The sequence below is a fragment of the Seriola lalandi genome, unplaced genomic scaffold (assembly GCF_002814215.2).
Source record: "Seriola lalandi dorsalis isolate HSWRI2012SDOR001 ecotype SW California unplaced genomic scaffold, Sedor1 jcf7180002054442, whole genome shotgun sequence".
Taxonomy (NCBI): domain Eukaryota; kingdom Metazoa; phylum Chordata; class Actinopteri; order Carangiformes; family Carangidae; genus Seriola; species Seriola lalandi.
In genome coordinates, this window is record NW_019524995.1 from 130,162 (window position 1) to 202,136 (window position 71,975).

At 41.3% G+C, this 71,975-nt stretch overlaps 1 long non-coding RNA gene across 1 annotated transcript; it reads left to right on the forward strand.

Annotated features, from left to right (window-relative positions):
- Positions 1-6,115: 6,115 nt before the first annotated feature.
- Positions 6,116-58,686, forward strand: LOC111658412 (uncharacterized). Its single transcript, XR_015437545.1, has 4 exons — positions 6,116-6,591; positions 24,076-24,162; positions 48,498-48,568; positions 58,608-58,686. It is a non-coding gene; the product is annotated as an uncharacterized LOC111658412 (long non-coding RNA).
- Positions 58,687-71,975: the final 13,289 nt, after the last annotated feature.

A 71,975-nucleotide genomic window follows, 5' to 3' on the forward strand; every position in this document is an offset into this window, starting at 1 on the left:
CGTCATCAAGGACCCTCAGAGACTTGTCCTATAAAAAGCCCAGCTCCAGTGTGGCTGTGTGCTTTGGGTCACTGTTATACTGTAAGGTGAACTATTGCCCCCGTCTCTGGTGACACTCTGCAGGAGCAAGGACCTCCCTGCATTTGACAACATTCATCTGTCCATCAATTCTATCCAGTCTCCTTGTCCCTGCTACTCGGACACACCCCGATAGCATGATGATGCTGCCACAACCATTGCTCACCGTAGGGATGGTATTAACCAGGTGATGAGCAGGTGATGGGAGCTTCTTGCCCCAGTCCAGGAAGAGTCCTGCTGCTTCCAAACCTCTTCCATTTCACAATTATTGAGGCCGCTGTGCTCCTGGAAGCTTTAGAAATGGCTTTATACTCTTACCCTGATCTATGCCTTGCCACAATTTTTTGTCTTGACATGCAGCCTGAACTGTGGGACCTTTTTATATACACAGGTGTGTGTGCCTTTCTAAACTATGTCCAAATAGGGGAATTTGCCACAGCTGGACCCCAATGAAGTGTTAGACACATCTCAGGGATAATTAACGCACACAGGGTGAACCTTGCCACAGTTTGGAGTGCCACAGGGTCATGTTTTCGTAAATGAGCGTTTTCAGTTTTTTTATCTGTTTTTATAGGTTATTGAGTGGTGATGGCCAAAATGGCAATTTTATCCAGTTAGAATTAAGGCTATGTTTATTAAAATGTTTAAGAAAAAGTAGTAAAAAAGAGTAAATGTTACCATAAAATCCTGGTGTTTAAAGTTTAAGTGGCTTTTAAATGCTGTTATTCATCCCTTTGATTCATCGTGAATGTGGAGGGCCTCACATTCTGCCCTTGGATCTTAAAGATGGCTTCCCTTCAAGACACCATTTTGAATAAAGGAGGACGAATAAGTACAGTAAGAATCTTAAAATAATCAAACAACCCTCCTTGTTTACTTCCACCAGTCTAAACACGGTGGCACGCTCGCAGTGTGGCGGTCGCCCAGGGGATCTGCCTTGTATTTTATGCATTCACACAAACCTGTTGCTAGTCCTTTACAGCAGCCTCTTACATAATAAATGTGGAGCACAGCAGAGGGAATAATGCTAACACTAGCCAACAGTCATCATCAACAACAAATTAATAAATGCGCCAAAAGGACATTAGAATTATTCATTAATTCATCTGAAATGATGATCTACTGTAGGCTAAGAACATATAACCCCAGCACAATCAAATAAACATTGAATATAAACATTAAACATGTGCAGATGAATTATTCTTCTTTTCCTTCTTATTAATCATCTCGTCACCCCTTGGGGGCGTCCCTAGAGCCTCTGCTGAAAAGCAGGATTTCTTGCCATTTAGAACCTCATGTTTGGGTTTTCATGTAAATATTAGCATGACATACTTTTTAAATGCTATTTTCAAGAGCACTGGAAGAGCTTCTTATAGGGGCTTACATAAAAACAATTACATATTTCAAAATTATTTGATGTTGCTTCACAAATATACCGAATAAATATACTGTCTTAGAAATCTATGGTTGAGATTTAACCATAAGAACATTTATAGTGTATACTCTGTTCAGGAAATGTTCATGTTCGACGTAACAAATATCATTTTCTTAAAGGCTTTAATGTACGCAGAGCTGGCTGCAGGCCTAGGCAGTTTGCATTTCTTATGAATTATAAATTATCTGCCCATCTGAATCTGGTTTAAAGAAGGTGAGATGAGACGAGACGATGTTATTGAAACTATAAAGCTCTTATCTTTTTTTCTTTTTAATCATTGTTCAAAAATTCAGTCTCTTATTTTTGCTTTGTTGTCTCCCGAATAATGCAAGTCATTTTCACTTGTGTGACCTCAGTAGAAATCTAACTAACCAGCATAGTTAGGGGGCATGCTCTTCCCACAGAGCTGCGGAGGATTCCTTCACAGCTACACAGGTGCATTGTGGGCACGGACGAACTGAGGATACTGTTCCAGGTTTGCGATGCAAAAAATGGAGTTGACACTGGTGTTTGGTTGTTCTGTTGCTGAGGCTGAGGCGGCTATTTCTGGACAGGCTCCTATGATTCATCAGCGGCTGTTTGGAAGTCTGACGTGTCGAGATGTGTCATTCCACTAATTGTCACTCTGACTTATCCTAAGCCCTCTCCAACCCCTGAGCTCTCTTCTGACCGGAGATAATTCAGACACAAAGCTGAACAGAGAAACCAGGTTTTATACACCTCAGGGAAGGAGAATCTGGTTTGGCTGTCTGGAGGTTTAGTGGACAGCTGGACTATAAAAGCTTTTGATACTTGTCTGAACATGGATACCAGTTTCTTCCTGTTTGGTCAGATTTTAAATCAATAGTAGAAAAATATTCAAATTCTTTATGTAAGTATGGAAACATACATTATTCCTTCACAATAAGATGTTCTGATACACAAAACTACAAGTGTTCTGCTTTGTGGTGATTCTGTCACCAAGTCTTTTTTCCTATACCCCGATATGAATAACATCGCTCACCAAATGAAGGTGTTGCCGGCTCTGCAATTATACCAATTATAGTGCACAGATCAGAGTGTGTGCAGAGTTTTACTACCATTATACACTTTCCAAAAGAAAAAAGAGAAGCTGTGTCCCAGTCGTAATTCATTTCTTAAAGCAGCTATAATCAGTACTTTTATACTAACAGTGGATCATGACTGTAAGTGCTAAAAAAGTCTAAAAAAGTAAAAGTGAAGCCGTACTTTTCACTGCTGGAAAATGTCTGTTGAAAAACATAATATTGTCGTCAGATTAAAAACACAGATGAACTGCAATTATTATGATTATTGTTATTATTATTATGTCTATTATGTCTATTATTGTAATTTTAAAATTACTCTTCCTATAATTCCATATTATCTTTTACTTTTAATGTCAGTTTTTAACATATGTTAATTGTTAGAATAGTCAGAGACCTCTTGAAACACAAACATGTCACTTTACAGTAAGAAATCTGTCAGTTTTCTTTTTTTTAATGAACATTTTAGACTTTAATGCATCAACATTCATTAGTGCTATTTCTACTACTAGCCTACTTACAATATATTACAAAATAATACTTGGCAATTTGTGGTTCAGCATCTTGCTGAAGGACACTTGGACATGCAGACCGGAGGAGTCCGGGATCGAACGACTGACCTTCTGACTAGTGGACGACCCGCTCTACCTCCTGAGCCCTGGGGGGCAAGAAACATGACTCAGAATGAATGACAATGTTGCTTTGTGTCTGCTGGATTGTTTCAACCAGGAACACGTTAGCCATAACAACAACACAACAATATTGTGCGCTGTGCTGCACCCAAGTGTCCTCCACTTACAGCCTGACTGAGAACTGGGAGAATATTTCCCAATAAACTCAAAAAATTTTGTTTTTCATCATGTATATTTAGAGTGTTTGATTATTGACTATGCATTTGCCTCTACAGCTATAACAATAATGTATCTTTTTTTTTTGTCATTATGTTTTTCATGCTAACAGTAAAGTACACCTACACATTGTATATGGTGTAAAAAAAATACCTCTTTCTATGTCATGCTTCACATTTTATAGATGCTTTTATGTACTAGTTTTACTTCTAATGCATCTGTTTTGTGCTTCATCTTTCCCACTGTGACACTTTCATTTCGTCGCGTTGGATCAGTAAAGTCCATTTTATCTCATCTTATCTTAAACCTTCCTGTACAACTAGCAACTGCAGTCAACAGATGCATATAAAAGTGCACAATCTCCCTTTGATATATGGCGAGGTAAAATTATATAGGCTGACGAAATGAAAATAGACTTACTCATAGTGCCTCCAAACTGTACTGAAGTGCAGTTTTTGAGTAAATGTACGCCATCTTCCCACCAGATGTCTACTGGGAAGGAGCAGGATTATGAATATATGAATGAACTATCTCCCAAAGTCTAAATATTCAGGCCTGTACGCTCATCAAACTAAACCACAACTTCTTCAAACCTCCACAACTTCTCCACCAGTCCTGATACTATTCCTGAAACTAAATTCAGTGGGCAATAGTGACCAAACGGTGCCTGGCTGCCTAGTGTGCCCAAAAATAAATGTTCACTTCAACAATGACGCACTGCTAACCGTTATAATATCCTGCTGTTATTCAGGAGGCTCAACGTTTCCATTGGGGGCATGAAAACGCCATTTCCCATCTGGTATAAGCTCCCATCGTGATTATGTGCTGGGATAGGCTCATATTACCCAGGATATCCTATTTAATGTTTTTTTTTTTTTTTTGTGGTCACACTAAGTTCTCCTTCAATAATAATATCCAAAGTATTCAGCTTAATTATGTATGCTGGGGTATTTGTGATTAGGATATGAATATGCATATAAACAGCTTAGCCCAAATATGACCTCAAGTTCTGAGCTGGTATCCACAGTATTCTCTCTCTCTTTGAGCTCATTGGTGTGAAGTCATTTTTCACTGATATTTTCCAATCAGCTCGACTTAACAGGCCCACCATGGATGCTCGTGTTTAGAAACAGACATTGGTGTTTTTCACATTGCATCTTCCTTCACTGATGAATGTCTTGAGTCTCATGCTCACTATATCAAAGCACAAGTTCGGGAGGCTTGATTCTATGGTTATACACATCAAGCATATAACCTATATATATGTGTGTGTGTGTGTGTGTGTGTGTATGTGTGTGTATTACAGACTGTAAACCTCTAAAGGTGTAAATGGTGTTTTAATTTTTCATTCATTAATTAATTTTCATTTCTTTTTGTTTGCAAAATATACCTACATTAAAGGTCCCATATTGTAGAAATATGTATGTATTCAGAAACTGAGGCTAAAAATGAGCCATCCGGACTTCTGTAACTTTGTGATGTCACAACAAAGCAGTCACCACTCTCAGCCATGCCCCAAGCCCCGCCCACCTGGACCCACTGCCCGACCTTGCAGGATTTGGATTCTGTGAGTGTTTTCCTGAAATCTACTATATTCTTATTTGATTACTCAGAAAACAGTCAGCCAACCAGAAGAGAGGTTCAGAGCCTCCTCTCTTCTGATTGGCTCACCGACCTGTTGTTACTGCAGCTCCAGAGAGAAGCCTGAGAGAGGAGATGTAAACTGCATTGAGATGGTTTTTGGTTCTTAAAACCACAAATATATCTTCTTATGGATCAACACTTCAAGTAAAACACAACAGGAAAAGTGTAAAACATTGGACCTTTTTTTAAAAGAAAAATTTGTAATTACACCTTTAATTACACTGCATTATATACATAAATTGATTATTATTAAGAAAACAGTGAAGTCTTAGCAGCATTTCAATGCTGTACAGTAGCTGATGATAGATAGATAGATAGATAGATAGATAGATAGATAGATAGATAGATAGATAGATGAAGTACAGTAAAAGGTATAATATTTGCCTCTGGAAATTAGTGGAGTATAAAGGAACAAAAGACAGAAAACAAGCAAATATAAATGACTTTCCACCACTGATTTTACATCACTTTTGTTGTTTTTCATTTAATTTCATCTTTTATTCACCAGTACCGTTGTCTCCTTCTCGGGACTGAAATAAAGGCCAAAAGAACAAAGGCTGAGGATTGGACCTCCTAATCTGAGGTCCAGGTTCTTAGAGAGGTTTCCTTTCTGTCAAAATGAAGGTTGGTTCAATTTCACTCTCCCAATCGACAGTACACAAAAGCAACAAAAGCCTTTGAACGGCTCCATGGGATGAAACCTCTATTAAGTCTGGATTGATTTTTGACAAAAGTTTGGGAAGCTATATTCTCTAACTTTATAGAATTCATCAGAGACTTCTTTCCAAACCAAGAGCATCCTAAAACATCTACAGGATCTCAAACTAATTGCTTTTCCCTCTTAATCTCCTCCCAGACAGGGGCCTTGGACTAATGTGCGTCCCTCTTACAGAAGATATGGGTTCTCCTAAAAATCTTATTAGCGCCCCTGGGTTTGAGGGTTACAGCCTTTGAGCCGGTCTCATCTTCGGTTGTATTTTAAATAGGATGCACTTTGTCTTGTGATGACAGGTGAATCCAGGGATCTGACCGACCGCGCCACGCATGCACCGCTGGAGCGCACGAATCCAGTCGCACCGCCCTCCTGTCCGCCTGCTGCCGGGAGGAGCAGAGGAGAGAGCAGACCGGAGCGCGGCATCAAGAGTCACGCTACCTCAGGGATGTGGCAGCAATTTCGACAGCTCGAAATGCCCAACGAATTGCTCAGAGTTTGTCTTCTGTGAGACCTGAAGGCAAAGAACAAAGCAAAACGCGAGACAGAGAGGGAGGGAGAGAGAGAGAGAGAGAGAGAGAGAGAGAGGGAGAAGAAATAGAGCGGAGGTGCCGCTGCAGAAATTTCCAGCGGTGCCTGCCCGCCTGCTTGGGCTGTCGTTCGGGATCGTGAAGCGCGTCGGGAGCCGGTGTCCGAGTCAATCCAACCGTCGGGAGAGAGAGAGAGAGAGAGAGAGAGGCAGAAATAAAGAGAGAGAAGTCCACTTCCCCACATATCCCCCGCTGACACCTGCGTCTGGACCCCAGCTGCAGCCTATCTGCTGATGTGGAGGTGAGTGTCAGTGCGTGTTGTGTTTGTGTGGCTGGTTTGACAACGAGTTGATGTGATGGTTGCTGAAGGACTCACAGGTAAAGCCACGTGGTCAGACTGATAACTGTAGCAGCACACTTGTCCTGGGTTTATCTTTTATTTTTTTTTATCTGGCTCTGCGGTGTGTCACCGAGATGGAGCCCCAGTCATAACTTTCTGCACATTACAGCCTCCCTCACTGCACAGGCGTCACAGCATGTGGGGCTGCGTGTCTGATAACATCACAAATGCAATAAGTCACAATCGGGAAGAGAGCGTGCATCTGATTTGTGTCCAACCCAGCAACCAGGCAGAATCAAAGGGAAAAGTGTCCACAGCTCTCACTAGCTATGTCTTTAAACGCATTATAGCTCCATTGAAGAAGCAAAAACAGCAGGAGGTATTGTTTATCTAAATGAAACATATGCCTAATGGATGACAATCAATGTGTCTAAGTAATATAACTAAACCTCATAGGCAAAACAACATGGCATATGCTTTTATTGTGAAGTAGTGCTGACACTAATAGTTAATGTTGTCTAAAAAAGGACACAAAATGAATAGATATTTCCCAGAGAGCAAAATAAATCCTGCCCATACTTGGGCCACATGCTTGTTGTCTTCTGGCCCAGTATACACCTGGATCAATGGCCCGGATCTGGCCCATATAGAGCATGATTGTCAGATACTACTTCCACATCTGGGCCGATTCTGGCACGCACACTTCCAACTGTCAGTCAGTGCCGGAGAATAGCAGCCAGAATCTGCCCAGATGTGGACGTATATGGGCCAGATACGGGCCAAGGGTGCAGGCGTATGTTGGGCCAGAAGTTTCATTTTGCTATCCGGGTTGAAATTACACATTCATTATTCAAATAAGAGGATTTGCAGCTTTTCTCTGTTTTTATATGATTATAAATTCAAAACTGTTTGGCTCTGGACAGTTGGTTGGACAAAGCAAGATATCTGCTTGTTAGTGTCCTCTACTTTTTCACAACAAGAAAAGCAAATATTTAGCAGGAGAAATATTTCATAGGTTAACAGAAATATTAATTAGTTGCAACCATGCAACATGGTGAAACAAAACAGCATGTATTCCGCCAAAATACCATCATTTGCCTCTGTGGGTTCTACTCTCAGTCGCTGGCTGACCACAGCTTTCTGAACATCACGACAAAAGAAAAGCGGAAGAAAAGAGCAACACATGAAGCACCCAGCAATGTTTCAGCTCTTCTCTGACTCGACTCCATGCCTAACATGCAAACAGCTTCTTTCCGAATGGAGATCTCAGCAATAGGAAAAAAAAAAGATCTGCTGTATCTGACATGAGCTCACGTCATTAATGCTGAAACTGTAACAGTAACGCATCACCAAAGGCGCACATTGTCCTTAAAGTCGCCGTAGAATTGCATCATCTGCCGGAGCAGCTCATGTCCTGCGGTGCGAATGACAGCTCCATGGCTCATGTGAAAGGCCTGTAGCAAAACAGCAGCTCATTACAAGTGCAGCAGCTCGGGCTTCCTCTGGCAGGAGGCTGCTGGCTCATTAGGGGTCACCGAGGGGCGAGTCTCCCACTATGAGCCTCAGCTTGTTACCAGAGCACTCTGTGAAACCACTGTTAATTGGAATGAATTTATTTCCACTGACAGATACGAAAAGATGAACACGAGTCAGTAAAACTATCTCCGTGCTGCACGAAACTCACTGTTGTGCTGATGATGTTTATTATTAATATTATTATATTTAGTATAAAAGGCAGACAGCCTTGTCCACAGAAGTGGGTTTGATCCCCCACAACAGGAAATAGTAGGAAAGCGGGACACCTCATCAGTGTCATGAGGAAAAACAATGATGTTCTGCAGGGGATTCTGCTGCTGGCTGCCTCTGATCCTCACTCTTTGACTTAAAGAGATTTGGAATGAGGAAATTATCGACTACATGATGTGCAATGTTGAAATTCAAAACAAAAATAGGCACCAGCATCCTGTCATCGCATGAGTCCGGATTACACACTCAGTGGGTTCCAGGAGAAAAATATGTACAGACATTTTCTCAATATAAATCACAGTGGTCAGCGATCTATTTGGTAAATCACTTGCTGGATTGGCATCAATATCTGTAAGGGCTTCAGTTTTGACATTGATGAGAAGACTCCTGAGAAGCGATAGAGATTTTTTTTCTATCAATAGCTGCCTGATCATATCTATATACATAAATACACACACACAGCATGAGGCATGATCCCTCACTGGCTTCCCATCCGCGACAGCAGCAGTGAGCATGAGTTTTTTCTTCACTGGACCAACCTGCAGCTTTGTTTTTATTATGAGAGAGACACTTGTCCAAACGGATGAATTATATTTTCATTTCATATGTAACTCCCTCTTATATTGTACATTGTTGTGACATTATTGTCTTGGTCTGTATCAGCGTAACAAAAAAAGCTCGACTAGTTGTTTGCACATGAAACGCATGAATAACTACATTTAACACTTGATATCTGTGATAGATATTATATAATGACATTTGTGAAATAAATAAACATTTGCATAAATTCACACTTCAAGAAAAAAAAGTCCAATCCCAGACCAGCTGAATGAAGACAGTGGAGCGGAGACACCAGTGGACACTGACACGTTGAGCAGAAAGAAGGGCAGCATGTGCTCGGGTTGGACAGAAGAGGTTGTGCTGTGGTATTACTGTGCAGATTTCCACTGGTGAATGCTAGTATGAGGCAGAACAAACAGTCTGCATACTTTCTTTCCCTGGCTACAAAGTGACTAGACTCTTAAATCAAATGAGTCATATTTTTACACCCATTCATACTGTACAAGTCATTTTTCTTTAAAGGAAGGAGAGGCTCCCATTGACCCTGTGTGCTCAGGCAGAACATAAACCTAAAAAGCTCTAATCCTTCAGACTTTTTTTTGAATGGAATTACATGCAGGCTTATTTCTGTTGCCTTGCCACAGTTAACACAGACAGTTTATGTAGACAAGAAGAAAATGTCTATCTTAGGAAGACTTTTTTATGCTTGTAATTGTGTGATTGCTGCCGCAGTCACACCATCGAGATCCTCGGTCTTTATTATTATTCGTTTTCTTCCGTGAGTTTTTCGGCACGTTTGTAGTCTGCTCTAAAATCCTGTTTATCTCCAAAGCTTTATCAGCAGGGGTCTAAAGCTTCACACTTACTCCACCCAGAAACACTTTCACAAGTTCCCGTTGAATTAAATGACGCAATTATCGAAACTTCGCTTATAAAAGCCGCAATGACATCTCCTTGTTACAAGATTCGTAATTCAAAATGAAGATGACCTTCAAAAAATGAAATTTTTTGCAGCGTAAGATGCAATGAACTTGCCTAGAGATGATTGCAACATCATCCACTCAGGTAGTCTGGGCGGCGCACTCACTTGATTTCTCCGTGAAAGGTTAGACAAATGCCACAAATAACTGTCGGTCTGCCTCTTGACCGCGCTCTTCCCCTCTGGTGTCTTACCATGTTGATTATCTGAGGTGGTGCAGGTCATGAATGTCTCGGCAGCTGGAATCTATTGAGCAGCCACTGAGCTTTTCGCTGTGACACGAGGGATGTGAGGCGTAAGCGTCAGAGAGTGGAGGCCGCTCCAGCGATAGAGGATCCGAGCTCGGGGTCTGTGTTCAGTCGCTGTGAAGAGAAATCTTAATGCCAGCGCTGAGTGAAAGACTGAGTTACTGACTGACTTCCTGCCTGGCTGAATGACTGAAAGAATGGACCGTACTTACAGCATGCTTAACACCGATGCCAAGATTAGCAGAGGAAGGAGCTGAAACACTCCAGGCATGAATCCAGACTGTATATTCATACAGTCAGAGATGCATTGATGTGGCTGTCAAGTGCTTAGCTGGTTCAGTGAGCAGTGTGATGCAAAGCTTGAATATCATGTTTATTAAAGAGAGGGGAGAGGAGGGGTCTTGTGGTTCTGGGTATATAATAGTCAGCCCCATATGCTCAACATAAGGTTTTCTCCTTCTACAGGAAGGCAGAATCGGTTAGCGTGAGGCACCTATCATGTTTTAATTGAGTTTACCTCGAATGGCAGCATCTGTTGTTGAAGTTTGTGGAGTTACTCTCACGACCTGAACTTTTTTTTTCTTAGCGAAAGTTAATTGCCCACAGTAGATTCTGCCGTACGTCCATTTTCTTCCACTTTAACATCCATTTTCACTTATATAAGCCTTTTACAATTGACTGTGCGCTACTGTAAGTAACATATAACTGCACATGAGTGAGTTCTGTGCTCATGGACAGCAAGAATCTTACTCACACACTCTAGATGGAAAAGTTGTTCTCAGTATTAAAATGTCAAGCTTTCTACACTTAATGTTAGTAATGGTGGGGTGAATATTAAATGAGAAACATGATGCATTAAAGGTCCAAATGAATTAAGACAAACTCTTTCTTGATTATGATATTGAAAATATTGCGATACTATCAAATACAGGCACAAGCCGACTCTTAGTTACAATTTTAATAACTTTATCTTTTAAACCGATGGTTTAAAGACTTAAATTTGTAAATTTAAATGTGTCTGTCACTAAATCACAGATACCAACTGAAACACAGTGTGTTATAATGATGAAATATACAAAATGATCCATCACATCCACTGAGAGCTTTTGCTAGCAGCCTGAAATCTAAACATCTCTGTGTGTCATGTGCGCCATCTCATATCTCCTTGTTATAATTTATAATGTTCAATCAGCACCATAATTAAATTCTTACATTTCTTTAGTTAAGTAGTGCCTTTGCAATAATCATAACACCACATTTACATGTCAGTATCGTAGCACTGATTTGTAGTTTCTGCGCCTGCATGAATCTTGTGATGTCAAATTACTAGAGCTGGATATCAGACCTGAATACAATTATGGCACAGGCAGAAATGAAATGAAATAAACATTCTTCCCTGTTTATGTGGAGACATTTAACATTTGAGAACATGGTCTTTTAAATGAAAGAAATTATCTTCACCAAAACTGTTCTGTTCTGCATTATATTTACTGGCTCTGTATTTGTCTGCAGATCCCAACCCCCTGAGATGTACGATTTCAAGTTCCCACAATTAGGTCTGACCTGAGAATGTGATGTGATGGCTGATTACTTTTTTTTTATTGCAGGGAACAGAAATTAGTTTTTGTCCATATTTATACATTTGAGATAATATATTTATATTTTATAAAGATATATCTAATAGATCAGGCAATAATAAAGTTTTTTTGATATGAAACGAACAGCCAGTAATTAAGAAGTTGACTGAACGGTAAAAGCAGGAGCCTGATGCAGGACCATGAACTTCTGGGACGTGTAAGCTTTGCCTCATGTATGAAGTGACAGGATTTATATTTGTAACTGGTAATTTGAGGTCACCTTGAGGTGCTATACAGTAGTGTGGTGCAGTGCACTTTCACATATACAGTGTGTACTTTGTGTGTTTTAGCACCAGAGCCATTTTGCGAATTAAAATAAAATTTAAAAAGAAACTGTAGCTGCTGGGGGTATTTCAATCCACTCCACTTCCTGTCATCGTTCATCTGTGCTTTAACAAATTCCCTTTTACCCCCAGTGTTTGATTTGGCTTCCCCATTGTCACGTCCTTTGAGAGGGGTTCAAAATGACATCCACCACATCGTATTAGGAGCCGCTCTTTGCACCAAACACTCAAAGAGAGGAGCTTTAACTCTTCTCCAGCGCTGCACGTTATGTCATACGTGTGAACCTCAGATTTATGTTCCATCTGTCGTAGGCAACGTTGTACGACCATGCACAGTGATTCATTCAACACTGAGAAGTTCATTCACATTATGGCTGGATGAAAGCCAAATACTACTACAAAGGATAATGCTAGTGAAGTTGAGAATTTTGCCATCATTAGTCCAGCTGACTGTCATGCCGGTTTACTTTTTAGAGTGGTTTTACTTTGGCTGCTTGTAATTATGTGGAATGTGAATTTATTTTTCTCTGAGATTGGAAAGACTTTAAGAACATTATTCAAACACATTAACAAGAAAAGCCAGTGCACTATGATACGCATCCAAACTGTGAATGCAGTGTTTTGATACGAAGTGGTTCCAATTAGGCTGTAAAAAACCCCCCCCCAAAAAAACAGGCAGTGCCCTAGTTCTAGCAAGTCTTGCCGTCCTTTAGCTGGGCTAGCAAAGGTGAAGCTCATTCTGGAGACGTCTAACGGCTAAAGGCCTGAACTCTGGTGCACCAAACCCAACAAGGTATTAAGGGGAATTTTTTCTAAGTTTGCTGATCTGAAGGAGAAAACATGATCTTTCAAACAGTCAAGGTTCTTTTTGAAAAAGGAGTGTAAGTGTGTTTTATCATCAGGTTGTACCTCAAATTCCTGATGTTCCTCCTTGATACCAAAGGGCTTTTCTTTTAAATTGATAGTATTATATTGCATTTAACAAACACTAATTTACTTTTGTAGCTTTTTGTAAAAAAAATCGGTTGCTCCTAAAAGATTTTTTTTTAATTGAGAATAAAGAGTGCCTAAAATCCTGCATCACAAGAGTAAAATTAGACGAGGGGTCTTGTGGTTCTGGGTATATAATAGTCAGCCCCATATGCTCAACATAAGGTTTTCTCCTTCTACAGGAAGGCAGAATCGGTTAGCGTGAGGCACCTATCATGTTTTAATTGAGTTTACCTCGAATGGCAGCATCTGTTGTTGAAGTTTGTGGAGTTACTCTCACGACCTGAACTTTTTTTTTCTTAGCGAAAGTTAATTGCCCACAGTAGATTCTGCCGTACGTCCATTTTCTTCCACTTTAACATCCATTTTCACTTATATAAGCCTTTTACAATTGACTGTGCGCTACTGTAAGTAACATATAACTGCACATGAGTGAGTTCTGTGCTCATGGACAGCAAGAATCTTACTCACACACTCTAGATGGAAAAGTTGTTCTCAGTATTAAAATGTCAAGCTTTCTACACTTAATGTTAGTAATGGTGGGGTGAATATTAAATGATAAAACATGATGCATCATATTTTATCAGATGACAGTATGTTGTTGAATGAATGTGGTAGTCAAATATTACACTGTACTATAATACACAGTATTTCCCCCTGAAATTTATTGGGGTGGAAGTAACTTGTTACGTAGCTACAGATTCAATGATTAAATGATTTTCATCCAAAATTTTCAAGTGAAAAAGTCAAATATGCTTCCCACTTCTCAGATGTTAGAATTCTTAGTCTTAAATGATGGTAAATTGAAAAGCCTACATTTTGGTTTCCGACTATTGGTCGGACAAGACATTTAATAATATGAACACACGCCACGCCCGTTTTCAGTGTTATCTGCTGTGCATGTATTGAGTAAATCCATTTAAAATATTAAATGTGACTTTCCACGTCTCATTAAAACAATATATATATAATATACAGGTGGAAACAGGTGACAGTCACTTGATCAACAGGATGCCATATGAATCTTCATTTTCCCTGCACAGTAAACAGAGGAAACGAAAGAGCTGTCATGTCACAGCGCGGAGCTAGAAAATGGTTCAAACGAGAACAGTCATCTTAGCAAAACTACCGTCCATTACTGGGGAAAAAGTTGCTTATATAGCAGCATTAAGTCTCCCTGTGTTTTGAAGTGGAATGATCTTACACTTACTGAAGTGTGCTTTGGCTGCCTCATCTTCTGTCTCTGTGGCCATTTTCCCTCAGCGCCTCCCCCTCTGCTGCTCATTCAGTATAATGTGACTTTCTGCCCATTAGTAGCCAAGAAGGTCTGCACTCACACAGTTTAGTGCCAGGTTCACATCTACAAAGAGCGCACTCCTGTTCTTAAGGTTTTATCTCTTTGTGTGGAAGACATTAATTAATCAATCACAACATAGCACCGCGCTGTGTAGTCCTGTGACCCGTCATAACTCACTGTTGCTGCCAGAATTAAAGGGCCAGTACAAAAATACAGTTTTCTTCTAGTCACAGTGATAGTGGTATCTAACAATGTAGGAAGTTTTGTGCAAGTGTGTGTGTGTGTGTGTGTGTGTGTGTGATTGTGTGCTGAGGGTTTTTGGATAGCTGCCTCTGAGATTTCTACATCCACCCCAACACAATGGAGACAACGGTGACAGCTTTCATTAGAAATACTTTCTACCACAGAAGTAGTCCCTATGAAAGAGGTTGACAGTCAGTTTTTAAAATGTCTTTTTTTCTTTCTTTTTTTTGGAAGAGCAGAAATGAAATTCCTTTCATCTCCATTGTATCGGTGTGGAGACAAGTTTCAGAGGAGAAGGCCACAAAATCGTGGTTCATAAAACTAAATCAGTTTGAATGGGTAGATACTGCAGCACTAGGGATAAGGGAAGGAGAGATGTTTTTCTTTTCAGCTCCAGCAGTAAAAAGTTGAATGGTTATGATTACACTGACAGAGAAATAGTACTCAATGTGAGTTGGTCATATCTGGCTGATAACTGATCTGCTTGATACAGACCATGTACTGACAATGCATCCCTATTTTATTTTTCTGTAATTTAGGTGAACTGATCCTTTAACATAATATTACAAAATGTTTTTAAGTTTGAGCGTAAGTGAGAAATTGAATGGTAACATTGACCTATATGTGTGCCATGTTTACAGCAGTCACATCATGAAAATCAAAAGTGTTTAACATCCATATGGTGTTTTTATTGTTTTTTATATAAAACAAAGCAGTCAACTCCATGACTGAGTATTTCCACCTCGAACTGCAGTGAACCAATGACAGTCTCATAAACAAACTCCTGGGTCTGGGTCTGACTGAGGCTCAAACATGTGGCTGAGTCTCTCTGATGTTTCTTCTGATGTGATGTTTCTTCCATCTCGCTACTCTCTGCTCTTTTACCCGTCAACCTAGGGCACGCAGTGGTAGTGGGCGGGGCACAAGGCCTGATCTAGATTTCTCAAGTAAGCATAGATGTTCTTCTATCCCCAGTTTTTTTTTCCACTATTAAACCATGATAAAAAGAATTTAATCAGTATTTTTACATAGTTTAAAAATGTCTGGAGAGGAACTTGAATATGTTTGAAGTTTGGACTGTAGGTCAGACAAAACAGCCAATATCCCGACATCGCAATTGGCATTCTGAAGGGCATTTTCCACTATTTTCTGACATTGATAGGTGAGAAGATTAATCGTTTGCTCACTCAGAGTCCTAATTGTACTTTCTACCTGGGAAAATTCTATATAATAGGAGGGCTGAACCATTATATACAGTACATTAGAGTTGTAAGAGTCCTCTTGTTGTCTGTAATTAGGACTGTAGAGATGATAATGGGCGCTAATGGATTGCTAGACAGCAGCACCAAAGTGTCAAAGAATCAAAGGAAGAGTGAATTCCCTTATGAAATATGCATCAACGACAGTGAAATAAAGACTAAAGGCAAGCTGTGCTTGTTTGGAGAATGGGGTGGAGGGCTGGTTGAAATAGGTTGCGTAACCATGCCATATTGCTATTCCCCCTTTTTTTTTTTTATATTCACACCAGCTGTTGATGAAAGCATGAGGCAGCTTTGATCACCAAGAGGAGGTGCACTAAGGTTGACATTACAGATGAGGACCTGAAGGCGACTGAGACTGCCTGCTTGCTTGATTTATTTATTTATTTATTTTCACAAAGGAGTTTGATTTCCTCAAGCTGCTTTTCGGAAACTAAAGAAAAGTGAACATTTTTAAAGCTTTGTCTTCAAAATCCTGCTTTACCAAATCAGATTTAACAGTTATGGTTGTTCAGGAAGGTTTCTATTACTGGCTTCTCTCAATAATCTGATCGCATGTATTGTATACACGTCCCAGAAGAACATGCAGGTGGTAAATGTAGAGCAGCAGAGCACCATGCAGAGCAGTACATCAAACTCTTAACAGACTCTAGTAAACAATGAAACCCTCATGAATAATTGCTTCCAATTGTTCCTCTGATGGAGTCACCAGGATTACCAATAAATGGCTGAATATGAGGCTGTCTGTGCTGATATTTACTCCTCCGCAGTCCCACTGTTAACAGGTCCCAGCAAGTCTTTAAATTTTACTCACTGAAGCTCAGATTGACAAAAGTGCAAACTCCAAAAGTAAGCGTTTGTATAAGGCGCCTTCGGAAGGAAAATTCAAATAGCACAGTTGATGCACCTGCGACTGAAGCTGCTCATTGTTGTTACTAATTTATCACTGGAATTTCAGACAGCACAGGTGCTCAGATGGTATATACAGGTCTGAAGATTACTGCTGGAGGAGCCGATTCACTGGATGTCTGGAGCTTACAGTTGCAAAAATCATCAAGTTAGGAACTAGTTTCAAAAGTTTGCCCAAATTTATGCCAATTTGACACTTCGAGAAAGTTAACACACACAGCTGGGTCCAAAAGTCTGAGAACGCTTTCCCAGAATGGCATGGGTGTGATTCTTCCCACAGCAGTGATGGCAGTTAGCCAACTAGCGATTGCAATATTTCCTGAACAAATTCATGGTATGAGTAAAAGCAAGTTAGCTAATGTTATCATGCCTCCTGTAGCCGGTCACTAATGAAACTGGCTTACACATCGATGAGAAGAAAAGCCAGTTCTGAGTCAAGCTGGAGCTTTTTAGCATCCCACAGGGTTCTCCTTGTGTGTAAAGCCAGACCAGTATTGGCTCTACCGTCGGACTGGGAAAGAAATTCATCCTCCAGCTGAACAGGATTTGAGCTGGTACTCCGGGTAGTATGTGATGTCCTTGACTAGTTTTCTCGATGAAGATATTTGCACATCTAAATGTCTCAGGTGCATGCGCGTTGGAACGTGTCTTTTCAAGACTGAAATGTCCTTGACCAGTAAAATATAGGACAAACAAACATACATGTGTTTACTACCAGAACATAAATATAAAACAACCAGCAGTTAAATAAAGATCAATCTAAAGCAGTTAAATAAACTATTATTTAATGCACATATTTACTGTAGTAAATGGTAAATATCATTGATTATCATTTTGTAATTGAAATAGGGAATCAATAAAACGATACCCATCCCTAATAGCTACTTGCATTTACTGTAGTTAAACTTAAGAGTATGCAAAATGTCGTTGGTGTAAAAAAGTGACGATAATATACAAGCTTCACAGAAATGTAAATATTCCTAACCCTGAGCCAACTGATCTGCCAAAAGTAGCTGGAATCATGACGTGTCGTGCTCCATGAGAAGATGTTACATTTGAACCCTTCACATTTGAAGCAGTTTGAATTTGTTCCATCACTTTTGTCTCATTTATTATAAATAGTGCTGCATGCCTGCGGTGAGGCTCACTCACTTGCACTGCGCTTTCGACTCTCTGGGTTGATGTGGAGAAAATGACTCTGGTTTTGGCTCGAGCGCCGCATGTCGGGAGTCGCTCCACCCTCTGTGACAGGCTGACTACAGAAGTGAAGCGACTAACTGCTCCGTCAGTCCTGAGTTAGTTTAAAGAAATGGTCTCTCACTTATTCAGTGAGAAATCAGTCACCAACTCAAGATTACTGTTTGTATTTTGGGTCGTAACATTCACACACCAATTCATGGCAGAGTTGCATGGCTGCAGAGGAGAGGTCAGTTGTTTACATGTGAATTTCTGTAGGAAATAATACTACAGAATGTGAAAACTGTCTACACTTCTGTCTGTAGTAAAAAAAAAAAAAAAAAAAAAAAAAGTGAATATCTTTGGATTGCAATGTTGTTTTTAAAGATCCAATGACTCAGAAATTTCATTATAGACCTCACTGTGCTCATTCTCAAGCCAGAACACATGCATTACTATTATTAAAGTATTTTAATGGTGATGCATCACCTTCGTACAAGAGCTTTTGGCTGGATCTCTGCTCTATTTACTCATCTTACTCGTCTCTTTTGTAAAAAATAAAACAAAAATAGAATAGGACTTCTCCGTTGGCGCCAGTTACAGGGCACGCACCTGGAGCTGATCCGGGAACCTGTTGACGCTGTTGCATTTGTCATAGAGAGAGATGGATAAATGTCAGATTACCTAATACCATGTGATTTTGGATACCTCTATCCCCAGAGGCACACACACGTACACAATGTCAGCAGGGTGTCTCCGAGAAAATCTAATTCTGCTTCTGTGTCTTCAGGTACACATCTGCCATCACCCCCTTAAATTGAGCTCATGAATTATTGAAGTCTGTCCCGCTGCACCGATCCTAAAGTGTAATTAGTTTTGCCCAACACTTCTTGTCATGATACACTTTGAGAGAGCTGCAGGAAGAGGTGGTGTGTGTGGTGGTGGTGGGGGTGTGTGTGGTGGTGGTGGGGGTGAACGCATTGTTCCTTTAAGACAGGAAAAACTGTAAAGTGGAGGAGAGCAGGGAGGAAAGCACCAATGAGAAACCGGGGTTTACAGAAACTGTTAGTGGCACCTTGGCGAGGAGAGTTGTGCATTAGGGGGAAAAAGAGGGGAGGTGTGATGGGATTGTTTTTTTTTTTTTTGTAAGGGGGGGGCGAGAGGGGCTCTTGAGAGGGTGGGCGAAAGAACGAGATAGAGTGAAGGAAGGGAGAGAGAGAGAGAGAGAAAGAGAAATTGAGAACATCCATGCGCGGGAGTGGGAAGACACAAAAAAAAAAAAAATCCTCATCACCAGGCTACTCACTGCCTTTACAATGACTGTTTATCCCACTTTTCTGAGAGCCAATTATCTGCTCCCGCATGAGTCATGGAGATCATTTAGACTGGTGGCGTTCGCCGAGCATCGGCAGAGCTTCCTCGCGATACGCACTCAGTGAGAAGGACTGAGCGCGGAGATGCGTTTACGTGCTTTAGGCAGGTGAGTGTGCTGATTTTTCTTTTCTCATGACGGTGCTGCTGCGAGAGGTGACGCTTCCTGCCTCCACTTTCCAGCAGTTCCATTCGTTCTCTCTGCATGCTGCTCCGTGTGCGTGCGTGCGTGCGTGTTTGTGTGTGTGTTTTTTTTTTTCCACGCTTCTTGGAGGAATATCTGTCTCCCCTCAGGCAGCACGCTGCTTCTCTCCTCCCTTTCAAATTAAACCCCCCCCCACCCCACAACCCCCCCCCTCTCTGTCCCTATCGCGTGCTGTCCTCTGCTTCCTCCTCTTCCATCTCTCTGTTCCTCTGCCACTGACGGTGAGACATGTTACCGTGTCCGATCCGCACAAAATAACTCATTTCAGCCGCACAGTGCTCTCCATCCTGCAGCAGTTAACCCGCTGAGCCAGGCTGCAGTGAGCAGTGTTTACCTCTTTGATGATCCAACTTTCAGAGTCTCACCAGTCGCTGCTGCTCTGTTCATCACACCAATTAATGTGTCTCATAATTAGTCCGACATGTCGCCCTTTGAAAAATGGCAGGAGGCGTAAATACTAAACCATGTCAATCGGTCATGTTTGTGTTTTCGCTTCAGCGAGGTGTTGCCACGTCCTCGCAGCTCTTATCTCCCTCACTCGCACTTCCATCGGCTTATTTCACACAGTGAGAACTTTATTTCACTTTTTTTTTTTTTTTTTTTCTTTTAGGAAAACAACTCCCAGCTCGGTGCAGAGGTTACCGAGCAGGTAAACCTCAGCTGTCCCGTCTGAGCGCTTTAGCGATTGCAGTGAATCGCCGGCCCGGGCCCCGCTTGGCTCTATTTCATACCATTGTCTGCTCACGGTGATTAACTGCCCGCGCTTGTGGCTCGGGTGGTTTCTGCTTTGTGTTGAGAGCTCGGCCGCAGCCGGAGGACGGGACTGAGTGTGACTGGGGGGGGGGGGTGCCAGGATTGGAGGGTCAGCTGATCGGCTCTGAGGTGCGGGAGATTTATGACCCCCCCAGAACAAAGCTGTGTCTGCTGAGGGACCATAAACCATAAATCAGGGAGAAGTGGGTCAGATTGGGTCAGTGCTCATCTGCTCGCTGCAGATCTGTTCTCTCTTTTCCTAAAGGTGCTTTTCTTTTTTTTTTTTCTCTTTTCACACCTGACTCTGACACCATAACTGACTTTTCCACTCATTTCTCCGCTCTCATTTCCATCACTTTTTTTTTTCTGTGCCGTTGAACTCAGCGATATTCACCTGTCAGTCAAGTTTGCTAATGAATTCTTGTTTTCTATTTTAAAATGTCATTAGCTTCTCTAAGTGAATCACCCCCTAATCCTTTTATTATCTCCAGTTATGTTAACACTGTTGGCCTTTAGTCTCTGCTCATCTTAATCATCCTAATTATATAATGTTTGTCTTTTTCAAGAGGCTGATGAGAATGAAATGGCATGTTTCATTCTGGCAGCAACTTGTAAACCAGGCGTGGAAACTTGATTCTGATGCTGGTTTGACTGGTTTTGTCTCCCTCAGGGCAATCGAAGGACGAGCAGTGAGGTTTAGCTATAGACATGCATTACATTACAATGATTCAGCTGGCATCTGCACGCTGAAAGTGGGCTAAAGAAATTCTTTATGAACTGTTGTGTAAGCCTGATATTTAGCAAAAAACATGCACAGGCATGCGGCAGACTGTAGGCTTTACTGTAAAGGCAGTGGGCGACGGGTATGGGAATAGCAATGAATAACTTGAAGCTGTGTTTTCGAAGTTCAGACAGCTTGAGTAGGGAGATAAATAATCTCTGCCAGGAAGGATGGATCTTAATTTATTTGTGTCTCTATTGTTGCACAAAGAGGCACTGCACACTGCTGCTGGAAATCAAACAGATGCAAATGCTGTGGCTGTGGAATGGAAATGACTGCGAAACATCACAAGTCTCTCAGTATGACTGCCATAACAGCAGGGATTTGTACTTGTGTTTACGACAACACTGATAATATTTTCTCCCATTTTAGGGCGAGCAGGAATTAAGCGTGAGAGCGAAGCGTGCCGCGTTAATGTTTTCCCCCCTTTTATTATGCTAATACCTCACAGGTTTACAGTTTGTTAGCTATGTATGGAATTGTCATATGCATGTATATGTATTGTCAGCAGAGAAAAAAGTCCCCCAAAAGAAATTTCAATTAAATACTTCCCAAACACCTTCATGGTTATTATATGCTTCTTATTATGGGAAGTGAAAAATTCTGCAGCTTGAAAAAAGGCAAAAAAAATGACCTTTTCTGAGCTAAATGTTAATTCATACACAGTGTAAACATGGCCTGCACGGCAACTGGAGTCATCCCAGACGGTTTTGCCTGCAGTTTGTGGCTTTTCACACATTGAGTTTGCATGTCGTCCTCAGCCACCCAGAGTCATTATGCTGAAGTTGTGTCGCTACGACGGCTCTCGCTGTCAATGTCGCCGTAATGGTGTTACAATCAAGTCTGCAGGGTTTGGGTCTTATTGTTACATTCGTTTTTGGACGTGACTCGGGACTTTACTGGGAAGCTGTTGTTTAGCTGATTAATATGATTCCCACGTGCAGCAGTTTATTGTCAGTATTATATGGTAATGTACAGCATAAAGCCGCAGCGATTTTATGACCATCTTAACAATGGAGAGTAAATGAGGAAAAACATAATGGTGTAACATATGTACTTGGAAATTTGTCATTGTTAATATGAACTCTGTGAAAAGCTAATTTGGCTCGAACCTGTCCAACATATTTAGACCTTAATTCTCACTTTGTTTGGCTATTTTACATATTACTGGGTGAGAATTTGACCAAACTAAATGAACTTCTCTGAAGCCAAGAGAAGAAGCTGATATATTTGAGTTTATTCAGTGAAGTTTGAAAGGCCAACTGGAAGAGTTTTTTTAATCATTCAGCTAAAATGAAAACATGTTAAACCTGAGATAATGAAGAAGTTTCTTTTCTCTGCAGGACAACTGATGTCATTTTAATTTTTTCAGGCACACATAATGATCATCGGCACAGCTTGGACAATATATAATTAAAATCTATCCTTAATTGATTCCTGTGGATTACAGAGGACTTCCAGGATTCTGCAGAACGCTGCTCTGCACCTTTAGCTCGTCTCTGGAGAGAATCCGCTGCGCTTTTGAAGTAAAATGTTTCATTGTGCTTTGAATTCAACATCAGGCGTGCATCTGTTTTATGGGTTTAACTCATCGACATCATCGAGCATGATAATTTCTCCCCAGACAGCCTCGAACGAGCCATAATGTCATATGCAGCGAATTGATGGTTTAATGCTTAGTGGGGAATAAATCAATGTGCCATACAGAGTGAGATTTAAAAAATTACAGCGCCGAACAGGGCTGCCAGAAGTCACTTATCTTCAAGGATTTTTAGATATTTTTGGACACATTACAGCCGTGCATTTCTAAAAGGACATTACTGTACATTGGTGATGAGTGGCTGATGAATGGAATTTGCTTTAATCACAATTTGTCCTCAGCTGAAGGAATCAGATTGACAGGTCAGATATAATGCATGGCGCTGGGCTTTAATAACCCATATAGGAATATGAAGATAAGAAAAAACGGCCATCAAAGCCTCATTTCAGCGCAGCGTACAACAATCAAGCTCTGACACGCCGCCGTATTTTATTGTAAAGCATGACCCCTGACATTCAAACACGGAGTGAAAAGACATGAGCTAAAGAACAGAGCGCAGCACGGTCTCATCTTTAGGATCCTACAGACTGTAAACTACTAGATGGTTAATCCGTTTAAATAGAAAGCAGCAGTCAAGACATTTCAATTCCATAATGGTTTTCTAGTATCTGTATTCATCAAAATGTTGCAAATGAATAAAAGAATCAAACAAATGCTCATGTCAATAAATTGTAATACTGTAATAATTTCATCACAATATGATTTTTCTAAATGTCAAAAACAACGGCGTTAAATGATTGCAGAAGTTTGTATTTCACCAGGCTAAAGCTCAAATGTGGCTGTAAAGTCTAGACTCACATAGTGATTGTCCATATCGACCAGAAACATATTAAAGGTCCCATATATTACACTTTTCTGGTGTGTTTCATTCGTGTTTATATCCATAAGAAGATATATTTGTGGTTTTAAGACCCAAAACTCATCTCAATGTAGTTTTACATCTCTTCTCTCAAGCTTATCTAGTAACTCTGGCTCACTGACCTGTTACTAATCAGAAGAGATGAGGCTCCGAGCCTCTCTTCTGATTGGCTGACTGTTTTGTGAGCGAATAAAAAAAAATGTAGCAGTTCTCAGGTAAACACTGAGAGAAACCAAATACTGCAAGGTTTGATGGGTTGTCCAGGTGGGCGGGGCTTGGGGCATGACTGCTTTGTTGTGACATCACAAAGTTACATAAGTCCTGACAGCTGGTTTAAAGGCTCAGTTTCTGAATACAGGCTGTGTGCATTTCTCTGTGGACTGAGGCTTTGATACTTTCACAGTATTAATATAGAAGCTAGACCTGCTTTATGATCAAAGAAGACACGGACATCTACCTTTACACAATATGGGACCTTTAAGATATTTTATTGAATCCTTGAATCTTTTTTTTTTGTCTGACTTGTTGTCCTCTTTGTGATTTGTAGCTGACATACTGCAGTGAGCCTGGGCATAGGAAGCCTAAGACCTACAGATCTTAATGGAATGCAGCCAGATAAATTATTAATGTCAAGGTGAGAATGAAAGAATGCAACACACACACACACACATACACACACACGTACATTTCTTTCCCATCACTATCTTGTCATTGGTCCTTTTACAAATGCAGGTATTTTTTTCTGTTGGCAGCCAAACTGTAGCGTCTTTGGCTCAATGAAACCTCAAACTGTAATGTTGAGGGAAAGTTCAACATTTTGGGAAATAAACTTTTCTTTTTTTTTTTGTTGCTTTTATGCCGAGAGTTGGGTGAGAAGATTGATGCCGCTCTCGTGTCTGTGTGCTAAATATAAAGCGACCAACCAGAATGACTCCAAAGTTCAAATTCCACCTACCAGCACCTGTAAAGCTCACAGCTGAAACACATTATGTCTCGTTTGTTTAATTTGTGGAAGAATTAATCTGTGAGAACACGTCTCTACGACAGCAGCACTAGGTGTAGCTGTGTCCGCCTTCCAGTCTTTATGCTAAGCTGCTGGCAGTAGCTTCACAGACACCAGAGTGGGATCAATTTTGTCATCTAACTCTCAGCAATAAAGCCAATAACCTTATTTTCCAAAATGTCAAAGTGTTTCTTATTTACCTGTTCTCACCCATATTTTCAGCTTTTGACCTGCAGCAGCAGTAGATCATTCATCTTTAGGCTGCTGCCTCCCTTAATACTGTAATGCACTATATCACATTTATGTGTTTTGAAAGGTGTTTGTCATGTCAAATGACAGGGTCTTTTTGGTTACTCGTTCAGAAATGTAATTCATCGGCTTCACACCCACACATTCATTCATTTTCCTGGGGATTACATATGAGTTATGTCCAAGAACGGGCGAAATACACCCGATGCCACGGATTGGAAAATGTGTATCTGAGTTTCAACAACTTCCTTTTGCAAAATTCTGCACTGCCAGAGACACATCCGTAAATGAAATGCACAACTTTCACAATAAAGCATCATCAAGGTCTAAAGTATTTATCACCAAGTTTGAGGTGGCTGTGGTCAACCTACTAGGAGGAGTTCTTCAAATTGTAAATCGCTATGAGAGTAACTGAATATTAGCATGTAGAAGTCTTCAGGCCGTGACTTCCACCAAAGATATAAAGTTTGGGGCAGTTCGGACAATGTGTGTTTGAGCTATAACAACTTCCTGTTTGATAGCGAGACAGTGAAATTCGCAGCGCAGTGCAGATTATGAAGCGTCACTAGTTTGCAAACAAAACATCGCGTACTTCGTATTTACAGAAAAACAGCCACATCAAAGTTCTGACTGAACAACTTGTTTCAACTGAAGAAATGATCAATTTTAATTTTGTATTTGAATACGGGAGTTCCCAAAAGCGTGACACAACTTTCTGTCAAGCTGAAGCAACAAAAGCAGGTTTCCGGCCTCCTCTGATAGGACACAACACAGCAGGCAACAAACCAAACAAGAAAGTCTGTGATCAACACTAAACATGCAAAAAAGAAGAAGAAAAAAAAAAAAAAACTAGGAAAAATGTTCCCGTCTGAAAATAACCAGAATCAGAAACAGCCGCAGTGCAGAGGATGTTCCAACTTTTCATTTCACATTGGTAAAGTTTGAATGTCATCCTCTGAAGTCTGAAGCTAATGCAAGTCAAAGTCTTCATTTGGGTTTTTGCAGAATTATTTTAATTAAGTGATGTTGTAATGTTATTGGCCAAGAGGCTTTCCACTGTGCCAGACTCTAACAGTAATGAGCAGAGATGTAGCCTAAATTTGCATTTTGCTCACTGCAGAACTTAAAGCAAATTACACCTCTCTATCTGCCAAATTCTGGTCTGGTGACGAAATAAATACTTTCTCTCTTCTTGAGTAATGCCGCTTTTCGACACTGTTAAAATAACAGTTAACGCCAGCCTTTCAGAAGTAATACATTTCTAACAAAAAAAGCTTTTCTCTCTCTATTGATTAGCCGTTCATCCCTCCTTTGTGTTGGAGTCTGTGTTTGACTGTTGGATGTCACTGTGGCTGAACCTGGTTAACTGCAGCTCAGCCTGAGTGTCGGGAATGAGCTGCACTCAGCATTACCCTGTTGCAGTGTGACTTGTGTGTGACTCCATCAGGAAACATCCTTCTTCCAGAATATACATTCGCAGTATCAAAGAAGGATGCAACCAAACACTAAAGCTGTATCTGATTCTGCTGCAGAACTGAAGTATACATGTAGTTATATTGATAACCACCCCTTGCCTTTTGCTATTTGGGATGTTTTTGTGATAAGAGTTTAATTGAAAAATATTTAAATTTATTAAAAAAGTTAATGAAAACCGCACTTTTCATATGACATTCCACTAAACCAGCAAGTCATTGGTGCAATGACAAGATCCCTCACTGGCTTCCCACACTTGAACACAGCGGGATTGGATTTGAGAGGAAATGCATAATGTATTTTGTGCCTATTTGGGTTGTTCTTTCCCAATGAAGAGGAAGTGCGGTGCAGCATGAATCAACTTCTGGATGTGTGGAGACATAAAACGTGTGAAAAATCTGTAAAAACAAGCCTGCTCCTTTCAAACCATCTGGATATTCTTAGGTTAAAAATGTGTCACATTCAAGTGCATCATATTAAAAACAAACGAGGCTTGTTTTTCAGTAAACATTATATTCACAAAGTTCAGTCGTGGTATTTTGGAAGTACTATTTGTGGATCATTGGGAGTCAATTATACACTCCGTTGTTATGGTCTCACTTTCCAAAGTCTGTTTTATTTTCAGGGTTTGTAATGAGTTAAAGCTCAGACCTTGTGCCACTGTTGACCAGCAGCACTAATGAGTCATGATGAAGCCAACACACTTTTCCTTGGATGTGTATCAACTCCGCTGGTTGTACATGCGGGGGTCACACTGCAGCGTTGGCTACCATGGATGCGTTTCCTTTCCCTCGGGACCCCCCCCCCCCGTTGCCTTTGTGCCCTACGTGGGATAGTGTGAGCAGGTAGAGACAGAGCAGCAGAATGAATGCGCGGCAGAGGCAGCAGCGAGGTGGACCAGAGAGATTAGCTGGGAAATTGACACTGACAAATCTCATACATTAAGGCTTCCTGGGAGGCAGCTATCGGTAGAAGAGGCGGCAGGTACCATATCCCATAAATGGCACTGGGTTTCCTTAATACTCTGCTTGCAGCACGTTGGAAAGCTGAACCACCCCGTCGTCCGCGGCACCAGCGATAAGAAAGCCAGGTGTGCTCGTCGACATTTCATTTGACTAATGTGTTTACAGCTAGAATAATGAATAGAGTGAGGAAGATGAGAGTAATTAATTTGAGCTGTTCTAGCTAAGTAACAAAGCAAATACAGGCAAAACTGTTTCATTTCCCTTTGGAACTGGAGCTTTTTCCCTCCCCCCCCTTCGCGCCTGTTTTAATGAGATAAAGCCAGGCTTCTTTGATAAGGAGTCCTAGTTACTTTTGTTAGTAGCCTAGTAGCCTTTTGATCTGAGGGTGTTTGCTCACATTTTCTTTATGAAAACGAAGGACAAAGCCTGCATGCAGCATTACAATGCATTTCCCATTTTTCGAGTGTCCACAAAGCCTAAAAATATGACTATCTAATTATTTCAGAAAAACCACAATTCATATTTTCCTTTACACCAAACAAAATCTAACCACCAGATTCTCAATTTTGTCTTAAATAAGTGTCATTAAGGCTGAATTTAGAGCATCCTCACTCTGTAAACCTTTTGAGAGTTGCAGCTATGTCGAACATTTTTCAGTGTCCTGAGAGTAAAGAGTCTAATTACCAAACATAAACAACTCTGTGGCCTTTGCAGCCGCGCCACTTGATGTTTCCCGAGTGTTATTCCCAGCGACTTAACCTCGCTCAAGAGGTTCACGGTGTGTTCCTTCTATCTTTATTTATTTTGGACAGTGAAGTTGTTCTCCTGAAAAAGGGATCGGTGCCCTTGCTGTTGCCTAGCAACAAAGTGAGTCCGTGGGACTTAGCACCTTAGCAGGATCTCTCTCTCGGACTACCTTGAAACTTGCCCTCTTTTTTAGACGTGCGGGGAAAGTTTCATGCGGGTGTCCGTCATTATTCATGACTGTCCTTCATGGAAAACGGCACTTCATACAGTTTGGGCAAATCAGCATGTCAGAATATGTGTGTATATTTGTGCACTGGTTATATTCACTAAGGCTCATATATTCAAAGTCACTCTTGCAATATTAATGTAGAGGTTTTGTTCTATAGCAACTGTAACGACTGTACAAAAATATTGTACAGAAGCGTCTCGGGAAAAGCAGCTTCACACGGACCATTTTTCACTCAGAGTGGTGAATTAATCAGACTTTATATTTTTGGTGGATCATAAAGGAGACAAGCTGTTAAATATTCATGGCGCGTTGTGTTCTTAAAATAAGGCTCATTAGCACTCCCAGCCTCTTTTCAAGTTCCGCCTTTCTCTTGTCACTCTCAAAAGAGCATCACAAACATGTTATTCATCTCTCACCATCTCCGCACTCAAATTGGGTTAGAATATTACAGCGAACAATGTCTTTTATTTTGAAGTCAGTCTGATGCTAATGCTATTAGATTTTAATTCCTGTTCAAGTACCCATAAGACTATTGATTGAATCAGTTTAAGTGTTGTAAAAAAAAATGTTGGTGCTGTAATAATAGAATTGATTTCTTGAAATAGTGGGAACATATGCTCTTAACAGGATTACAAATGTTACTTCCTTGCGAAAACAAATAGGTACGGGCAGCACAGGGGCCCCGAGGTGAGACTTTGAACCTGGCTGGCTGGGTTCTCCCTTTGTGGAGCTGCATAATCTCCCTGTGTCCATGTGGCTTCCTCTGGGTGCAGGGTAGTTGACCTATCTCTGAATGTGTTTTCTGTTCTGTCTGTGTTAGTTGTGTGATCGGCTGCCAACCTGTTCAGGGTGTAACCTGCTGCAGTGCGTGCTAGGATGGGCTCCAGCCCCCACAAGGTACATCCATGCATCCCTGCACAAGATAAAAAAAGCTGTGGGAAATGGATGGAAATATTAACGATGGATTGATTCGACTCACATCCAGGGTAGTGTGCACTCCGGTCCTCTTCATAGCCTCTTGACATAATGACTGGATGGTCCTTCCGTGATGCTGGGCCCTAAAAATACAGTAGATTTAGGGAGGAACAGTAGCGACTATGTTTTCGGTTAATCGTTACTATAGTTATCAATTAACACAGTTCATCTTTCGATTCATTTAATTTTGCAGTCTGCAAAATAATGAACAATTCCCAACACAAGTTCAACGAGCCCAACATGATGTATTCAAATCACTTGTTTTTGTCTAAAGATATTCCATTCACAACGGTATAAACTGGACATTTTTGCTCGATAAATGACTGGAATGTCTAATAAAGTAGTTTCTGTCAATCAGCTTCTCTTTTAATTACCTAATTACCCTTCACTGCTCATGGGAAGCAATCAGTTTGATTGCTTTTGCAGTTTGAAAAGGCCAAAATGTGAGCTCAGACTCAACCTTGCCCACATATCCCAGTGTTCTTTTTCGTCCAGCTAAGATAGAAAAAAATAAACAATGAAAAAGTCATCAGCAGTTTTATACATTCATACATTTTCATTATGTCCCCGGCACAAATAGATCATTCAGAGCAAACAACAGCTTTGATAGTTCCCGTGTCTATTTTACTGCAGTTGCACAGAGAGACACACTTTAGAAAAGCTCTTAATGAAAATACATTGGGAAGTTTCAATAGTGAATATAGGATGGAAATTGTGTATTCTTGCATTTGAGTCTTTCACGTCATTCTTCAGCAGTGTAATGTGAATTAGCACTTTATTGAATATAAAGTCTTTAATTAAAAAAATTCTCTGTAATAGGTAAGTGGATAATAACTATTCATTAGTGTGTAAATGCTTAATAATCCATCTGTTGCATACAGTGCAAATTGTAAAGATCCAGTTTTGTATCATTACGAGCAGCTTCAGCATTTTACACACACACACACACACACACACGGCACTTGCGTTTTTAATAAGTCATTTCTGCAGGAGGGAGCTTCACCTCACTTACAGGCTTGGTCCACCCATAGGCAACCTATTAACATCCACTTTATCAAGGCTTTCATATTTCATGACCTAGTTCATCAAACTTTAATGCAGTCCTGGTTCTACACGTTTGTGTTTTTAGTGCAAAGTCATGTCTGAATTGAAAGCGTTACCTATAAGTCTCTCGCTGGAATCTTTACCACAGCTCCAGAAGGGAAATTATAGACGTATTCTTTAGCCAGGTTATTTATGACCTCTACCCATGCACGTTCCCTATGGCTATCCAAAAGATCTTGGATGGATTGTGGCGTGCGAGTGGACGTCATTAGCGGTGCAAAATGGTTTCACTGAGCCAAAAACCTGCTGAAAGCAGACGATGGGCCAAACGCCAGTGCTCTCTCTCTCTCTCACTCTCTCTGCGGACGTGGCATTCAGGCTGCTGTGCCACACTAAAGTATGTCTAGGGTAATGCGCTGCCCTCAGATTGCTCGAGTCCTGCTGAGCCTGTGGGACGCACGATTAGCCTGTGGCCAGACCTGATATGCGGTGACCAGAGCCAAGCACCGATAGATGAATAGAAAGAAGAGGCGAGGAGGAGATTGGGAGGGAAGAGGATAGGCCGAATACAGAGATGTGTGTCCATAACGTGCAGGGAACGGTGTTGGTATTAGCTTACGAGCTAAAACTGAACGCAGGAGCCATTGAATTATTGGAACCTAGCTCCTGAGAGGGCTCCGCTGTGAATGAAAAGATTTTAAAAAATGTGTGTGTGTGTGTGTGTGGGGGGGGGGGGACGACGACTCTGAATGCAGCAATCATTATGAAAAACCAAAATGGCAGGCAAGGGCGATGAACAAAGCGTTTTACCTCTGGTATTTTCAATTCCACCTCAGGTCAATGTGCCACATTTAAATGGTTTTTCTATGGTAAAAAAAGCAAGAATTGGTACGGAGCCTGCTAGCTAAATCTGCAGACTGCTGCTCTTGGATTGTTCTGCCTGCATTCAGTTTGCCTTCTGATATCACTCACTATTTTTTTTTTTTTTGGTTTAAAACCTTTTTGCAAAAGAACAAAGAAAGAAACACCTCATTTGGGATTAAACACTCAAACAAAAGCTCGGTCTCCAAACTACGGTCAACAGTAGAGCCGTAGGCTGTGCCCTCTGATGACATCACATATTGTAGTCTTGGTTATTTTGTTATCAAGTCCAGGGAGAGTTGCTCATGTCTTCAAGTATTGGCTGAAGCGAGTCCAAAGGAAAAACGTGTGAGTCAGAAATCCAGTTGTATCTGCTCATGCTGGCTGAGCCTTTGCAGGTTTTCGAGGAGGGAGAAATGTGTGTTAAAGTCAGTGCTGTCCTAACGGCTCAATAGTGTGACAGCTGAACATGGTTCATGAATGTTCCCTATGTTAAACTGTGTATGTTGTGTGCGGTCTAGAACATCAGAGCTACTGGTAATGAAGACTAGTGTTGATTCTCTTAGCACGTGGACGATCTCTCATTCTCGTCTGTGGGGTTGCAACTTTTACTAGCAATTAATCCCTTAATCTCTTTTGAAGAATCATTTTGCCTATAATGAGTCAGACAATAGAGAAAAATACCCATCACATAGTTTCCAAACCCTACGGTCACATTTGAAGTTGCTTGTTTTATCAAAAAAAACAACTTTGCATTTGATAATCAAGCATTTGGCTTTAATGATTATTACTTATTATTACTAAACTGACTTTTTGTTGTTTCAACACTCGTTGTCTATATTAATAACAGAATAATATAACTCATTTTGTTTTTGTTTCTTAGCTCAGATTTTACTTGGTGTGTCTCAATGATATATGATTTGATATAAAGAGTATCACAAGTCCAGGCAGAAAGAGGGTGGTGGTTATTAACAAAAATGTAAATGACAATAATCTCCTTAGGTAACCACAGGTGAGCTAGCTACTAGCGCGATACAAAGCTGGCTAGCTACTAGCGCGATACAAAGCTGGCTAGCTGCTAGCGCGATGCATAGCTTCCAATGATATATTGAAAATAACAAACAAAAGCATTAATTTAAGAGTCATCTGTTACAGCTGCAAATCATAATTCATCTGTGGATACCTGCGGCCGCCCTCTCACGAGTTGAAAGTGCCCATTGCCCAGTCACTCACTGCTTAGCGGACCTGATCAAGCTCACCTGTTTCCCCAATAAGACCGACTCCTTTTACCAGTTCATGAACTTGTGCATCAAAACTAAAAAAAATCCACAAGTTAAACAAATCTGTGTGTCGGTATGATGTAACCCGGATGATAAAGATGAACTGACACGTGAACTTGAAACATTGGTCATAATTTAACAATGTAAGATAAAAGAAAAATTCTTTTGCTGTATGTTTTGCTTCTGTCTTGTATGTAAGTTGCACTTTTTTGCATAATTTCATTCTCATAGTCTCAAACTTGGGGTTAGAGCCCCTGTAGTAATTTGTGTCAAGTTAAGGTGTTGGTCATTTTCATAGTCAGTTCTGCATGGGACTTTTTTCTTGTCGTCGGCTTTGATGAAAGTCGGCTCCTGTGTAGACATGACCCTTTTAACACTGCAATCTTGATTTAATTCCCTGCCATATTTCTCACTGTCAGTACGCAGCCTGTGGTATGTTTGTGTTATCATCACAACATCCCTCTGTAGGCTTTACCCATAAATATCATTTACGGGCTGTATACACAATGAGGCAGACAGGACACACACACACACACACACACACACACACACACACAAAAAGTTCCCATAGGGACCGAAGAGAATAGCAGTTAAATGATCTGGCCTCCCCCAGGACAAGGCAGCATTCAATCACAGAAGACAGTCCAGCCCCGAGGACTACAGACAAACATATCACATTATTGAGAGGAATAAGGTGAAATACATAGGGCTTCACAAACAAGGTTTACACTGCTCCCGTGACACCCTCCTTCCTCTGTTGTCACCCATTAATTATCAATGTGGACTCATAACATGGTTGATTACTGCCTTAAATTGTCTTTGCAGCCACGGATCCACACACATTTTCACAGGGAAATTATGAACTCAATGAAAAGTGTGACAATCATGATGATTGATGGTGTTTGTTTTATCAGACTCTGTTCATTTGCTCTGGGCATGGGCAGGGTCCTTGGAGAGGGCCATCATTGTGATGGCTGCAGTGTGTACACATCCTGTGACTCACAGTTCCCGGAAGCACTGTAGCATTTTTGAAAAAGGGGAAAAAAAACACAAGGCAATATAATGAAAAATCATTAAACCTTGGAACAGAGGCTCTGAAACAGATGTTGTTTTGCCTCCATTTTTGTGCAGCAGACCATTTAAACGTCATATTTAGTTTTGTACAGAAAACAAAACCTGCAGATTGCACCAACTAATATCTTTCATTTCCTCACTAAGCCTTATCAACGTCTTTTATGACTCCAGAGTTTCAAAATAAAAGTTCTATTAACTGACCAGCTGCTCTGGCACATCTTTCTGTGCCACTGACCACCACCTTCTGAGTGCCTCCTCACGCCTCATTGCCGTCTGGTGGTCCACAGTGCGGTGACTGGAGCGCCACTTTCTCCTCATCCACACATCCACCTGTGGGGTGATTGAAACAAGAGTGAGCTCTTGTCAGGGCTTCGGCCACCATGTAATTGAATTCTACCTTGTTTCACAGAGTGCAACAAAGCATGGCACTGGATAGAGGGTAAATATACTCAGCACTTAGAGACAAACCTGGGCCGCGACTGCTCAACAACAAACAGAAGCACAGGGTATTGCTTAGTATCATTTACAGACACAGTGCTACCTTCAAAGGAAAACACGAGCTGCAGCCTGTGTGATTACTTTGGGGCAGGGAGGAAACTCTCTGCTGGGTTTCACTGACGAATTCTTTCACAGTCAAATGCATGCAGCTGTTTCAATTGATCTAAAACAACATAGTCTTTCAATTGGGCTTTGATTTTGGTTTAGTTAGTTTATTGGACTTTACACGACAGTGGACATCAAAAACACACGCACAAATAATAAAAAAAAAAAAGTCAAGGATAAAAGAATTAAGTATGAGACTTAATTACGTTATCGGTCCAGGAGTGGACCGCACCAGCTGGGCGCTCACCTGGGTGGAACGTTACGTCCGACTTAGAGTTGAAAGTTACGACCAACTTGAGACTAGTGCACAACTAAGAGTTAAGCCCTGTATGAGATGCGCCTAGGTGTACCTTTTACATCTAGTATGGAGCAGGTGTACGTTGGAAAGTCAGACTAGTATCCATGGTAATAATAATGGGAAAACACTGATCACACAACCAAGAAAGAAAAACAACGTTGGCAGTGCATCTTGTTCACAGAATAGATAATGAAAGGGTGTTAAGACGAGAAATAGTCATCTGTGATCGGTGCCCACTGAGTTAAGTCCTACTTTTTTTACACCTAGCTGGTGTGCTCTTCACTTCACCTGTTTTTCAGGAGCCATAATTTGACAGTCTTTTAAATTTGTGGTGGTTATTAAAATGTGAAAATGTGACCTATTCCAAATCTTGGAACCACAGAACCAGTGGAAAATGAAGAAATACCCATGATGGTTTGGATCCTCAGCATATTATTAACACCAGCTCCAATCTGGTTGGAATGAGTTTCCCCATGCTTACGAAAGGTGGCATATTTATTGCACATTATACCATGAAATTCTTGGTGCTGATTGGACAGAATAACCGGACACCTCTGAAACAGGTGTTTCATTTTCTCCCACATTTTTAAAATATCTTTCTGTCAGTAGAAGCACTCTGAGCTGTGTTAATGCCACCTGGTTTATCGTAAACTGTGACGAACAATGTCTTCTCACCGCAGGAGACAATTTGAGGGGTTATCGGAACATGAAAGAGACATCTCGCAGTTGTGTTCAGTAAATAACCGTTCCCTAACAAAACAAAATTACAGTATTGGGTATTTGTCAGAGAAGCTGAAAATAAGCTATGATTATGTTCAGTAGAAAAGCAGGAAGCTATAGCAGGTTTTTATTTATCTGCTGAAAACGGGAGGTAGTTAGAATAGGACATGTATAAAAAGTATCTTATTTTGACATTGTGGATGTCAAATCAGGTCCTGTCTTAGCCCAGCTTTACTTTCCATCCATGACAATGTTGGTCTTCTAACCTTACCCCTGTTGTATTTGTCTAAACATAGAGGTATAAGGATTCATTTTTCTTATACTAAAGACTATTTATGAAACTGCTTTCCCACATAATTGTCATAGTCATATAGCTGACAGACGTCCTTGTAAAGGGACCCATTTTAGTCATGACTAAAAAATGGTTCTTGTTTATTCAAATCTGCAACTGCAAATCAGATATGAAAGGAACATGTCAGACTTTGGTTCAGAGCATAAAGAGCGAAAAAGGCTTTTGCTGTGTAATTGTTTGTTCAGTCTTGTCTTTTCCCATTTCCTCTCTGGCATCTCCGCACCACTGCTTGGTGGGTGTTTGTGTGTGTGTGTTCTTTACATGTAGTTTTGAGTTTTAAAAGGGGTCCAAGGAGGCACAACTCCAGTCTTTGGAGGGCAAATGGGATTACATTGTCGAGGCTGCTTCAAGGCATCACAGGCGTCACTCCGCCGAGGCAGGCTCCAGTCGGTGGCCTGTTTGCTGTCGGCTAATCTAAGGAGATGGATTCTCAGTGCAGGGCTCACTCCAGTACAGTTACTGTGCTTAATGGGTTTGACTCCCCAGGACATTGTTTCAATCTAAAGGTCATCATGGTCTCAGCTCAAGCCGAGAACCTCTCAACCCAGGCTGATTTGCTCCTCAACCATCCTTGTGCAGTGTACTTCAAAAGGACATTTTTCTGTGAGCACTTCTGTATGAATTACTGGGAAAGAACCTGCATTAACTTTGTTGATTTCAACACATAGACAGCAAACGGCAAAAAGAAGAAGAAACAGGAGAAAGAAGTAAAGAAGCGACACAGATGCATCCTTTTAGGCTGGACACACAGCATTATTTTATAGACAAATATGGTTGAAATCACTTTAACTTGTGTTAAAAGTGTATAGTGATTGGTTAGACAACATCACGGTAATAAAATCAGGATTTTAGCAGCAGATCAGCAGCTTGGTAGTGACTGCTGGTTAACATGTAGACTCACTGGGGTGTGTTTCAGTCACTATTTCATACTTTTTCTGTTGTCTGACAGCACAAACAGAAATGTAAATGAGAACAGCTTTATTGGGAATTCAGCTGTAGTAAAATACTGTACATGTGAGCACAGAGAGGAGGAGATAAAAGGCTGAAACCATCTGACACTAGGCAGGATGCAAATACAACGTGGTCCAGCCACATACTAGGTTTTGACCTAGTCTTGTTTTTACCTACCTTTGAGGTCGTAGCCTGGAGAGGAGCTTGTCAAATTCTGGTTGTAATACCTTTTATATTTCAGTTAGTAGTGTGCTTGCATAGATCATATCTTAAACATTTATTACTCGAATCAGGAGTCAAAAAATGAACAATCCTAAATTGGTGAGGTTGTGTGTGTTGGAACTTGACTGTACCGTACAGGTTCCTCTCGGCAGTAGCACGTGTGATCTGCAGGTGCACTGCTCTTCTCCCAGTAGTGTCCCACCAGGGGACACTCGGTACCTGCTGCTTGGCGACAGAATTCAACTGCTTCCTGCCACGTTCCAGTTTCATGTCACCTCTGAAGTGACAGGTGGCTCATCAGGCCTTAGATAAGGCTCATTCAGAGTCCGCTTGCCCCGCTCTAATTTATCTAAGGGATTTCTTGTGCTGCATATATTTTGTTCTTTGAGCAGCCAAGCATTAAATTGCTTTCCATTGGGAACAGCTCGTATGCCGGGGTCGCCAAAACTGTGACTGGTTTCCAATGAGATGGTTTGGCAGCAAAGCCAAGGCTGTAATTAGGGTCACCCAGCTCTAGAGCTGTTGCGGGGCCAAAGGGTCATCACGGTTGCATAGTGCGTTTGAAAGTCACAGCTAAGCTGGAGGATGATAACGCATGACTTCTTATATCATAAATCAACAACACACTAAGTTGGCACATCATCAAAAAAAATGTGGTCCTTTTCTTCAGGGACCAGCCCTCAAAAATATATTTATTTATTAAAAAAGTCATGAAATACAGTAGTGAAATTCCTTACTTTGCACCGGGGCATTACATAAACAAACAGTTAGAAAATATGGCACACTGTGTCACTGAGAAATGAAAGAACAAAGACAAAGGGAGATATGGAGAGATAGTGGCAGGGTATGGGCAGTGAAAGCCCCATGTATAACGAGTTGTCAGCTTTGTCTTATCGTGCCAGAAGCTGACTTCAGCAGCCTTTGCCTGTTTGAGCTTTCAGTGAAGCCTCCTGCCTGTACAGTGTGCCTCCCCAAAAATGTAGCCTGTGGTGTTTTCATAAGGAGACTGCACAGTATGTGTCCATCTGCAAAAAAAAAAGAGCTCTCCAATGTGTCCAGTGGTGGAGAGAAGAAATATAACTCCAGGGAGCTCTTTTCAGCTCGCAGTATTCTCTTTGGCATCGCGGAGAGTAAATGCCTCTGAGAAAAATGCAGAGAAGAAGCATTTTGACAGCTGCTCAGCAGAATTCACTAATGTCCTGGGTGTGTTGTGACGTGATTTCAGTGTGAAAACATGAGAGCTTTACCATGAGGGCTAAAGGAATTTTGGTCTTCTTTCTAGAGCTGTTTAAAATCTATATTTACAGGAATTTGCCTCTACCCTATATGTTTAATGTGATTTAAAATGAATTGAAACAAGTTATCTTTGTTTCTTCGTTTACGATGGAACTAAACTTCTGGTAGAAACATGCAGGGCCATAAGTGGCGTTGGCTTTGACTGATTAATTAGATTTCATACCCTACTATGGAGCACATAAAAACTCAGCACAGTGTACTGCCATAGACTGACAAGCCTCTCAATACAATAAGGACTCCACATCCATTTTATGCTGAGGCACGACAATTTTCTTATGTATTATAGAAGGCAATTTACTCTCTTTTTAGCCTGTATTTAACTGGGTAACTTTGGCTAAAAAATAAATTTCTCTTGCAGGCAGCAGGCCGCACAGCAACAGATTTGGTGGTTTAACTGTTTAATTCAAAAGCACTTTAATTAGGCGTTCTATTTGGAAAAAAATTTTATGGCATGAGTGCAGAGTCTTTGGATGTAAATTACAACAAGGAGATTTATAGTGGGCTCCAATATTTCAACTCGGCATGACTTTATCGAAATGTGGAGGTGGTATGATTAGTGGTTTCCCGCCGCAATGTTGCACTGGAAAGTACATTTAGGAAGCATGGATGGAAGTAACTTTTTACTTGAACACATGCTGTCTTTAAATAAAACTTTTTTGGTTATAGTTTTAACATGACAAATCAAGAGCACAATATATTTGGTGTTTAAAGTCGTGGTTTAAGCTGCAGTTCCTCGAATGGCCACTTGAGGCTGGCTCCAAAAATGAGTCAGTCCCCATAAACTCCCACGTTAAAATGCCCAACTTCACAGCAGAAACAAACATGTTTACAGCCTGGAACGAAAAAACTCTTTTGGTCTCTGTAGCTAATTCTCCCAGGGGTGAATTAAAGGTATGAGGGTGAGCGTATGCTTGTCACAAACCGGTATGTATCGAAAGTCATGGCTCCACACATGCTCCACCTCTTTCCCCGTTTTTGGATTATCTGGGAGTTAGGCGGGGTCAGGCACTGGCAAGATGGCGACAGCAGAGCAACCCACTCTCAGCTTTAAAACCGCTCTTCAGAAACCTGTGGGTGACTTCACGACGGATACCTCTATCTTCATATAAAGTCGATAGGTTTAGGTAGTAAGATCACAATGAAAAATGGATGCAAGCTCATTCCCATTCAACATTGTGAGAAAAGACATAAAACTGATTAAAATATAACTACCAACATTTGCTAGAGAATTTGATACTACCAGAGAACGTCCGATTACTAAAGTTTGAGTGCTACATGAGTGGACAGACTCCCTAAACACAACACCACTTATAGCGATAGTTTTACTTATTCTGGATTATGCAATGGAGAACTCTCAGAGCATTTTCAACATAAAATTCCTTATGGTCCATCTGTAGTTATCAGCTGGAAAACCTTCAGTTTCCAGGTAGTTTTTCTCATCTGAGGATTGCCACTACTCACCTCTTGTTCATGTGTTGCATAAATGTTGTAGTGTTGCTGCATCATGTCTAACATCTTGCTCTAAGGGGACCTCTTGGGATCTGTGCACGTTGATGTAATGTGGATATGAACACAAATCACTCAGCTAGGGGATATAAGTTTATCCCTGCAGCTTTTATGAGACTGAACAAAGTAAAACGTCTTTGTTATGTTGTAACCTTTGTTCTACAAGTGAGCAAACAACTGCAGTTGCATCACTTGCAATTGAATTACCTCCACAATGGCCAAAAAAGATTTTTAAGAAATTAAAGGAGCTATTTGTAAGTTTTGCAATTGGTATATAGCCAACGTTAGCATTAACAGCTGTTTACTTACCAGTCTAGAAGAACTGTGAGTTCAGCAACAAACTTTATTCCTTGACTCACCAAGAGCCGTCTCCAGCACTAAAGTGTGAAAGCAACCCTTTTGTTTTGCTTCTATTTCTGTCACCTCCCAGTCAGATTGTCTGATACCGAGTCACTGTAGCGTCCGGGACCGTCTGTCCCAAAAACAGTACCCCTAAACAGAAGGCGTATTATAACCTCTTATAAATGCGACGGTGGCTGAAGCTCTTTGCAAGACTGGTAAGTAAACAGCTGTTAATGCTTACATCAGCTATGTAGCAATGGCAATACTTACAAATAGCTCCTTTAACATGAAGGAACTTAATAATATATAGTATAAAAGCAGTCTCATTTTGAAGGTATCCACAAATAAGGTTGCCGCTACAAGCACAGCCAGTCGCACCTGCACAAGCCTCAAAAGCAGATGAAAGACTCATTCCTCAGCTCCACAGTGGTTGTGCTGAGGGACTGAACTTAAAAGTTGTTTATTTATCGTCTTTCAGAAGAACCAGAACACTGCAGTCCAATGTATATTTAAAACTAATGTGTTTTCTCTGGCACTTCTTGTTGAATTATTTATCCACTCATTTCGAAATAGACGATCCAGCGTTGTGAAATGTGATTAACTGCGGCTGTTTTTACCACCATATTTTTGAAAAATTTAATTATGACAAAAGCAGTTTCACCGCTTAACTTACAATAAACATCGTATGTTGTGCCGGATGGGAGATACAGTAAATGCTTACATAAAGCGTCCCGTCCTGAGTCGCTGTTTATGTTGCTTTTGTACTCACACATCTACAATACACACCCACGCACATATGTCCTTGTAATACACGGTGACAGTAATGGAGAATTTAATTGTCTGGGGAAATAGATAAACAAAAGAGATTACTTTGCATTACTGGTGAGCTTATGAAGGTGGTAAGTGTGTTACCTCAGGCTCTCTGGACTAGCGGTCTTCACCAATTTTTAAGGGCTATATGGACCATTTTATGAGGAAACAGTATATAAAAGTCTGATGACCAAGTCTCTTCCCTGTCGTATGAAAACAAGCATCCAATAACGTGGATCCGTTTATATGTGATTGTGATTTTTGGCTTAACTTGATTTTACAAGAATCTCTTTAATTGTCCTTGACCTTTGATTTCATAATGTAGACGTGAAAGTAAAGCTGGGTGCTTTGAGGAAGCCTCTTTCCTGATTGGTTGAATCTTTGTTTGTTTGACCCGCTCCCTGGGATGTCACAGCATTTTGTCATCATGTTGAACATACGGTCTACCAACAGGTTCAGACGTGAGATATGTTATTTATTTCCACCATGTTTAATGAGTTGCCGCCCTGGGAGGCAGATGGTACATTAGCTGTAATGAACCAGAGCTGACTTCAGTGGTTTTGCGAGAGAAGACGGAATTGAACCGTAAAGGCCTCGCTGTTTCCCGCCCTACATTGTTGGAGGGTCGAAAGGTGCCTGATGTGCACGGACAGCGTGTTCGCTCGCCTCGTACAGACAGATCCCCTTTATTACTCCGGACAGGTTCTCATTGCCCCAGTGAAGCATCATATATCGATGTGGAGAGAACAAAAATTACTGTAAGCTCTGACCCCTTTGTTCGCGGTGCCAGCATTAAAGTTGCTGAGTGAGGGCTTCACATTGAGCTATGTTTTATTGTTGTGCTCAGCAGAAGTGATTCGAGTGTGCACCCACACTCTAACATGCTTCTTAAGACTCACTGACTGTACACCAGCATGCACGCACCCTCACATACACTTTCACAAAAAGGTTTAATTAATCTGTCAAGTTCTAAAGAAAAAAATCCAGAAAGTCCCAAGTGGATCAGAAAATTAAAGGTCCCATATTTCACACTTTTTGTTGTAAATTTTGATATCCTTAAGTTTTCCATCTCCTCTCTCGGGCTTCTCTCTGGAGCTCCACCAGCAACAGGTCAGTGAGCCAATCAGAAGAGAGGAGGCTCTGAGCCTCTCTTCTGAATGGCTGATTGTTTCCTGAGTGGTCAAATAAAAATATAGCTGATTTCAGGTAAACACGCAGAGAAACCAAAACCTGCCAGGTCGGATGGTAGGTCCAGGTGGAGTCTTGACAGTTTGTTTTAAGGCACAGTTTCTGAATATGGGCTGTGTACATTTGTTCTACACTTAATTGAGAAATTCTGGATCAGGCCTTGTGCCCCGCCCACCACCTGCTTGCTCCAGGTGGACAGGTGAAAGAGCAGAGAGTATCAAGATGGTTAGAGGAGGAAACATCAGAGAAACTCAGCCACATGTTTGAGCCTCAGTCAGACTCAGATGAAGAGTCTGTTGTGACCTAAACCGCTGACTAGCAGACACATCAGAACAGTTAGCGTAGTTAGCATCTTTTACTTGTTTATGTTATTTGTTAGCTTGCAGCTAAGATCCATCTCCACAAGTTGACAGGATTGGTTCCTTAATTTTGTGACGTATGAAACTCTGGCTATCTGAATATGTTTTTATCAGACTGTCACTGGTTCACTTCAGTTCAAGGTGGAAACACTCAGTCATGACATTTACTGATTATTTCTCTAATGATATGTCACATTATATAAAAAACACCATGTGGATGTTAACGAGGTATTAAAACTTGATTTTCATCGGAGGGGGTCTTTAACTTTCCAAGTACAAGGACTAACAGACTATCAATAACCAGACAGCTGTATTAGACAGGCATGTCAAAATAGAAATATTACCACAGCCAATTCTTGAAAACTACATCTGCAAGCACTTATTCCCTAAGGTTACTTCTGCAGTCTGTAATTTTCTCGATTGCTTACCCCACAGTTGGGGGTTTGCTGCTGTCTGTGATGTCTGAAGATGTTTCATGTCCTCCATTCACTCTTTGGAGAGAGACCAGGGACTGGTGACAGCTGTCTTAGAACCTGTATTCTTCCACGGTCTGTGGCTGATGTTGATTATTAAAGGAAGTGAATAGACAAAGCAAGTCTCTGATGTGCAGTAGGTGGTGCTTTGAACCCTGCCGAGTCGCAGGGCAACCTTGGAGGTAGATGCAAGGCGGAAGTCAGAGGGCATTGGCTGGGTAGAAATGATTCCTCATTTTGACTGGGTGTTTTTGTAATGCAAGACTCGGGGTGTGTGTGCATGGAGAAAATAATCATGCAGTGCAGCATATCTAATCATGGCCTGATGAGGAAAAAATAAACATGTCTAAGCTCATTGCTGGTGATACAACCCAGCACGGACAGTTCCAGGGTCTCGGGCTGCAGGGCTCGCTCTGTACACTTATTTTCACACAAATGCCATTGTTAAAGGAGTAGAAGAAATCTTAACAAGTTAAAAGAACCTCCCAGGAGGTTAGACCGGGAGGGAGACGGAGGGCTGATGGGATGGAAAACACTGGATCAACCACGGTGAGTTCATTGAGAAGAATGGATGAATAAATTAAAAGCGATGGCGTTCCTGGCGATCTTCAAGGCAAAGAGACATTATTGATTTCCAAGCAGAAAACGCATTCTTAATGTGTCCAGGGATCCAGGCTTTCCTTCTCTGTCTCATTCCTACACTCGATCTCATTCTACAGCTTTTAGCTGCCACAAATGACTCAGGAGTGAAGCTCGATATACAGCAAAGGCCCAGTGTAGCTTAGACATGCTGGCCTAGCTTTTGGAACAGTGAGCACTCATCTCAGTGGACAGCGAAGGAATGCCTCAACCATCTGTTTCCTTTTGACAAAAAGAAGTGAATCAGCTCTTCATTTTTTTTCTTTCTTTTTGAAGGCGTGTATCCTGAAAGGCTTTTATCCATGAGGATGGAGGCAGAGTATTGCTGCATAAGATGGTAATCTGTGTTGATATTTAAAGGAAGCGAGCGATGCATTCTGTTATTGCTCCCGAGCCCATTTTCACCCAGATTCTGAGAGGAGAACAAGCTGTCCTAAGCTGTTTTTGAAAACTGTTTACAACATGATGGTTCATCGACATATGGGTACCACCTGCAAGATATTAGAAGTAAGCGTCAGCATTTGGAAGTGTTAAAGAGTTTCTCCGGCGAATGCCTAATGTGAATGAGTGAGTGTCTGGTTTTGACACTATATTATCTGCCGCAGGGTGCGCACTTTTTCGCTTTGTACGTGTCCCTGAATGTGGGCCATATGAAGCTGAGCTTGCCGTTTTAAGCCACCGCTGCCTCGGCTCTGAGCAATAGTCATGCAAAGTTATCAGCTCTTTTCATTTCTGGGCTGACACTCTGGGTGAAAGATTTGGAGGTGAGGTGGGGAGCCGTGGATTAAAGATCATATCAAAGCCGGCGAATAGGTATAGTGATTCAGGAACGATGGCAGAGATAGCGGGAGAAGCCCGAGTTTGTGGAGATACGGAGTGCAGCCCCAAGTTTATCATATAGAGTACGGATAGTCAGAGGATAGCAATCAAGGAGATGGTGTGGTGTGTGGCATAGTTGTGTGTCAGGGACTCAGCAGATGTTTGACTTTTGTGCTCAAGGACACAAAATAGAATATCCTAAGTAAGTCGATGGGCGGCTAAAGCTTCCATTAGTACACAGTGGTGTGTGCAGCCTCTCTCAGAAGCAGGGGCAAAAAAATGAAAAATGGGCACCTCCTCCACTTGAAGGGTTAGAGCTTGTTTTGCCTTAACCCTCAAAATATTGTTTGACAACAACCTCCTAAAACCTGAGGGTTTCTGAAAAACTTGCCGTTCATTAAAACCTTTATTACTCAGCCTCTGAAGCAGATAGAACAGTGAAATAAAAATAATTTGAGAGCTTAAACCTTTGACTTTCATAATACGCCATTGCCTTTGCATGGGAAATTAAGTATTGATGGAAAAACAGTCTCATTGTCAACATTCTCAATTCAGTTAATTTTTCTTTAAGGTTTAAGGTCTCAAATGGTTTTTAATTCATTGTTTGAGAAATATAGCTTTTTAGTTACAGCGTTGCATCAGGTGAATCGTTACCTGGCTAGCTGGTTAGCATCTTAGCAGGTTTAAGTCAGGGAACCCTAAACCTTCATCAAGGTAACAGTTGTAATTGGCTTCAATATCACTCCCCTTGCTCAGGTCGTCAGCCATTGTCCGAACTGCGATATTTTTGTGGGCTAAAACCGCTGGAGAGAGCACACGGGGGTCACTCTAGGTCACTTACATTCCCCTCCAGATGTGACATCAGGGTAAACACTAAGCACAGGAGCAGCTCGTTAGAGTACAAACAATTAAACCTAACAATACATAATATAACTACTGCATACTTAAAATTTGATGCCATCGTGGAAGAAATCCCTTCTCATGTCATGTTTTGGAGGGTGGGGAAATTTGTTCCCCTTGAACAGCTGTATATCTAAGAATCGCTTAGCAAAGAGAAGATTAAGTGCACACATTAATCCAGGAGTCAGAGCAATCTTGTAATCCACTCAGTATGCTAATTGCCTGTTCTTTCTCCAGCAAAGGGGTTTACAGGCCATTAAATGGCACTGAGCAGTTGACAAAGGATAGCCAGCATTCTCCCCCACCCACTCTCGCTCTCTCTCTATTTCTTACTTGGACAGGCTGCTGCACACCCACACAACACTCCTCTAAAGAAATATGCAGAATCTAAAAAAAAAAAAAAAAGAGAGAAAGAAAAAGTGTGCCACTCTGATTCCAAAGCAGTTATTTATTTTGCAGTATTAGGGTAGAAGCAGCAAGCTGTTCTTCTTCTCCAAGCAAACCTGACAGTGACAAAAGCAGATCTGTTGGTTCCTGAACTTGAACTTGTGATCTTCTTTGGACGTCTTCGCCCATCATACCGAGGTCTTCTTGTAACATTTTTCCTTATCTGACAGTGGTACAAGTAAATAATGAAAGAGAGCTGAGTGCTATTGTCTCCATCGCAGTCCTGGTCATGCACAACCTTCGCTTCTCCCACTTTGCCCGTACACCAGAGGATCACGCCAAGGTAAAGTGCAATTCTTAGCGCACTACTGCCTGTACAGTCCCCCAAGTGGCCTTGGCAGCCTCCACATGATGGATGTTGTTTCAGATCGAGTTTCTCGCTACACCGATAAAGCAGCCTTGTCAAAACACATTCGCTAGCAATGTAGGCAGATAAAGATACTTGCAGATAATTAGAAGATTTGCGCTTTGCGTCATTTGTGGAGCCAACTGCCAGGGAACTGGGCTGTGACGGATGACTCAAACAAGAGAAATTCGGCATGAAGCCTGACTGCAAATGTAGCTGGTAATGACCAGAGTGTGTTTTTCAGATGCAGCTAATGAGCACGGCCATTAGACATAAATGACATTTTAAAAACCTGGGGAGTAAGGAAATGAAGAAGTACCCCAGATAGACTGCCTGTGGGCACAAAATATGGCAAGAGCATCTGTAGGATTCAGCTCTCAGTTCATGCGGACGATCTCCACGTCTCTGGTCTATGAACAATTGCAACTTATCCTCTGTGTTCGACACATAATCCTTTTATGGACGTATATTTTTTGAATTTTCTGAATAGTTCATTTTCAAGTAATTTTTTGACGCTTCAGTGAGAGACTGAGGTGATGCAAGAGACAAACAGCTTTGACATTGCAGCTCTCCCTTCGTGAGGATATGTTGACTCAATCTTAACCTAGAAAACAAACCCAGAACAGAAATCTTGTTGACTAGAAACCAGATGGATTTGTTTTCTTACATTTAAACAGCAGCTCTCGAAACATGTGTCACTAAGTCACAAGACTCTGCAGGGCTCATGATGCAACCGATCACTACGCAACATGATTGATCAGTCAACGTTCTCCAGCTGAATGTGCAGATATGAATGGAATCAGCAGCTGTAGTGTTTGTTAAGAGGTTGTAAATGTATAGTAGAAGTCACAAGAACAGAACCTGATGGTCTGATCATTTCTTTCTAAAAAAAACGAAAACCTGCGTTTTAAAGTTTTTGTTTTTGCATAAAAAATCATTAACAATTGAATGTAATTATACATGTTAGTTTGGTTTCTTTTCTGATTGTCTTAGTTCAATAAAGTTAAGTTAAAAAAGGGAATAAAAGGAATTACTTTCATGAATAACTGAGGAAGCACTGATGGGCAGTCACTTCCAGACTCCATAAACAACATATTACCTGCTGCCTGATATTTGAGCATTTTTGTAGCTGGAAAGTTTTGCATTGTGCTAACATGGGAAAGGTTACCGTGCAGTGTGCGGACAAAGTTTGACAATGTTTTAATATATTTGAAGGTTTTTGATTCTATAAAGGAAACTTGAAAAGGAAAGGAAGATTGATGGCCTGTTTGATGTATTAGATTTTTCTCAGGAATAAGTTCAGCTTGAGGAAAGTTGGAAAGAGTGGGAAAGTGTTGTCATGGTGATTACAAATTAATTTCTGTTGGATTGTTGTCGTTTTGTTTTTGTTTGTTTTTTCCATGGAACCCTGTTTAAAGGACGTTTTCGCTGGAGTCACTGTATTGTGAGCTGAAGTATGACGACCTTCGAGTATTCTCTTGGCGTCTCTGAAGGTTTTCTGAGATGATTGTTTTCCGTTGCCGGGAATATGAGGGGGAGTAGGGGAATGATACAGTGCAGATGAGATGTTAAGGTAGGCCCGTATGTGGGTGGTTGTCTCTCAGGTTGAGAATTTTAAATACAAACGTTGTATGTTGTAAATGTCTGTGAGGGTATAAACAAGAGGTCGGCAAGTAAGTTAAATCTTTTTCTCAAAAAAAAAAAAAGAAAAAGAAGAAAATCTGATTATTGAAATAATGTGGGGGTCCAGATATTATTGCCAGTGCGCGAGTTTCTGACCAGTTTCTGACCACTGGTATAAGGTTTAAAATTTTTTGACCTGTTAGAAGTTACCCACCATACTTACTTTAAGCGCGTGAAGAGTTGAGGTGATGTGTGAAGCTACATAAATGAGACCCAGGTTGCTGAGACAACAAGCAGACTTCAAACCAGAAGTCCATGTTGTTTCACAGAGGAAGCTTGTTCTGAAGACTTCACAGATGCATCCTTCACCACACAGATTATTTGCTTGAAAAAGTCAAGTAACACGAAATGATTCAGTAACACTCTTTTTGAGGGGCATTAGAGGTTTTGAGTGAAAAACTGCATTTGGCATCTTAGCACGTTGGCTCTAGATCCGAATGGCAGCAGGAGGTAATTGCTTAAAGGATGAACTTCAATGTCCAAAAGTTACGTAACGTGCTTTTAGTAAACTGCACGCAGCATCCTCATGTTGACTAACCCAGCTGGTCTGTGATCACGCTGTAGCATCGGACACTGAACGGGAAGGAGAGGCAGAAGATTGAACCGTGGATGAGATTATTTAGAAAAGCAGGAAAGTTAACTTGGGGCAAGATTCAGGCTTTGTATTATTATAATAAACACTCAGCTGACTGGATTCCCCCCCCTGCGCCAAAGCTCCCTTTTTAAACAGGGCCACAAAAACCAACCGACTGAGGAGCACCTAGCAAAATGAGGTCATCTCCACACATCCTTTGATCCCTCCATTCTTCATCTCGGAGGCAAGAGGATCTATCTTTGTGAACGGTTTTGAGCCCCCAAAATTACAAACAAACTAAAGGCGTGGGATCGATAGAGTGTGTCTCACAGAATGATGAACTGGCACTTCAGAGGAGGGGAAAATCAATGTCGCGCTCCCTTTCTCTCCCTCTCCTCTCTCTGTCTCTCTCCTTGGGTCCTAAACTCTCTTCACAGTCCTTCCACTGCTGTGTTTAAGTGCGTGTGTTCACATGCGTGTTTGCTCGAAGCGGAGACTCTCGCTGTGATTTAATGGTCCTTTGTTTCTTATTCCTTTTTAGCCTGGAAGACCCCTGCCACTTTGATGTGTGAGCACACCCACCAATAATGGCCCATAGGATACGCAGTGGAAGTAAGTGCTTCTGGTCAGATTTACCGCCTTAGTGATCCCTCCTCCCTCCACTGCCCCTTCTAAAACCTCAGCTCATCTGATGTGCACGTATTGATCAGGGCAACATGGCAATCTTTAAATCATAACATAGCACTTAGCAGGATGCTGCCAAAATGAAACCATCTATTTACTGCAACACATACCTCGGACACTGGACTGCACGGTGTCAGCTCTCCTTTTTATAGCTCCAGGCTGTACAGTGGTGTTGGAGGTGAGAAGAGAAGAACATATAGAGCCTCTAAAACATAAAAGGAAGTCCATTATATATCTTAAACACAGAATTAATAAAGTTCCCCAAGGGGAAAATTGGATTCCAAGAGCTCCGTCTGAAGCTAGAAATGAACCGTTGTTCTGTGGTGATCCTGGAGCGTCACATCCACAACAGAGGGAAGCATTGCCTTGCTTCAGCGTTGGCTCACTTTGCAGCAGAAAATGTTTTTGTAATACAGTAAGTAAGTGAGACAATCTGTTCAAAGGAGTAAAAGATGACTCTTAAGTATTTTCTGTTACTCCAAAATATGCTAAAAATGTGAATAGGTTTGTGATTTCTTCTCCCCGGAGAGGTGGAGTTATCCGATTACTGGAGCGTGATTAGCTCAGCGGTTGGGGGGGGTTTCACTGAGCGAAGGCAGCTTGTGGCTTGGACCCGTGTACATTGTGTGTGTCATAGCTGAATAGGGAATTAACACAAGCTCCCAGTCAAATGGGGTAGTTTTCTGTGTGTGATGGATAACTTTGTCTACTCCACCAGCAGCATTGGCAGATAACCAAAACGTTGTCTGGCAAGCGTTTTACAAAGCTGTCCACAAGAAACTTTAGAAGAGGTGATACTTAGTGGTGCGGCTCTGGGGATGTTGGCTGGATCTGTTGGTTTGTAGGTCTTTGGTCCAGACTGAAATATCTCAACAACCTTTGGATGGATACCCATGAAATTTGGCACAGGCATTCATGGTCACCCCAGGATGATTTGTAACCTCTTAAAGGTCCCATATTGTAGAAAGTGAGATTTCCATGTGTTTTCGTGCCAGCGACAGCCATTTTGCTGTCGGGTTGTTTGGTGGTTAAAGGTCAAAGGTCAAGGTCACGGTGACCTTACAAAACACGATTTTGGCCTTGTGAACGTAATATTTTGAGATTCTTCAAGGGAATTCTTTAACATTCGGCACAAATGTCCATTGGGACACACACTCACTTTTTCACACAGCAATTATGACAAAATTTTACACAAATGTTTATGATTCTGGATAAACAGGGATGTGATTTGAAGCTACTCTTAGTGTCGGAGGCATGCAACAGCGAGGCAGCAATTCGAGTTTTGATTATAAAGCAGGTCTAGGTTCTGTATTAATACTGTGAAAGTATCAAAGCCTCAGTCCACAGAGAAATGCACACAGCCTGTATTCAGAAACTGAGCCTTAAAACCAGCTGTCAGGACTTCTGTAACTTTGTGATGTCACAACAAAGCAGTCACCACCCTCAGCCATGCCTCAAGCCCCGCCCACCCGGACCCGTCATGCAACCTTGCAGGTTTGGATTCTCTTGTGGTGTTTTACCTGAAATCTGCTATATTTTTATTAGATCACTCGAAAACCAGTCGTCCAATCAGAAGACAGACTCAGCGCCACCTCTCTTCTGATTTGCTCACCAACCTGATGTTTCTAGAGCTCCAGAGAGAAGACTGAGAGAGGAGATGTAAAACTACAATGAGATATATCTTCTTATCGATCAACACTTCAAATAAAACACAGGAAAAGTGTAAAACCTGGGACCTTTAACTTTTCATCTAGTCCCATCACCAGGTCAATATTTTAATTTCTGCAGTACTTTGGTTAATGACTAAATACCTGCAAAACTAATGACATTACTCTGAGCCTCAGTGCTAATTACCAAACTTGCAGACCAGTATTCTAAACTAAGGAGGTGAACAAGGTAGAGTACTGCTCCAAGTACAACCTCAGAGCTGCCAGGGTCGTAGACAGTCTTGTTTGTCCATAATTTAATTACTGTTGCACCAAAAAGCCCCCCCCCCCCCCCCCCCCCCCAACAGGTGCACACACTTTCAATCATGTTTTCTCCACACGTGCATGTATAAGGTGCATGTAATCTGCATGGGCAGGTGTGTTGTGTGTTTAACATCGGCCACTCGTGGGCGTTACCTGCCGGTGTGATGTGGGTGAGCTCTTAGACAGCCCCCGTTGGTGCTGAGCGGCAGTGCTGTCAGCTGTGGAGATCTCTTCCTGTCAGCCCTGCATTGTAAAATTTAGGGCTGGGAGATGAAGTCTGAGACAGGTATCCATGTGGTGTGAAGCTGGAGGTAGGAGTGGAGAGTGAAATCTATCTATCTATCTATCTATCTATCTATCTATCTATCTATCTATCTATCTATCCATCCATCCATCCATCCATCCATCCATCCATCCATCCATCAGCTTTTTTGTCTTTGCCTGTCTCCAGAGGTGCAGTTTGGGGCGGGAAGCTGCTGTGTGTCAGTAGTAAAATATTCATAGTACGTGCCGGGAGTTTGACGAGCCGCTCTGACACCTCCATACCCTCCACCCTCATTTTCATTTCCTCTCTGGCTCCATCCAGCACGTTACCTCACAGTCCCCCCCCCCCCCCCACCGTTACTGTATGCTCAATACAGTTCATGATGAAAAGAAAACCACAGCACGCTGCTTTTACATTTTCATACCTGAGAGAATGGGGATGTTAAACAAAAAAGAAAAAAAGAAAGAAAAAGAAAAACTAAAATAATTCATATCCACAGGCACATGTTGGCTGAAAAGCTCTCAATTGAGCTTCTCTCACTGTTCTGTTGAAGGCAGCTGAAAATGGTGCTTTACTGTCTGCTCTTTAAGGTTCCTCTCGCCCTGGCGTAATGGGAACACTCGCAATCTGAATTTGAAATTAATGGAAAATTCAACCTTGGGTGCTGTACGTGACTTCCTACGTTTTTTTTTTTTTGTTCACGATGTCTTTCGGCATCCCTCGGAGAACTCAGCTGGACTTAATGTGCCCAGCATGATTTCAGAGAATGCTATGATAATAACAGTAGTATCCACAAGACAGAGAGTGTTCTAGTGGAGAAAAGTAAGTCTGACTTCTTACCCAAAAAGCACTTCTGCTACAGCTGCTATCTCTGCTTCCTCTACTATGGATTTCTCCCTGTTGATTTTTGAATATTGACTCTCAGTTGTGGCTCTGGGAAGATTTCCTTGCCCCCTTTGACACCGAAACATAACAGTTTTTTGGGGCAATTTCTGCTTTCAAACTTCATGGTAACTGCACTGCAAATATCTTTACGTAACATCCCGGCTGTGAACTAGTTTGGACAAGTATCCTTGAGAATAATAAAAAAAAAAAAAAAAAAAAAAAAAAAAAGAGAAAACAGAATCAGACATGAAAATGAATTTCAATAAAAATCACAAAAATTAGCCTCTGCTGTTTTCTGTGGTATCCAATCTGTTTTTTCCTTTAACTGTTTGCTCTCTCTCTCTCTGTCTCTCTCTCTCTCTCTCTGAAAAGACCTGTCTGAAAGTCTGAAAACTAAAACCAAAAGGAGATGCAGACATTTAGTTTTTCTTCTCAGACCACTTTAATTACAATCAGCTGACATGTGATTATAGAATTTTTTACCCATTGACGCCAAAAAAAGACGACTACCTCCCCCAGCTTTAACAGCTCCGTTCTCATCATGAGGTCCAGTAAAATAAATAAATAGATAAATAAATAGAGGATAGATAGAGTTTAGAAATTTCAGCAGCTTAGTAGTAGAACCTCCTCACATGTCAAAACCAAAAAAAGCTACTTTCTTGACAGCAGGCCCGTTTAAATCCAAGGCTCTAGCTGTGAGACGGCATTGATCAGCTCCTTGCTCTCTGCATAATTCTCTGCATCATCCTGCAACCGAATGATTAGCCTCGGGGGGGGGAGCAAACATTTTCATATTTATTTTCATTATATATATTTTTTTTTTTTCTGCAGCCTCTCTCATAAGTCATCATCACGCAGCCGAGGCCTCTATCTCCAAACTCTGCAGAAATATCAATATGGATTTAGGAGTCTCCCTGAAGCAAGGTCCTCAGCTAATTAAATCTGTAATCACTTTGTACTGTAAAAACACAAGCAGGGGAGGAGGAGGGGTGGTGGTGTTGTTGGTGGTGGTGGTATGGGGCGGTTTAAATGAGGGCCAGTGGAGTTTTATTTAACAAAGGCGGCTAATTGGGTCAGAGCTCTTTATCCTCATAAAGCACCAAGGTTTCCTGCCATCCAGTCGGACCACTTACGGCGCTTTGCTCTCAAACAGAGTTTCGACTCCTTCTGAGAGGGTGAGAGGGAGGGGGGGCAAGGTTTCAGTGAAGATGGGGGTGGGGGTGGGGAAGTGGGGGGTGGAACTACTGTTGTCAAGGCTACAGCAAACAGGTATTTTATATTGTCTTCAGAGCTTGAAGTCAGGTGCACTATGAGGCAAAGTAATGGGATTCGGAGAGAGCTTCGTGCCGAGAGTGAATTCTAATAGAGGAAGGCGCTACACAGACATACGAGTCCGTGAACTTCTTCCATTTTTCATCTCCAGACAAGGGGGTCGTTCAAGCAAGGCGCGGCGTGCTTCACTGATGCCAAGCGTGAATACGATCCCATCGCTGTCGTGTCAAACTCTCATCACACAACCTTTCTTTACCCCCTCAATATACTGTATAAAGAGTCTGTGTCACAGGAGGAGAGGGAGGGGATGTATCATATAAGCACTTGTACTGTATACAGTGTCATGAGTATCTTCTCTAATATCTTGCACTCTCTTTAATAGTTGTTGTGTAAACTGACTTTTAACGTTGCACTTCAAAATCTGACTTTGAAACCGAGCGACATATGGTGTGACTGTCGGGAAAAACTGCTTTTGGTCTTATAAGTTTATGTGGGATAAATCCAGGATCCATAAAACTCTGTAGTCCACATTTTTTTATTTCAACATTCTATTAAAACTCATGTATTTAAGTAATTTTACATTGTGTCAGTGCCTCCATGAGAAATATTTATCAATTTTTCCCAGTCACAACATATTTTTCACCATCCAGTGGCAATTGACTATTAATAATTGTTATAAAGATAAGTGCAAATCCTGCCTTGATATCTTGAATATTTGTAAATAGCTTAATATTTTAATTACAGCGATTCTGATCTACACTACAGTGTTTCAGATTATTTCCCCAGCTGTGGTGTCACCAAGTCCCACGACTCTGCCGAGGGCTTTTAATCTGGAGACACCCGGCCGAGGTGAGAGGGGGAGAGAGGAAGGGAGGAGGGAGAGAGGCAGATTCAACTATCTAACATTAAGTTAGATTGATTCATTACCTGATATTCACTCCGGCTGCCGGCGTACTACACTCACACACCACCTAAACCCTCCTTAGTCCGGCTGGCCGTTGGGAACAGCCGCACAAATCCCGGTGAGCGAGTAGATCGAATCTGTCAGTCTGTTCTACGTTGTCGATTAACTTTGTAACTAAAGGTTGTCTGCTTTTTATTTTTCATACATGCACAAATGTGGGCATTATTCATCTAATGATTCATGTTTAAATTTACATTTACTCATTCTGGAGACAGTAGGAGACCTTGGTGTAAGTAATAAATACTACTCTAGCCTTTTTAATAAGTGCAACAAAATCAGGTAAAGATGTTCTCCGAAAGTGCAAGAGGAAGTTGCTCGTTAAGCGCGTTGGGGTTTAATTATCAAACTCACGCATTTGCCGAACTGAAGTACAAATTTTTTATAGCAGTTAACTGCAATAACAAGTAAACAGCAGTAACAAGTAAATCAGTTACTCTCACTCAAGTAAACACCAATATGTAAACTTCACTTCAACTTTTAAGATAGCGATCTTGAAGATCTCCGTTTCTTTATCTTTGGCGACACCTATGGCTGCACAGGGTAATTGCAGGAGCGTCTTTTGCGCCACTTGATGGAACTTTGCGAGTGAGTTGATAAAACTGTAAAAATGCAAAGACTTCTATGTAATTTCATCAATGGGTCACAGGCTCAGTCACTTATGTGTCGCCTCATCTGGTGAGAGAGAGTGACCTAAACGTAGTTTCTAATATTACGCTGCATCCAAAAGGAGTTACATTCTCTCACTTCACTCGGACATGAATTTACAATAACACTTGTTTTTTTTTTTGTTTTGTTTTTTTAAGAAAAATTGATTGTGATCATTTACGTCTGTGAATTATCTGTGTGTGTCCATTGTAAGCCCCGGGAATATATGTGTGTCTGTCTAATGTATAAACAGTATAAAAAGAGATCCCGATCTCAATGATACTACCTGTATAAATAAAGGATTAAATATTAATTAAGGACACTTATTTAAATGAAAATCTTTGGGATTGCTAATTAATGCTTGTACATATTTTTTAATACAGATTTAGTGTGTTCTCCTCATTTCCGTCTTCAAGCAGCAGCAGCCCTGTCAACTGTCCTCCTTAGTATTCTCCGCTGCACTCTGAGCTGCTGCACATTAACAGCACTTAGTGAATTAAAATGAAATAGACTCTAGATTCAAAGCAGCACGTCATAGTATGGGGAAAAAATTACAGCAATATATGTCATTGAGATGTTTATGTTGTCACGGTGTGCGCACATTACATTTACAAACACCTTCCATCTAGAATAAATAGTGGCAAACACTTCATTAAAACCTCACAGAGAAGACTAATGAAAGAAAAAAAAAATAACAGGGTTGTCTCATTGAATTTTAAGCCAAAGGAGTCGCTGTGTATCTGCGGTTTCTGTGAGCTGCAGCTCCGAAGGCGGTGACCTCGGAGCTGCCGCCATCGTCCGTGTTACTCACATTTGTGTCTGTCCCCGGGGCTCTTCGTCTAAAGAGCCCGGACTGAAGAGGCAGGCGGGCCAAGCACAGTATGGCGGGGTTAGCCCTGCCCTGGAGAAATCTACCGAGCAGCCTGATTTTTTTTTTTCCCTCTGTATTCCCCAGATCTTCCACTCATATTCACCTGATCCTCTTGTCGGAGCCGTTTTGTAGGAAAAACTTCTTCAACAACAGTGAAACTAGAGCAAGACTTCAGAGTCCAGTAGCAAATTGCATGGCAGTTGAAGTCCCGGCACCAGGCTGTCAGGTGTCCCCGCCAATTTTTCTTTCGATGTTTAATCTGGCAGATAATTGCATCCATTATTAGAAATGATGCATAACGTCTGTCTGAGATCTGGTTGCGACTGTTTTTCATGAATCCTCATCAAAATTTCATATTTTCAATATCAGTGGGAAAGCGATGCGTTGAGGAGAATCTCTCATCACAGCTTGTCATATTCATCTCGCTGAGATCTGAGTTAATATTAGTGATTGGTCCCCAAGTCACGTTCAGCCCCATCTTTTCATTCCAGCATCTGGATTTAATTGTTGCTACGCAGTAAAGCCACAGCTGCTCTGCCTGTTAGGACAATAAATTACCCCAATTAGGACTCGAACAAAGGAGGCTGTCTGACACCGCAGCCCGCTGCCATGCCTGGAGATGGGAATGCAATGGAATGAGGCTCCTTACTGACACGAAGCCATACGAGAACACCTGCCCCATCATCTCTCTGATCAAAACACAGTTCCAGTCCAGTGGATATATAGAGCAGGAGGAGATTGCTTTGCATGACTTGCAGCTCGCTGCACCCTCAGTCGCGGGAGCTGCTGTGCTGCCGGTGTGTAAACGAAGTAGAAAAGGTGTCACCGTGTTCGGAATCAACGGGAGGTGTGTGTTGCGTAATATGCCGGGCAGATGATTAATTGTTGTTTTGATGATGAGTTGTGGATACATCCAGGTTTTCTGGCAGCCACATGCCGTATCGATGGCACCGGTAATGAAGGCAGTAATGAGGGAAGGTTTAGGAGGACGTGGAATGGGAGGAACAATAGGAACATCTGTGCCTCTCTACAGTTAGAGTATAATCGAGACCATATTTCATTTTCCTCTCTGAAAGCTAGTACGCACAATACTCGCTGTCTCCTTCCCTGAAAGATGAGACATATTTATTTGCCCAGTGTAACGCATTCAGCAGCTTCAGCAACTCAGGTGGTCTACCTTTTGAGAGGAATGTAGGGTAGCCGCCTCCGTGACGACGGCCTCCGTCTTGATCGGCACTCCCTCCACGTCTCCGCCTGGCCACGCCATCCCTTTGTCTCACCACTTGCTGTGAACACGCCATTAAGCCAGCCGGAGTTTGACAAGAAAAATGAAGTGTGCTATTTCCTGTGGCCTCGAGTGTCTTCCTGAATAATGAGCGCATTGTCTGGACCCCCCCTCTCCTCTTGTCCCAACCCACTCCGTGCCATCGGTTTTACTCTTCCCCTTGAAGTTCCAGTCTGCTGAGAGAGTGAAGGGGTCTGTAGGTTGGCACTTGTCTCTGGAAAAGAGAAAAAAAAAAAAAAAAGAAAAGTGGCCATGCAAGACCTGTCAAACTAAATCTGGAAAAGCCAGAAAAAGAAAGAGGATTAGATGAATGAAGTGGATTTTATTGATGAAATCCTCATCCCATGTCACGGTATTAAAGAATGCAGAGTAGGGCGTACTGTATCTGAGGAAATATCCATTATGATAGAGCATCATGAGCGGGTGCAAACAGCTGCAGTTGTGTGAGCCAAATTAATTGGCACTGTTTCCCATATCACTTATTATTTCCTTGCTTTTTCTTTTTCTTTTTTTTTAAAGCACGTCAATGGCTCAGCTGCACCACTGGATCAGAGCAAAAGAAAAACGCTGCTTCTCACACAGCGAACCACTGAGAAGAAAGGGGAAGCTCCAGCGCCAGTTCCTCGCCCAGCCTTATTTCTCCCAATTACCAGCGTGTGAGCAAACAGTCTGACACGACTGACCTCCTCTCGGAGAGCCGCGGTCATGACTGGAAGGCTCTCCCTGCTTATTATGACAGAAGTGTTATGGTAATGGAAGCAAAGTCTGCACCGTGGCGATAGCACCGCAGGAACGGATAGCCTATTATCCACCACTGTGTGGTTGGTAGTAATGGTGAGAGAGAGGGCATCCTATCCGTTATGGTGATGATGCATTTTGAATGGCTAGTGTCTATTATATATTACTGGATGATAATGGCAGGAGGGAGCATCCTCTGGGTTATGGTCATGATGCCAAGGAAATGCTAAAGGTCCCACTCAGAATTTGCAGTGTGTGCCGTCTTGGTTTTTATGGTGATGGATTGAATGGAGGCAGTGGTGGGGTTTTTACGCTCTCTGTTGTAATAACGGCGGGCCAGTCCACGTGTTCAAAGAGCATGAATATCAAGGGAAGGCAGCGACAATGATGAGTGCATGTGCGTGCATGTGTGTGTGTGTGTGTTCCACAAACAAGAAGCGCGCAGTAGGAAGAGAGCCTTAGTTAGCTATCTGCTTGGCGCTTCGCCGCCCCTGTGATGTATGTTTATGGCCCATCATCTCTAGCCAATTACCCTGCCTCAGTGTGGGAGCGCCGCACCTTCCCATCACAGGCGTCAGTGTCTGAGCGTGGAGGGGAGAGGCAGCAAGTTAACGTTCCTGGACATCCCTGGCAAAGCGCTGTTTTCCTTAAGGGGGGGCTCTGGAGATTCATCTTTAAAAGTAAGCCACTGGGTAGAAGAGTCTACCGAGTCTACGGCTGCTTTGGGAATTGCAGGCTTGTTTACTGTGTGTTAATGCGAATGTGTGTGTCGGTGTGTTTGTGTGTGTGTGTGTGTGTGTGTGTGTGTGTGTGTGTGTGTGTGTGTGTGTGTGTGTGTGTGTGAGTACAGCGTGGGTGTTGTAAGTTAGCAAAGTATGTGTGCAAACTTTGTAAATCTCATACTGTACATACACTCTTTGCGTGGTGTGGATCATGTAGATCACTCACAGTTCGCTCGACACGCTCATGTGTGCATGCGGTTCGATGCTGTAAATGATGTGTGATCATTGCATTCACACTGAGAAGCCTCACAGCTGTGAAATAACCCTGACATTGTCTCTTTGTCTCCTAGATACAGCTGAGGCAGACATGTTCATGTATCCCGTCCAGGTCGACCTGCAGACTCTCTCCCACAAACACATCTGAATTTAACAAGGTAATCTTTCTCTCTCTCTCTTTTGTTTTTGCTTCTGAAGAACATGTTTTGTGTGAAATTATACTTTATTTCACTCGTTCAGAGCAGCTGTCTCAGATTGCTTTCCCATAAAATGTTCTCCTGTGGAGAAGTGACGTTAGGAAAGGTAAACCAAATCAAAGTCGCGGCGCAGCAGCCACAAAGGCTAATTTGCTTGGAGCAGGGAGTTATTTTTAACCCTGTTGACACTGACGAGGAGTGTGACTCCATTAAACTTCACATTTAGATGATCTGAGAACTGAGAACACAGAGTGGCAAGACAAGGGTTTATATATATATATATACACATACATATATATATATATATATATATATATATATATATATATTCTCTCTGGCTCCATATTCACACACTATGACAGATTGAAACTGCAAAGCTGTGTTTGTGTTGGCTAAATGAAGGAACGCTCCTGCCCAGAGGGTTTATCAGGAAGAGAAAATATTGACCGCCAACAGTTGCACTTTGGTGGTGTTATTGCTTTTCACACTTGTGTGATACAGACAGCAGTCGCCAAGCACAACAATTGTAAAACCCGAAGCCATATTGACAGCCGCATTGCTCTTCTGTGCAGGGTAGCATATCCAGCTTATGGTGTTTACTTTTTAGCTTATTTCACTGAAGTGCTTTCTGCAGACAAATAATATTAAAAAAAAAATTCCAGAACAAGGGAGAAGGAAGGAAAATAATTACTCTTTAGGTGAGATGCAAAACCCAGAGGGGCCTCTAAATTTGCCTCTAAATTAAGACTGCAAAACACACTGACAGAGCAGCAGCTGAATGTGTGTGTGTGTGTGTGTGTGTGTGTGTGTGTGTGAGACCTTTTTTTTCAATATGCTGTAGCATTTGACTTGCTCTGCCAGCCACTGGGATTCTCGGTTAGCGCACAGTTCAAGTCGGTTCATCACCTCAATATGAGAGGGCAGCTCTGAGAAATTGGCTATCGCTGCAGCTCTACATGGACCCCTGTTATTGTAATTATAAACTCACCAATATCTTATTTCAGTGTTTACTTGCAGCTAAAAGCAAGAAGTGACAGATAATTGTGGCCTTTGCCAATCACACTGGAGGCAACCCAAACAAATAGTTATTTCTGGCAATAATTTAATATTGTAACATCTTGCAATGGATGAAATTGTGATGCTTGTGATCAGACCATCTTATCCTTTTACAAAATTCCCTCGGTCTAAATGAATGAGTCCAAGTAAATTTTAGTTTAAAAATAAAGAGAATCTATTATTTCACTTCTTTGTTACATTTTGTTTAATGTAAAGAAGATGAAGGATTTCAGTCATTGGACATCTGGATCATTGGACATCTGGATCTTAAGTATATCAGAGAAAGAAGCGAATGAGCAAATGTTAGACAGCTCAGCTCTGAGTCACTCTGACACATCCAGTGTCCGCTAAAGAGCATCAGTGAAACACTGACTTAAGTAGTTTCACTTAAAATAAAAACAGTGTTTCTACCAGTTTTAATCGGCCGGTCCATTTGTTATGGAGAAGAGGACACCTCTGTGGATAATTCTGCTCCTGGTAAAACCCTCCTGTACGTCCGGTTCATAAATTATCAGTGAAACAATCAAAATAAAGGTTAGCAGCAGTCTCAGCTCCCAACCCTTCCCTGACATCTCGTGTCCGCTTTATACCATCGGCCATGATTAAGTGTGAAACTACTTTATTCAGTGCTTTTGACGATTTTAATCACCGGATCCATTAGTTATGGAGAGGAGGAGACCTCTGTGGATAATTCTGCTCCTGGTAAAAACCTCCTGAATGACTGACACTGAAGGAATCAGAACCGGGAGAAGCTTATGGTGATGGTGGTGAGGACGACAACTCCCATGATCCCACATTATTTCAAGATGTCACCCGATGCCGTCTATTGTTATTGTTTTGATTGAGCCTAACCTTAGAGGCAGAAGTTACACACTGTGCGTTTAAAGGGGGCAGATGACATGTTGTGACAATTTAAGGAGATGACATTTCACATGCCTTTGTCAAACATTAATAAATAATTAGCGCTAATGGACTGCACTATAGCTCTTTTCTAGTCTTATGGACCACTCAAGCCACATTCACCCGTTCACACACGTTCATACAGCGCTGTTTCCTACACATGTAGTGCTTTTCTACCACACACACACTCTCACACACTATTGACAGATCGGGGGCAATTTGGGGTTCAATATCTTGCTCAAAGATACTTTAAAACCAAGGCTGCAGGAACCACTGACCGTCCGGTTAGTGGCTCTACCTCATGTGCCACAGCCGTTAAAATAGCCATATGAACTTTAAGTGTATTGCCAAACCTTATAGTGGACGAAGGTGATGCTATATTTTGAAAAGCTGTTCCTGCACTCTCAGTAGTTTCCTGTGCTGCTCTGATGAAGGAGCTCGGGCTGCTGTTTCTGTTTTTCTGACCTATAACATTTTTAAGTGTTTCACTCCAGTGAATGAGATGTTTGACATTCTGAATGGCGGGGCCTTGAAACAGCTTAAATCAAGCATTGATGTGATCCTCCACATTCTCATCTGCTTCAATGGCATGCCAGTGTGGGCGTGCATTAAAGATTCATGCAAACAGCTGTTTCTTCTACAGGACAGCATGGTACAGAGCAAGGGCTGTGTGCTTCGATTTCAAATCAGGGAGTTCCTAAAGGAGCTGGGTTTGAAATAATATCACAATGCAGCGCGGGGCGCTGTGTTAGGGTAGGAAATTAACACATGCTTGTCGCAAAAACTGATAATGCCTCCCTGAAACTCTTGAGCAGAAGTGCGAATAATAGCCACAGGCAACAAAATAAACTGCCTTTGAGTTTCGGTAAAACCTAAATTTGCCATGAAGAAGCAGCTCCCTTCTTAATACACAATAAGTCTGATCCAAAGCCAGAGCGAACCATATCAGTGGAAGCAGGATGAGTTGATGGGTTTCGAATCAGTCATTTCCATATAACGTTTTGCTTTGACATTTACCTAAACAAGCATGACTGTTTCTATGAAGCACCACAGACATAGCAGGCTTGAAAGAAAATGCACTCAAGCTGACATTTGTAGGATATTTAATGATAGATGCAGTGATAATATTTGCCAGCTCCTGACAAGCTGTGCAGCCACTGAATGCAGAGGCTGAGTTATGTATGTGCGTCAGGTATGAGACGCCTATTCAGGGTGAGCGTGTTGCTGCCATCATCCTCTCTCCTTTTCAGGCTTACATTTGCTCTGTCTTTTTTATTTATTTTTTGGCCATCTTTTGTCAGGAGAGACTGAGGTTTTTCCTGCAAAAGAAAGCCTCATTAAATATTTTCATGTCTGCTGCATTGAAATGGATTCAGAGGGTTCCCTGCATCCCTGGAAAACACGTGGAAAATGAGAGAAAAAGTAAAACGTCCTGAAAAATATTGTGTTGTCTTCGAAAATTATTTCAATGTTCTCCTATTTTCTTGCAGAGTTATGTTCAGGATCATGTTGATGTTCGAATAGTAGGCCAGTTTATGGAGGACAGTATTTTTGAATAGGCTGCTATCGGTTCTGTTTGGCAATGCTGTGAACGCACCCCAAACTCTTCCCTTAAATATACTTAAGTCACTGCTGGCTGCCAACTGTGGTAGTTGTTATTAGGGGTATAGACTAACGTGTTCTTCCCAACTTTATTTTAAAAGTTTAAAACAGTTTGAAACAGTTTTCAAACAGTTCAACAGTTATAATGGGTTAGCATGTTTGGTTCAGTTGCTGAAGTTGACGTGCTTGCTAGCTTGTTTTACCTGTAGCTAAAGGTTTAAGGTTTGTGATTTAAAGGGTTTTAAATGTGAGTTGGTTCATTGCTGAGAGTTGAATAATAATAAATGGGAAGCCGGGGTGAATACAATGAATGGGAGCTCGACTGCATGTTAGTCAAACACCAGCTACATACTCGCTAACAGCACTTTTTACTATGCTAGCATCTTTGTTTGCGCCACTGCAAACCCAATGCTGCATTGCTCAGGTAAAACAGACCATAACACGACATGAAATGTTTAACTTTTGTAGCAGAAGGTCACAGTGGGTTTGATGAAAGGAGCTAAAGTGTGATAAACTGATAAGACCCAGTGACAGTCAATAATCTTACCAAATTCTACTGTGAATCGAACATTTAGCTGTAAAGTTCAGTCTAGATTTGTCATTAGGGAAAATTGAAGGCTAATATTTAGTAACTGGTGTTCAGACAGCAAAGGTTAATTAATTCCTAAGCAAAAAGTGAGTCAGGTTAGTTCTTGGGATCAATTTGTCATAATTTATCATAATTTCATGATGAATTAAGCATGTAATACATGATTTTATAGATAAGCATATAGAAGGCACTTATTTTAAATCAGACTTCCACAGATAGGAACATATTGATGTTTGCTGTGATTCCTGTCTGTCATTGGAGCTAGAAAAATGATCTCCAGAGAAGAGTAGGAACCCTGACTAAACAAACAAATACAGCTGGAATTATGAAGTGCATGTGCCTGCGTCTGCTACTATATGCTCCATGCCTCACAGAAGTAAATAATCTGTAATAGTATGGCACAATACCATTCTCTCTCCTCTGCTGAGACAGGCCATGACCCCCCTCATGGGAGCTCTACAGTGACCATTTGAATGGTAATGTGACAGGCTGAATGACAATTTACAGCCCACACAAAAGCATTGCCTCACTGAATCAAAAGACAGCTCTGTAATAACAAACACAAACAATACGGTGAGCTCCAACCGTATGCTATCTGCTGTTTTTTTCTCTCTCTCTCTCTCTTCCTCTTCAAAATTATACTATCAGTCACAGTGTCTGGAAAAGAAAATGAGTGAAAGCGGCAGTGGCTGAAGCGAAAAAGACAGGGTTTTCACCTATCAACACAAAGTCGCACCTCTCTCAAAGCCGGCCCGCTTCTTTCGCTGGTAAAATAACGCAGCGGCGAGCTATTCCTGCCGGATATTGCGGTAATAAGCAGATGATCCCCTTTAGAAATAACAGCTGTCCATGTTTTTTCTAATGGTGAGACTCCATCACTGCCCGTCACTCCTCGTTCATCAGCAGCTGTTAGCCATGCATCCTATGTGTAATTGCTCTCACTCTGTGCTGTAGTGCATTATTTTTCACCTGCACTTATGAGTTGGATAAATGCGCCATAATGCAAGCATTAAGGTGGCTCAGTGCGATTTGTTGCACATCTGCTTTGCTTGCAAGTTGATGAGGACTGGTCAGCTGGAAAACACTGGTGGTTTCCATCGAGGTTATGATCTGTGGGAGCTTGAACGCAGCCTCAACAGAATATTCAGTGTTTCCTGCTGCAGAGTGACACATTCTGAGGGGATTTCTCAATGATGTAGCATTTTTCTTCCATCATCTCAAATTGTATTACCTTAATAGATCTCTCAATCTTACGTTGCTTTTCTAAAGACTCATCAGAACCCCTGCATCTATGTACAGCTTTTCATTTTCTAATTAATTTTAAACCATAACAGTGGGGAGCCTAGCTTAAGACTGCAATATGTTCTGTGTTTGGCATCTTTGTTTAGCGTAATCATTGCACACCAAAAATTGCCTCCAAATCTTAAGAAGATTCCTTTTTTTTCTTTCCCAATCCACTCTTAAGCGTGATAATAATTTGTTCTGTCGTGTCTGGAAATTTGCAGTGCAGCTAATAGAGTTTTATGAAATGTTGTCTGCTGTCAGTCTGACACCCTCATGCGTGCCATCTGATTTTTTTTTGGTGTCAGTCCCTCAGAAACTGAGACTAAGGACCTCTGTCTGAACTCATCCACACACACAGTCAACATTCACACAGAAAGAAATCCATTATAGACGGTGTAGAAATAAATGTTTTTGCACCAATTGTAGGCTCATGTAGTCTCCTGCTGGGTATTTGAAAATCTGAACAACACGACCTGTTACAACAGTTTTACTTTCTCACCTCACAACAAGAGGAGATGTCTTTTTTATACAAGGTCATTTCAGGATATTTCTAACTAAAACAGAAGTTGAAGAAACAAGTCAAGGGCACAAAAATAATTAATTACAACTTTTCGTCAGCAAATAACATGAAAATTTCACAGTATCTCCATTTCTGGGCATATTAAAAGGTGGATTTTTTTCCTGCAAAACTTGGATGTGCACATCAGAGATGTGTAAAGCTTCCCCCTGAATTGTTGGTATGGCACTATCTTTGGCTTACACCCACATGGTATTTTTCTGCACGCTGGAAACCCACTCAGCTTTCTATATTTCTCTCAGTTTGGTTGCGAGAGGAGGCTCAACAGTGCCAACCCCACGGGATGTCGATTCCCACCAATGCTGGTGGACTTACAGTAACATTTCGCCCCAGTGTCAGGGAAGAGGAGAGGAGAACCAGAGCGAAAGAGAGAAGACCATGAGCTTAATGTAGATCTGTCATCAGCTGGCTGCAGATCAAAAGAGCAGCATTGGCAGGCGGAGCACAGAATCCACTGGAGCCTCCTTTCTGTGCCAAGCTCCAGCTTCTCTGAGGTAGACGAGCACAGAGGGGCCTGGCTCTAGGCGAGGAGTGTGTGTATCTGCTCTCTACGTGTGTGTATGTGTGTGTATTTTAGGGGGCGGAGAGGTGTGGGCACGCACACATTGTCTCAAGGCAAGGATCTGGCACTTTGAAAATGTCACCAAAATCCCAGCAACAAAAAAAAAAAAAAAAAAAAACGAGGCGAATGGAGAAAGTGTGATGAACAGACGTGCATGCTCAGGGAGGTGTGGGATTTAGAGACTGTGGAAGGCAGAATCGTTCTCTCTCTCTCTCTTTCTCTCTCAGAGTGGGAGATTGGGAGGAATAAAAATGATGGCACAAAGACAGAAAGATGCAAGCAGGCTTTCTTGACTGTACACCTCTGCAATATCAGTGTACAACTGTTAAGTGGGTTCAAGGACATATCGAAATTGCAGCCTTCGGAGGTTTGTTAAGTGCTTTTTTTTTTTTGGAAATGCTTCTCACTTTTGACAGGAGCATGATGCTTGAACATGTTTCCCTGTACACTTGTGCAACTGTGAGCAAAAATATTTTGTCATTTTAAATCAGCTGTACCAGCACATGTTTTGTGTGTGTCTACATTCACTATTGCATTTCATTATTAGGCTGAATATTAAATATTGAATGGTTTGCTCTAGGCCATCACTCAGAGTTTCTGCCCATGATGGAGCCTGTTTCATGCACTTTTTTGGTAAACATTATAAGAACATTTCACACATCTTTTTAGTGAGGCAGGTGCATAGTGGCAGGATGAATGGCTCCAAAGTAGCAATTTAAAAATTTGGCACACTGTCTAACTTGCAATAAACATTTTTTTTTGCAACGTTTTGGAGCACCGAAATATTATGAAAGCAGGCTCGGGCTGATATTTGATAATAATCTATATAGTATATTTCATGCCATGGGCAATATATGGGCAATATATATATATATGTATATATATATATATATAATATTTTTTTTTTTTTAGTTTGACACATCTTTGTGACATTTCCTGTTATATCTTACCCATTTGAGATATCAAGATGCTCCAGCTTTAGATGGATGGATGTCTCACTCCCTTGTGTTCTCTGGAATCAACCATTGCTTGTAGAAATTATTTGTATAGGTTTCTCAGTTACATCTCTTGATGACTTATGTTCACATGCAACATTTTTTTTTTTTTTATTTCATCAGATGGAGCGCTTCTAATTAACAACATTTCTTCATCTGCTCCTTTTGTCAGACTGGATGCTGCAGCCACTGCCCCGACTGCCCCACACAACTACACTGTCACTGCAGATCGTACTATTAGCAGCACATCTCTAATTACCATGATTATTTGTCAGATTGTCAGATGCAACGATCTTTTTTATTTATTTTAACTTTTTTTAATTTGTTTTGTAGAATAAGCATTTAGAAAATGGCCCAAAATTATGAGACATGTTTAGTGCTACTCTGTTCAAAACACTGAAATGCACGGTACGAAAATCTTTAGGCAAATGACAGCAGCAAATACTAGAAGGTGAAAACCTCATCCGACAACAAAGGTGTGTGGAGTCTTTGCTTCATATGTTTATCTCCACAGCCTACAGAGCTTCTAAAGACAGGCCTGACCTTGCCAATCTTGCTCCCAAGTGCAAAAAAAAAAAAAATCAGACCGAGTGAAGATGCACATCTCTCTCTCTAACTTCTAAGGTGTTTTCTTTGTGTTTGTGTGTGTGTGTGTGTGTGTGTGTGTGTGTGGGTGTGTGTGTGCACGCGTGTGTTCTTGCGTTTACACGAACTCAATGTCAAACCTATTTCCAAACTACTGATTCAGCGAGTTGTGAAGATATACAGTGGAGCTGCCAGTGCTAACCTTTAGAGATTACAGTGACATTAAAAGCTGCATATGGTGAGCGGGGAGACCCGAACCATTGGGTGCCTCATCTGATGCAAATGTCCTCTTTCACCTCTATCAGCAAAAGTAATTATGGCAAACCACTGTGACATCTCAGGCTGTGCAAGAGAGGGGGAGGGGGGGGAGTACCTAGTATAGGTCATGGAAATACACCCATGTCTCTGGGTAAGGAGGAGACAATTATCTTTTCCTGCGGAGAGGCAGCGTTGAGGGAGGAGCCTTCCAACACCCCCATCACCACCACCACCCTCACCAACGCAGCTCCTCAGCCTCAAGTATCTTTTGTGCCTGCAGCCTTGAGGGACTCAGGCAAGAAATTGACACTGCTGTTAGTATGCTCAGGGCTAAAGAGATGCATCGGTATAGCTGCAGTGTCTCTCTCTCTCTCTCTCTCTCTCTCTCTCTCTCTCTGCCTCTCGACTTGGGGCCTCATTAATATGTCGGCAAACATGTGTTTGGTCCAGATTTTATAATGTATTTCTACAGTCACTGCACAGATATGAAAATGACATGCACATTGGCAGTGTGTCCGCTACAGTAGTAATAGGATGTCAGTTGATTCTCACACACACTTTCTCTCAGAATAACAACAATAATAATGACGTTTATTGTTTTTTCTGTTTTCTTTATCTTACATATGTTGGTTCTAATTTCCACTATGCTACGTTTTCTTTTCTTTTTTATTACTAATGGTAAATCTAATGTGCCTTCTTGATGAACACATCTATCAGAAAGATAGACAAAACTTAACATAACAGTGGCCACATGTAGTATATATATATTTTTATATGAAGTTTTGATATCCATAAGAAGATGCCTTTCTTCTGTTTTCTGAGTGATGGAATAAAATACAGCAGATTTCTTTATACAATATGGGACCTTAAAGCTGTGTGATTTAGAAAAATCCCATGTTGCAACCAGAATCTTTTTTTTTCTCTTTTCATGATTTTTTTCTCCCCCTCTCTCTTTGTCATGTTTGTGTTGTTGATGTGTCTCTCTTCAAGTGATTTAACTTGCAGAGGGGTCTTGCAGCCCCACAGCTAACGCTGTTGTTCAGAGTCAGTGGGCTGCGGTGGCCCAGAGCGGCTTACGCTAACCTCTAACCCCCTGGCAGTCGCTGCTGGCTTAGCTCTGCTGAACAAGTCAACTGGGCTTTGTGCCCGAAACAGTCGACCTGCACGAGTGTCATCTGGCCCTGTAGCGAGATCCCCTGCACCTCAGGGTGAGACCCACCACATTATCCAACGCACTCCTGAGACAAGGGGGCATGGCACTCGCTAACGCTGCCCCTCGTTCAGAGACCTTTCAGCAGTGGATGTACTTAACATCCATGTAAATGTAAATTCATGCAAATAATCCCACCTTATTTATAGTTAAATTGAATTATGCAGAACTTCTTCAGGTTTGCATTAGGATCAGGTTTGCCACTTAGAGTATCTACACATTAGGGCTGTCAACAAATATTCTAAATTAAATTATGTAATCTAAAAAATGTCTGTCTCATGACTTCTCACATGGGCCTGCACTAAATGCACTGCATGACGGACAGGAGTCACACAACATCACTTTCACTGATAGAAAATTACATTTTGGATTATAATGTGTCCTTGGGTGTCTTGAAAGGCACTTCTAATAAAATGAATGAATGTATTATAATTATTATTACTTTCATTATTACACGTAAATCACGAAATGAGAAGCTAATTCGGCAATAACCACGAGTTAATGATGGCACAACCCACCTTGGCTGCAGAGAGAGTGAGTTGCACTGCGAGCTATCTAAAATTGCCTTTTGGAAATATTTCAGATTTCATTCAGTATACAGTAAAATTGTGGAACCTCAAGATAAAGTTGTATGTAAGCTATCTAAGCTAGAGCTAGCCTAACCAGCAACCTGAAGGTACATCTCAAAAAAAAGCATCTATACAAGTAGTTATGTCTCTCATTGTGTCGGTTTGATCTCTTATGGACATAATGCTCATTCGAACCTATGTGTTATGTCATTTTTTTGCTAGAATATGATGCAGTGATTTAGCTGCAGCTTCTCTTTTGTTGTTGATTCCATCCTTTGCTGCGATTAACATAATCAGATTAATGTCCTGAATCACCAAGACTGTGTCGACCAAATTGCTCCTCAGCTGTCAGGTACTAAGTTTGTATACATATTCAGTGATTACATAATGTCTTTAAGTGCACAAATAACACTGTTGGCAGTGACCTGTGCTCTCTGCACCGAGCAAATCCTCATTTAGATCCTCATTTATACTATTGAAAATATCACACTAATCGCAGATGCAGCCTGCGGTAAGAGGCAGAACGGACGTGAAACCCTGAACTAGAGAGCGAAATGAAACACTGCTTTTCAGCCAAGTTTTTCTTGTTCTTATATATTCTTATTTATTCTTATTTATTCCTATTCTTATTTGGCCTTTCCAGAAAATACAATTGCCGGCAGCCTCCATAGTATAATTGGCAATCTGCAATGCTGACAGTGAAAAGATTTTATCATGTGCTCGTTGTTTGTTTCTATACAGTGTTAGGAGGACAGGAGTTGTGAATACGTTCACTGTCCATTTGCTTTGTGAAAGGATTCAAGAGAAAGAAACAGATGAATGAATCATGTTTCGTCAAAGGAGAAATCAAAACATCAGACGCTTTCCTTTTGTCTTACTCCAGTTGAAAATGAAATGAGCTCACTGGTGAGTAAGATGGAATAGGCTAACTTTTCAAAGCTCTTCAACCTGCTTTCAGTTTCTTATGAAGTGAAATGCTAATGAAGGCAGAAATACCTTTTTATTAAGTAAAATCATTTAGGTGAGGATGTGTTCTGGTTCTGGTTTGCTTTAGTCCCTTATGGAAATTTAGGTTAAGTTGGTGATGGAAAGGAAAACAACTGAAATCAGATGAATTTATTATTAATTCGTTATTAGAGTGAATTTCAATGATCCATAAAGCAGTGTACACCCACTTTATCAGTGTCACAAGTGAAGAGAGTTTTCTCATATTCAGGTTGTCAGTTGTAAACAAAGAACTTGCCATAGTAATTTTGGGTGTGTGGGTGGGGAGGGGGCAATCAGCCGGTCTGTGCAATTAGTTATTGCACTGAGGGAGGAAAAGAATCACATTCATTATGTGAAAATATGGCCACCAAGAAGGAGCCTCTTGAATTGTAATGAAGGAGGCCCCTTGATAACCATGAATTCACCAATTAAGGTTCTCATATAACATTCAAATTATGTGCATTTTAACAAGTAGTTTTGCCACAGAAACACTTGCATTTTCCTTTGGTTTCAAGGAGCTTCCCTGCTTGCAAATGTACAAGTAATTAAGATAATTAAAGCTTTTGATGTTCCACATTTAATCCAATGCACAGCAATAGTGAGGAGATGCGGGAAAAAAAGTTGTAATGAATTTCAAGGCTTTGTCCTCCTCTGTTCCCTCCCATTAAGACAGCTCTCATTGTCTGCAATTCCATTTTCTTTTAGTGAAACGGCTCTTACATAAGTCGGGGAGAAATTGGCTGTTTCATTTTGCAGAATTAACGACTTTGTCTCCTTCACATGTCAACTTTGGAGCTGGAGAGCAAACTTGTCAAAAGAAATGTTTTTAGGAATGAAATGGACATGAATGATACATGAACTAACCCCTCTGTAAAAGCCTTCATAAAAGCTGATAATGTATAGATAGAAATTAAACTGGAAAGTCTGGTGCATCAAGTGTTTGAGAAAAAGAGCCTTTAAACATACATATCGTAAAATTCCATACATTTTTGTCGGAAAACGCTTTTTGCAGGCACAGTATCCGATACAAAGGAAAAGACCATTTTTGGATCCAATAATGTTTTGCAAGAGAGAGAGCTTTACAACGATACCTGTGATGGCTTGTTGCAGACAACGATCGCTGTGCGGCATGTTGCGTTAGAATGCAAACCTTTAGTGAATTTAGGGGAAATCTATGAACGGAAATGACAAACCTAAATGTAAATCATATTATATTATAGACTAACAGAAGACATTATGGAAGCAAAATAGCCCAAAATCTCATCTTTTTACCTGCCATGTGTCGCTAACGTTAGCATTAACACCTGTTTACTTATTAATGTTGTGAGTTCAGCATCAAACTTCTCCTTCTCCTTTACCTCCAGGAGCTGTCTCCAGTAATGGAAAGCAACACCAGTGTTTACTCTTCTCTATCATGCATTTTGTTCTACTGAAGTTAGCACGCTAACCAGCTAGCCCCAGCCCATAGCAGCTCACTGTAGCCTCCAATCTGCCCTGAAGATGTAGAACTGCTCAGAGGGTGTATTATAACCTCTTGTATTATAAAGACAACAATGGCCGAAGATCTTGTGGAGGGTTAGGACGTGGGTTAGGGTTAGGACGTGGGTTAGGGTTAGGGTTACCTGAAACCATGCTCAGCTGCAGAGAAAAGTTACAAATAGCTCCTTTAATCAAACATACTGAAAAACATTCTCAAAACATTTAGACAAAACAGAAAACAAACAAAAAAAAAGGTCTGAGCAATATCTCTGATCATTCATGTGGATAGATTTTCATGGTGTGTTGATTGAATCAATAATTTTTTTCTCTCTGTTTTAAATGCACAATACCCAGATGTCCTCTGGCAAGAAGCCTGTTTACAAAAATCCCGTTAGGCCTGTTGTCTGCCAACATCACGGAGGGGTTGAATCTTAATACAGCCTGATGCTTGTCGAGCTCCCAATCTGCTACAGATTGCAGGGCTGTCGGTGAGAGTAATGAGAGACTGGTTCTGCCACAGAGATTTCCTGAAAGACCGCTGGATTAAGAATTCACAGGAGGCGCTGCTTCTGCAAGACACCCCCCCCCACAC